Source organism: Marmota flaviventris, chromosome 3 (assembly GCF_047511675.1).
Source record: "Marmota flaviventris isolate mMarFla1 chromosome 3, mMarFla1.hap1, whole genome shotgun sequence".
NCBI classification, from domain to species: Eukaryota; Metazoa; Chordata; class Mammalia; order Rodentia; family Sciuridae; genus Marmota; species Marmota flaviventris.
In genome coordinates this window covers 139,628,053-139,700,141 of record NC_092500.1, presented here as the reverse complement: position 1 = coordinate 139,700,141, position 72,089 = coordinate 139,628,053, and positions in this window count along the sequence as shown.

Here is a 72,089-nt window from a genome sequence, read left to right as displayed (position 1 = left end):
GGACCTAAGTTATCATTTGGATCATTATGGCTCTAAATTCATTTGGATCAATACTAAGGAGCATGATTACTGGAATCTTAGGGTAAGTCTAAATTTAGCATAGTAAGAAATTGCCAAACTATCTTCAGAAGTGGCTATAACATTTTGTATTTCTACTAGCAATTAACGAGAGTTTATCCTCCTCCGTGTACTCAACAGTTTCAGTATTATCAGACTTTCCACTATCCTAATAGGTGTGAAGTGGTGTTTTGATTTGGATCTGAAACCTATGCCAGAGGCTCATATGCTGAGGGCTTGGTCCCCAATGCAGCAATGTTCAGAGGTGGGGCTTTTGGAAACTGGTTAGATCATTATGGCTGTAAATTCATTAGTGGATACATCCACTGATGGATATACAATTTGATGGAATGAGAGATGCTAGAAAAGTAAGAAGGTGGGTCCTACTTAGAATAAGTAGATCATTGGGGGAATTCTTAGAAATACATATCATCTCCCCAGCCCTTTCCTGTATTGAAACTGTGAGCCTAAATAAATTCTTCCTTCTTTAATTTATATTTCTCAGGTATCTTGTCACATCAACAGAAAACTAACACATATCAAAGTAGTTTAAAACTCTCTAAGAGTATTCAATAATTTGATATTGAACATTTTTCATATACTTACTTACCATCTGTTTATCTTCTTTGAGGAGATTTCTAGACCTTTCCTCTTTCTTTGAGACAGGGTCTCACTAAGTTGCTTAGGGCCTAAGTTGTATATGAAAAAATCATTACCAAACCCAAATATACCTACATTTTCTCCAGTGTTATTCTAAGTAGCTTTATACATTTGTATCTTAAATATAAATCTGTGTTTCATTTGAGTTAATTTTTGGTGATTGGTATAGTCGTCATCTACATTAATTTATTTTGCTCATGGGCGTGCAAATGTTTAGCACCCTTGTGGAGAGGACTAGTCTTTTTTTTTTCACAAAATCACCCTGCTTCTTTGCCAAAACTCAGTTGAATGTGTTTCTGAGTCTAGTGCTGGGTTTTCTATTGTTTTCTAATGGCTGTTTGCTCTTCTTTTACCAATACAGTGCTCTCTTGACTACTGCAGCTGGGTAAGCAGTAAGACTTGAAGCTGGGTACTATCAGTCTAAATTTGTTCTTCTTCAGTATTCTGTTGAGTATTCAAGGTCTTTTCCCTTGTCATATAAGCCTTATAATCAGTGTGCCAACATCTACAAAATAGCTTGATGAATATTTGATTGTGATTCTCTTGAACATACAACACAGAATAGGAAAGAATTGACATCTTGACTATATTACATCTTCTTTTCCATGAATGAGGAATACCTTTCTATTTATATGTTGTTTCATGACAGCTTTGTACTTTTCCTCATATAAGTTTTGTACACATTTTGTTATATTTATACTTGAATGTTTCATGTTCTTCTTGTTCTTAATGCAATGGTGTTCTGTTTTTAATTTAAAGTTCTACTTGTAAATTGCTGGTATACAGGAAAGCAAATGACTCTTGTAATTAACTTTGCATCCTGAACCTTATTGTAATCACTTAGTTCCAGAATTTTTTTGTTTTTGTTTTTGTTGGTTTTGGAAGGATGGGTACCAGGATTGAACTCAGGGGCACTCTACAACTAAGCCCACATCCCCAGTCCTATTTTGTTTTCATTTAGAGACAGAGTTTCACCAAGTTGCTCAGTGCCTCACTGTTGCTGAGTGTTGAGGGCCACAGCCGAGTCGGGATGACGCATGGCATTTTTGCCAGAAGTAGTGGTAGAGAGGTGACACCAGCGAGCCATTAAGATGATGACTTTTGAGTTCTTGCGGAGTTCCCGTTGAGTTCCAGTTGAGCTCTCCAGGGATTCCTGAAGAGTTGGCATTGGTTGGGGAAGTGCCGCAGGAGGGATTTCCAGTTGGTAGTTCCTGGAGGAGCCGCATGGGCGTCCTGGAGAGTTCCCGGAGAGTGTGCGTGGGATGCTGTTGGAGTTCAGGCAATAAAGTTTCCTGTTTGTAGATACAAGTGCTTTGTGGCAGCTCAGTGATTTGTGCCCAGCTAGACTGCGGCAGCTGAGGCTGGCTTTGAACTTTCAATCTTCTTGCCTCAGCCTCCCAAGCTCCTGGGATTACAGACATGGGCTTCCGCATCAAGCTTGTTTTATTTTTCCCCAGTTCTTTTGGATTTTCTACTACACAGTTATGTCATCTGTGAACAAAGACAGTTTTTTTTCTTCCATAACTCTATGAATCTCTTTTATCTCTTTTTCTTCTCATTATATGAAGTAGGTTTTCAATACAATCATGCATAGGAATGGTAAGAATGACTATCTTTACATTATAACTAATGTCAGATGAAAATCACCTAGTTTCTCACCATTAAATCTGACGTTATCAGAGATTTTTTACAAATTTTCTTTGCCAAATTTGGGAAGTTCCCCTCTAGTCTTAGTTAGCTCAGAGCTTTTTTCATGAATCATACAACAATTTGGATCTGCAGTGTCCACCAAGGGCCCATATATTAAATACTTGGGCCCTGTTCTGTGATGCTGTTGGGAGATGGTGGAAACTAAGAGGTGGAGCTTTGTGGAAGGTCTTCAAGTCTTTGAAGGTATGTCTGCAAAGGGGATTGTGAGTATTTTGTCTTTTTCTTTTGCTTCCTGACAATAAGGTGACTGGCCTTTCTCCACCATGTGCTTCAGCTATAATGTGCTGCCTTTTCACAGGTCCAAAGCTTCAGGGTCAACTGATCATGGAATAAAATCTACCCTATCAAGAGCCAAAATAAAACTTTTGTCTTTATAAATTGGTTATCTAATGTTTTTGTTACTGTGATAGGAAGCTAACAAAAATAGATATTAGATTATGACATGTCCTTTTTCTGTTTCTAATGACATGGTAAGATGACTTTTCTTCCTTCCTATATTGACATAATGGAAAGCATGAATTAATTTTTGAATGTAGAACTAGCCTTGCGTAATTGAAGTAAACTTCACTTGGTCACAATCTTAAAATTATTTTTATACATTCTAGAATTCAATTTGCAAATTTTTAAAAGGATTTTTACATTTATGTTAATGAAAGATACCAACCTATAATTCCTATTTTTTATAATGTCTTTATCCAGTGTTGCTATTTAGTCCACATTGCCCTCATAGAATGAGTTAGGTGGCACTTCCTCTTTGTTTTCTGAAAGGCATTGTAGAACACTGGTGTAATTTATCCCTTAAATGTTTGGTAGAATTTACCATTGAAACCACCTAAATTCAGAGCTTTCAGTTTTAGAATGATAATTATTGACTGAAGAAAACTATTTATTTTCAGTGTTGGATGTTGGTATAGGACCTTGCACATTTTAGGAGAGCACTCCACCACCAAGCTAAGTCCCTGGCCTATAGCCCTATTATGGTATCTACTCATGAGTTTTGAAAGAATTTGTTTTTTAGAGAATTGACCTTTAAATTATCAAATTTGTGGGCATAGAGTTGTTAATGAAATTCTTTTAATATTCTTTTAATGTCCATGGTAATTTGTTCTCTCTCTCTCTCTCTCTCTCTCTCTCTCTCTCTCTCTCCCCCCCCCCATTTCTACCTATCTTTCTCTCTCCCTCCTCTCTTTTCAGTATCACTGAAAGTTTATCAATTTTATTGATCATTTCGAAATACCAGATTTGGGTTTGGATGACTTTCTTTATTGAATTCCTGTTTCTATTTTCTTAATTTCTGCTCTAATTTTTATTATATTTGCTTACTTTAGATTTAATTTGTTTTTCTTTTCTAGTTCCAGGATGCATTTACTTTCACCTCTAGTCATCTGTAATCACTAGCCCCATTGAAATCTTACTTATATATAAATGATTGAGACCAAAACAATGATTACTTGTTTCTAAGTATAAAAGTAAGTGTGAATTTGGGCACAGACTGATCTAATCTGGATACACAATGATCTAAAAGCTAAAAGCAAGTAATCTGGATGTTTAGAGGCCAGAATTTGTTGTAAGAAAAAAGAATATTCTTGACACTTTCAAATCTGAAATTGAGATATCAATAGGAAATTCTCCAAGATTAGAGGTTACAGGTTCTGTAGAGGAATACAGGGATGAGGTGTAAGATGATAGAAAGGTTGTAACACAGTCAGAAGAAGGCAAAATTCTTTTGGGGGCTGAAGGAAAAAAAAGTTGTGTGGAAAAGACTGAGAGAAAGAATTCAGATTCAAAATCCTGATCACCCCATCAAGTTAATACAAAGTCTTGGTGGAGGAAAGTAACAAAAAATAGGAGGCTAGGATCCAAGAAGTCCAAGACACATGTGTGTATTTCATCATTTCCAAAGGCAGAGCCTTGGGAAACTGAAGAATTTCAAAAATACGTATTCAGAAAGGCTCATGATCAACATAGTGCCAAAAGGTGTAGAAATCTTTGTCTAGGAGACTTCCTGGACTCCAGGACAAATTGGCTTGCACATAGCCTCACAGAAACCAGCCCTCTGCATATGGGATTTCTCAGTACTCCCCAAGGGATTGGAAATGCTGAGCTAACTAGTGGACCCAAAGAAGCTAGGGACCAGCAGAAGAGAAAGCAGCTCTCAGGAATATCCAGGAGTACATTTCTTTGTGGCAGAGGCCAGAAAAATATGTAAAAGATCTGTTAGTCATCTTTTCACCATTGTGACCAAAATAATTGACAACTAGAAAAGGAAAAGTTTATTTTGAGTTCAAAGTTTTCGAGGGATCACGCTATATGGTTGGCCAACTCCATTGCAGTGGGTCTGAGATAAGGCAGAACTTCGTGATAGAAAGGCATGGCAGAGGGTTGCTGCTCAGCTCTGGAGGACAGGAAGTAGAGTGAGCAGGAGGAGCCAGGGACAAGACATATAATCCTCAAGGCCATACCCCAGTGACCCACTACCTCCAGCCACAACCTACCTGCCTATAGTTACAACTCAGTACAGTAGTCCTTTGAAATTTTAATTTAATTAATCCACTGGTTAATCCACTGGTTTGGTTACAGCTCTCATAATCTAATCACTTCAGCTCTGAATATTCGTATATTAATATATGAGCTTTCTGGAGGAACTCTTACATCCAAACCATAACAAAAGGCCAGCCACACCTCAGCAAGTATTACAAGAATAGAGGCCAATTACACAAAAGGTGGCGTTAGAAACAAGGGAAGGCCTCAAAGATCTAATCCTAATTTCTTGATGCAAGAATAAGATATAAACCATGAGCAAACTTGGTTTACTACTGGAAAGAATAGTGAATCTTAAAATAAGATTTACTCAAAGCAACTCCACTCTGTCAGCCTCTCCCATTAACTTGTATTATAAAGGTATATGACTCTATCTTTGGAGATAAATAAGTACAAATGGCATCACTGTATCTACATAGAAGATATAATAGCTACTGTATTCTTACTTCTATTATCACACCTGTGCTTTTGAAAGAAACATGATAACATTTTAGGAAGAGGAAATTTAAAAATTTAAAAATTGTCACTCTTTTTCACAAATTACAATTCTTTAAGCTGGATGAGTTCAATGATTGACAGAAACTCACACAGATAGTAGGTTAAAGAACAGCACATGAAATATAAAATTTCAAAATATGAAATTGCAGGGCCTGGGGTTGATTATAGCTCAGTGGTAGAGCATTTGCCTAGCTAGGTTCAATTATCAGCACCACATATAAAGAAATTAAATAAAGGTCCATCAACAACTAAAAAAAATTTTTAAAAATATGAAATTGCAGAATTAGATAGATCTTATACATAAATATTTTAATGAATAGAAAAAGCAATAGACAATCTTTACTAACTTGCCAAGTAACTATAGTTCTCAGAGGAATTAACACTGACTTTTAGGTCCAGTGTTTTTCTACTGTAACATAATGCCCAGAACTCTGACCTTGGCATTCATTAAGAAAGTACTTCCTTAACTTGGTGCTTTTAGATTAGATATCCTCATCAATTACCTTTCAAATTTCTCTCCATCAACATAATAAGATCTTTTTAAAATTTCCCACTTACTATCCAGGGAGAACCTAATTAATTAATGAATTTACTCGATTATTTACTCATTGATTTCACATACTCATTCATAAATAACTTCTGCCTATCCACACAATGCCTGGCACATTCACAGAATTAAGGATACAGCAATAAGCAAAATAAATAAAGTACCATCACAGAGCTTATATTCCAGTAGGAAAAGAAAGACAATCTAAAAATGAAAAGTAAAGATATAATTGAGCAGTATGATGATAGCTCATGAAAGGAAAAAGGACATAGGATGTTGTGGGCCAGCCATGGCCTGTGTGTGTGAGCTGTGAGCATTTTGAGCACATGAGCCACCTGGACTGACATTGGTGCTGTGTCTGGGCGGTGCACGTATGTGTCCTTTTCACTTGCTCTGCCTTTTGATCCCACATAGCACCTGAGATGGGTATGGCCTTCCAAGATGTAAGTCAATCTGCTGACCACAAGACATCACAAAGCTAGACTCAATCCCCTGAAACCTGACCCTTTCCTCCTATGAGTGGATCTTTCTTGTGGCTTCAGAACGTGCTCCTCTCTCTCTTTCTTACCTGCCTTTCTCCCCTTGTGGGAGTTGTGGCTGAGGAGCCTTCACTGAACCCAAAGAAAAAGATACTTTCTGTGTCTGTGTCTTTATTTAGTCAGCCCAAATTCACCTGGAGTGACCCTGGCTGATGTAGTCATGTGATCCAGCAACAGGAAACACTACATAATGAGCTAGCAAGGCAAAACTCTCTGATATGGTAACATATGAGCAGGAAAACTTAAAAAATGAGGAAGACAATTAATGACCACTCTTTTTTCACCTGGATAATTGCAACAGCTTTTTAACTAATGCCCTGCTTTATAGGCTCATCAACAGATTTCTGTCACCTTCAGAAAATCCCCAAATCTTCACATTTTTACTGGGATATCTCAATTGTCATTGCTATGTACCTGATCTCATCCCTTATTACTCTGCCCCTGTTTCCCGACTTTTTTTCTAAAACATCAAGAACTATTGTACTTGGGCTTTTGCAAGTTCTGTTCCATCTTCCTGGAATGTTCTTCCCACAAATGTTCAAAGCCTTCTCACATTTGATCACTTTCTCCTCTTCAAAACATTCTTGGAACTTCTGAGAAAGCGTTTCGTCTCCATTCTCTATCTTCCTAACTGACCACTTATTTTCAGATCCCTACCTGGTTTATCCACCTCTAATTTTGTAGTTCTCCAGCGTTTGGTCCTCAAAACTCTCTACCTGTACTCCTTCTAGAGCCCAAATGACATTAACTCAACATGGGACATAAAGTAACAACGGCCTGGTAATAACTCCAAAAATTTTACCTCTGGCCCAGACTTCACTACTTGATTTCAAATTTGTCTATACACCTTCATGTGGAAATATGGGGGATGTGAAGGCAGCCAGGGCAAGATGGCAAGTGAGGAGGCTGGGGCAGGGCCAGAACAAAGGAGTATGGAGAGGGTCTTCTAATGAGATCAACTTCCTAGTTGACAAAAGTGCTCATGGACATAGGTGGGGGACCCAATCAGACAGACACTTCTGTATTCATGATCTTAAGCAGGAGATCCAATAGAAAAACTAAAACAGACGCATGGACACAGAGGGCACCAATGAATGATAGTGAAGACAGCATAGACAGGGGAGAAGATAACAAAAGGAGGAAATTCCAGATTTAATAAAAAGAAAAAATTAAAACTCCCCCACGGGACACTGGGTTCTGGGCCACTTCTCTTCAGAGAAATCAGTCTCTGTAATTTTTCAATAAACTTGATACTTGCTTGCTATCTCTGTGTTCTATTCCTCGGGACCCAACACCCCTAGACAGTAACAGAAATTCAGAGACATCTCAAATATTGCCCATCTGAAATCAAACTCCCAGTTACACATTTCCAATCTTTTCCTTTTGTCCTTAAGATATCAATAATAGCAACTTCATTGTTACAATTGAAAACAAAAATGGGCTTGAAACGGGCTTTATTTAATTTTCCAATCCATCAGCTAACTATGTCTGTCACACTTCCATAAGTCTAGAATTTCCTCATTTCTTCATTTGTATCATTACTGCCCTAGCATCATTTCATCTTGGATCATTGCAATAGCCTTCTGTTCTTCCTGTCTCAGCATTTGTGCCTGCACTTTAGAGTGATTATTTTAAATGATAGAAAAGACATTACCTCTGCTCAGAATCTGTTGGCTTCCATTATCACTCAGAGTAAGCCTATGTCCATGCCATGGCCCATGACTGCTCCATGCCCCACTCACCCCACTTTAATTTTAAGCTCTTCACTAGCTTCTTCTCACACTATAACCACATTAACTTCCTACTGGTCCTATCCCAGAGTTTGTTTGGAATATTCTTTTTCCAGATATATACTAGATTTATTTCCTTATCCCCTTCATTCTCAATTTCAGCCTATCAAACCTCCCTTGACTATTCTTTAAAAAAAAAAAAAAAAAAACACTTAATTCCCCACCACCTCAGCCCAACCAGGTATCTCCCTGTTTATTGCCTTCTTTTTATCTCTGTACTCTTAGAACAATCTAACATACTTTTTTTTTTAATGTATGTGCAGTGTATCTGTTCTTCCTACTAGAAAGTAAACCCTGCAAGGGAGGTGGATGCTTTGCTTCTTTCTTGTTATATTTTAACACCTAGATTTGTGCCTGGCATGTGGTTTGTGCTCACTAAGCAGAAAATTTAAATCAAAGACAAGATGCTATACCACTTGTTGATAGCAAAATTTAGATAAAATTCATTTTCTTAAATACAAGAGTTCATTCCCAAACTTGAGGGATCTATGTAACAAGCCACATTTGGGTGGTGTAAATCTTTATTTTCACTCTTTTATGGACTTTAAAATAGTTATGGTATTTTTGAAATGCACAATTCATACTGAAAATCAATTGGGAAAAATATGTTATGAAAGTTTTCTAGGGTTTATTCTTGTAGTAAAATAAATTTTAGAGTACAATCATAACTCCTATCTCCTGACAACTGCCATCTCTATAGAAATCTGTTTTAGAAAGAGGCCAGAGAATTCATTGTAGAGTATCATCGTGAAATTTGACTCAAAATGGTTTTTTATTAAACATATTTCTAAGACTATTTCATTTTGACTTTTACACTATATTCTTAAATCTTTTATCAGTTAAACAACTATGTGTTAAATCTATTATTTTAATGTGCAATTAGGCAAAAACTTTTTTTAAAAAAGCAAAATGACACATGGTGTGAGTTTAAAATTGTGTCAAATGAAGGCTTGTATGCCTTGGTTGACATAAAATTCAATGGAAAACATAAAAAGATTTTCATCACTAGAATAAAAAATATGAGCTCTTCAATCCTGATTTCTGGAGCCCAAACCATGCTTGGTTGTTGATAGTGAAAATTTAAAGCACTTCCAAATTTAAAATATCTCTGTGGCAGGTTTTGTGACTATGAAATGAATCTATTTTGAAATATTTAGTTCCACAAAGACCAGATTTGTAAATTTTAAACAAAGTTTTTTGATTGCCTTTAAATAAATTAAAAATCATTTGTGCAAGAATTTAATATAATTCCTTGAGGAACTTAGCAAAACCAGTGAAGTTTGTAGGGCTGCTTCCTCACCAAGGCAGAAGTTGGAATGGGTTCACCTCTGGTGTGGAATGTCAGCTGGAGAGGCTGCACCCATATGGAACGTGAGCTACATGGGAATTCTTGGTATTTTCTGCTCCATTTAGCTGCCAACTTATCCTTGCTTTAAAAAATAAAGTTTATTATTAAAAACAAAAATAAATTTTCAAATAAAGAATTTTTAAAAACAATTTATTTTATTATTTCAGTGCACTGCATAGTTTCCAAACCATAAGACAAGAAAGCAATACCATACCCCCCCCCAAAAAAAAGGCATAGAAAAGAATAAAAATAGAGTGAAATACAGATAACAGAAAGAATAATTCAGGAAAAATGGAGCTAAATACATTATTTTATTAATTGTAAATTACATTAACTTATATTAATATAAAATAGTAATTTTGACTAAATGTCATAAAGGGGGGCTTGCATTAATGGATGTACAGATCACATTCTGAAGTCAAATAATAATATTAATATCTCAATATTATTAGCTCTGATTTACTATAAATCAATTTTAAATATGCTTGCATTCAAATAAAAATCCCAAGAATAATATTTTGAAAAGTGAAAAATTAATTTTAACTTCACCTGATAAACAAATGTAAGATGAGGACAAAATTGCAGAAATAAAACTAAAAGGTATTTAAAACCATTGTCTTTCAGAAACTAAACAAATTTCAAATGGCACAAGAATTAACACATAAATGGAAGCAAATAGCGCAGAAACAGGTGTAAGAAGTTAATGTAACAACAGAAAGACATTTCAGAACTGTGAAACAAGAACAATTATTCTGTGTGTGATGTTAGCATATTGATTAATAATTTGAGACTAAAACACGACTAGAGTTGGATCACGATCCCACACTCAACACAGAAATTAATTCCAGCCTCAAACATACAAAAACGTAAAAAGAGAGGAAAATTAGATTGGTGCATGTGTTTTCTGAACATGAAAGAGAATGTCTTTTAAAATCACTTCAAAGTAAAACCATATAAAAGAGGTGATAAACTATTTAAAAGGTAGAATTTGTACACATTACAAAACACCATATACAAAGTCAAAAGAATGAGGAAAATTTTAAGATAATTATTTATTACAAAAGAATAAAATCCTCATATTATACAAAATATATAAAAAATTATTATTAGTAGTAGTCGTCATCGTCTTTGGCCAACCAGGACATCTTTCCTTCATTGGTGCTCTGTGGTAAAACATGGCTTTCCCTCTCCAGCCCCAAATTCTGCATTCAAAAAGGGTGTAAGCCAAGACAGGACTACCATGTCTTCTTCTGGAATGTCTTAAACTTGCTAATGCCAAATGAGGACAGAAATTCAGTCCCTCTTTGGAAAAGAATGGGTAATACTTATTAGAGGGACTGTCATTTTTTATGTTCCCAGACACATGAAGAAAGCTGCTCTGAGAGATTGACAATGAATGACATGCCAAGATCATTCCCCCCTCCCCACCCCACCTCCCCCCCCCCTCCTTCTCTGTCTCTTACACACACATCATACATACACAGGGCATACATACCATCCTTGCTTTTAGAAACCAATCTGGTTCTTGGAAAGCCTGCATAGAAAAATACTGTACTGATGTTTGAATAAGCCGAGAGTATGTATATAAACAAAGAAAACCACAAGTTTCGAAGTAGCACTGTGAAATTCTAAATTCAATTATATTAAGCCATGTGGCCATGTGAATTATTTAATGCTTTAAAAGATCAAGTCTTCTCATTTTACTGAAAACATTCACCAGAATAAGTTAAGAAGATTCTCAATCAGGTCAAAAAGCTTTGGGGGAAATTTTCTATCTCATGAAATTGTGCTTAAGAAACTTTACTTCCATCATGAAATATTTCTTTGAGATATCTTTGGTCCCTTTCTTGTTATATAGGACTGTCACAGCTAGTTTTATGGGAAACTTTGAGTTATTTTCCGTCTATTATTTTTAAAATCTTAATGGGCAAATTTAATCTTCATAGTCTCTGATTAGGGTGTATAAATCAAATACTTTATACGGACAAGATTTTTCTTCTGAAGCATATCTACTGTCATTTTTGATAATGATTGAAGATTTTCATTCCATAAAAATCTAAATGATATGCTTTATAAAGGATGAAAATTTAATTCTCACTCTAAAGACAGATAAAAGTAATCCTTTTGACATATAGGTGTCTAAATGATTTACCAAAGCATTTTGATTTTAAATTGTCTTTATCAAAGGTATCTATATTTCTATATAAATTTATACAAATATATAGCTTAAATCACTGCAAACTTTATGATGCTAATGAGTTTTGATAGTCATTAATATTTTTATCATATTTCCCAAAAGGTAGCCTAATTACTGTTATTTCACTATTTTTGATGACTTTGAAACATAACTGTGTAAAAAGCGTGAAAACAATAGTCTGTCAAGCAGTATGCATTCTTCCTTAATTAAAAATTTCCTTTATAACGCATCTATCTTCTGTTACTGGTAGACAAGTAAAAGTGAAGCTTTCTAATAATGTTAGATATTATTTCTTTTTTTTAGATATTATTTCTATAGAACTTATGCCAACTTCAGGTATAACAGAAACGATCATAGAAGAGGCCATGAAGCACACAGACACACACATACAAACTCTGAAGAGGCAGGTAAATATATTAGCCTTCTTTAAAAAACCTTTGTGGTCCTTTGGAAAATATGACTGTAGTTTGATTGAGATATCAATAGGTGAGACCCCATATCAATGTAATCTTTATTTATTGAGGATTCAATTTTGAAAATACTAACAGGAGGGCCCATAACATGGAAATTTCTATCTAAAGATATAGGAATGAGGTATTTTAACAAAATGTCCTGTAGTAACTTATAAAGTGTATCTAAATTCTACAACTTTTTTCCCATATCTGAAATCCATATGGAGTAATTGTGCATATTGGTTTGACACTTTCCATGAACAAAAATTAAATAAATAAATAATAACCCTATCCCAATAAAATTAACAAGTAGCTCTGTTTCATCGGTACAATACATTTCTTTTAATTGGTGTTCACTTTAAGATTGGATTATTATACTTCTGATTTCATATCAGCAATGAACGCTATGAGGTGATCAATTTTTCTAGAACCTGCTAGAAGAATTGATTTTGTTTTCAGACTTATCAAGCTACGTGTGGCATATGAATATTTCATTGACATTTGTATGTAAGACAGAAACAATTTCAGGTATTTTTCTTTTTTTGTTTTCCAAAACAGTTATATTATTTTACTTTTTCCCCAGCAATATATGAAAGTTTCAGTTACTCCACACCCTTTGTCAATGCAGAATGTTGTCAGCTGTTTTAAGATCAGCCATTCTGATTGGTGTGGATTGGTATCTCATGGTTTTTATTTGCATTTCCCTGATGACTAATAATGTTGAATATCTTTTCATGTGCTAATTGGCCAAGAATATATTTTCTTTTGTGACACATATGTTCAAATCTTTTGGTAGTTTTTTTTTGTTGTTGTTGTTTGTATGTGGTGCTTTTTTTTTTTAATTGGTTGTTCAAAACATTACAAATCTCATGACATATCATCTTCCATACATTTGATTCAAGTGGGTTATGAACTCCCATTTTTTACCCCAAATACAAGTTGCAGAATCACATCGGTTACACATCCACATTTTTACATAATACCATATTAATGACTGTTGTATTCTGCTACCTTTCCTATCCCCTACTATCCCCCCTCCCCTTCCCTCTCATCTTCCCTCTCTACCCCATCTGCTGTTGTTTAATTCTCTCCCTTGTTTTTTTTTTCCCTTTCCCCTCACAAACTCTTATATGTAATTTTGTGTAACAATGAGGGTCTCCTTCCATTTCCATAGTTTCCCTTCTCTCTCCCTTTCTCTCCGCCCACTCGTCTCTGTTTAATGTTAATCTTTTCCTCATGCTCTTCTTCCCTGTTCTGATCTTAGTTGCTCTCTTTATATCAAAGAAGACATTTGGCATTTGTTTTTTAAGGATTGGCTAGCTTCACTTAGCATAATCTGCTCTAATGCCATCCATTTCCCTGCAAAATCCATGATTTTGTCATTTTTTAGTGCTGCGTAATACTCCATTGTGTATAAATGCCACAGTTTTTTAATCCATTCATCTATTGAAGGGCATCTGGGTTGATTCCAAAGTCTAGCTATTGTGAATTGTGCTGCCATGATCATTGATGTGGCAGTATCCCTATAGTATGCTCTTTTAAGGTCCTCAGGGAATAGACCAAGAAGGGCGATAGCTGGGTCAAATGGTGGTTCCATTCCCAGCTTTCCTAGGAATCTCCATACTGCTTTCCATATTGGCCGCACCAGTTTGCAGTCCCACCAGCAATGTACAAGTGTACCCTTTTCCCCACATCCTCGCCAACACTTATTGTTGCTTGACTTCATAATGGCTGCCAATCTTACTGGAGTGAGATGGTATCTTAGGGTGGTTTTGATTTGCATTTCTCTGACTGCTAGAGATGGTGAGCATTTTTTCATGTACTTATTGATAGATTGTATGTCCTCCTCTGAGAAGTGTCTGTTCAGGTCCTTGGCCCATTTGTTGATAGGGTTGTTTGTTATCTTGTTGTTTAATTTTTTGAGTTCTTTGTATATTCTGGATATTAGGGCTCTATCTGAAGTGTGAGGAGTAAAGATTTGTTCCCAGGATGTAGGTTCCCTATTTACCTTTCTTATTGTTTCTCTTGCTGAGAAAAAACTTTTTAGTTTGAGTAAGTCCCATTTGTTGATTCTAGTTATTAACTTTTGTGCTATGGGCGTCCTATTAAGGAATTTGGAGCCCGACCCCACAATGTGTAGATCGGAGCCAACTTTTTCTTCTATCAGGTGCAGAGTCTCTGGTTTGATATTTGTATTGACATTTGTATGTAAGACAGAAACAATTTCAGGTATTTTTCTAACCACCTTATTTCAGAGTTTTGCTTCAAGTTAGTCTTTTTGAGCTGTTTTATAATCCAGTTTTAATCTACAAATTTGGATTCATTCTTATTTTTACAGATTTACTATTCTATTTCACATAATGCTGTCTTGACCCATTACACCAGCTACTTTATCCACCCCTGTCGTCTAATTAATATAAGCTAGAGGAAAGGTTTGTTAGCCACCATGAGTCCAGATTACAAATTTTATAACATTATGTGAAATTTTAAAATTGTTCAGAGAGTACATAATGAAGTTCATAATAAATATGCATGGTTAAAGTTCATTTTTGTTTTAACTAGTATATTCTATAAATTGGAAGAAAATTTAAATGTGTGAAAAGCAATGAGCTTTCATTCATCACAAATACATAATTAATATGTCAAAAATGTGGTTTATGTTTGTATCTTTTTTGTATAATTTAGGGACATTTGGGTAAAAGGAAATATTTAAAATCATGGAGAAGGTATATAATTCTGGAGGATGGTTTCTGATAAGAGGGATGAGTCATATGGTGCAGTTATGCTTGTCTTAGCTGTGTGGGAGCACTGTTACCTAGGGTGGGCCTCCTCAGGCTCACTGGACAGTGTTCAGTTCATCAACACTGAGAAAAAATTCACCCTCTCTGGTCAGAAGGGAAGCTGCACATGGCTTTCAGAGTCCACTGTGTAGACAGTTCCTTAAAGTTAGAGACAGTGGATTATTTGACATTTTAACGTTAGTGCCTAGTATGATGTCTATAATACAAACAATGTTTTATATAGATATCCATATACAATGTACATTTATTTTCCAGCCAGGGGCAGAAGTCTAAGCTTAGTTAATATGGTGAACCAGTGCCCAGATTGGTAGTAGAATCAGTGCTGTCATCTAGACACTATTTCAATGCTCTGAAATTTTACCTTGTGGTCAAAGCATATCTATGGGTTTGCATTTTAACAGGATGTGCTGGTGCTTCATGTGCATATTAAAGCTGGAGATGCACTGTCATACATCATATGTGGCGGGCTCTCTACGAGTCACTGTAATGAAGAGCGGTTATATTTATAGCATTTAAGTATGTGGATTCTTAAATCAGATAAAGTGGGTTTGAACTTGCTTTTACATACTAAGTAGGGATTTGGTGGTAAGTTACTTAACTTTGCCACGCCTCAGTTTCATCACCTCTGATCTTGATACAGTGGGTAATTTTAGTATTCTCCATACATCATTGTTTTAAGTATTAAATAAAACAGCACATGTGAAGCTTCTGACTTATATTAAGTACACAATAAATCTTAGTTATTATTCATTTATTTAACCTTAAATCTTTTTTATACAGAGATTTTTTTCCTGTGACTGCATTGTATTCCAAAATTAATTCGGATTTAAAATCAAGTATCTCTATCACCAGTGGCTGTCAATTCAATATGTAAGAATTATATATATTATTTTTGGTGGGGAAATAAAAGGAAGGGTAAACCATTTTTCCAGGTCAACATAAAGTTGTCTCCAATGTAAAGGCTGCAATTTCTTGGAAGGAGGAGAGAAAGTTGACTGCTAAAATAAAAATCTACCATAGAGCTTTCTGAAGCAACATCAAGAATAAAATCTTATCCTAATCTTTTCAACAATCTTTAAAAATTAATCAGATGGAAACTACTGATAATCAAGTTAAGGAAGAAGAGAACACTGATGGCACAGGATAAAATCCTGTCGTTGCTATGAACGATTTTATGATTTAGTGTTCCCTCATCATCTTCTGAAACTAGGGATGGATTAAATTTCTGTGACTGGTCTCAGAGAATAGAATGAACGAAGAACCTAAAAAAAAAAAAATCATGCATTACATAAATAAGGGTGAGAAGGGATTATTAAAAAGGATCCTGTTTTGTTGGATTTCTCTGTGCCCTACTGGTAAAGGAGGAAGTCCTACCCTAGATCCCTTATGGTATCTGGACACAGAACATGCAACACTGAACAGACAAAATGGACAAAGTCACTCATACTTACAATCCAGGGGAGGATGACACACCACATTATGCAGGAATACATGGGAGTCTCACTTGGGATCAGAATGAACATGCACAGGATGTGGGAGAAAACTTTAATTTTTTAAATTTAATAAATAAATATATTTATTCTTGGAAGTTTTTAGTTTGAGGTTATCTAATCTATTGACTTTTTAAATTTATTTGTTGTAATTTGTTATACATGATAGCAGAATGCATTTCAATTCATAGTAAATAAATGGAGCACAATTTTTAATTTCCCTGGTTCTACACAAAGTAGAGTCACACCATTCATGTCTTCATACATGTACCTAGGGTAATAATGTCCATCTCATTCAACCGTCTTTCCTACCCCCAAACTCCCTCCTTCCCCTTTGCCCTATCCTAAGTTATTTATTCCTCCCATGCTCCCCCACCCCTACTCCCATTATGGACCAGCAACCACTTATCAGAAAAAACATTCAGCCTTTGTTTTTTGGGGATTAGCTTACTTCACTTAGCATGATATACTCCAACTCCATCCATTTACCTGCAAATGCCATGATTTTATTCTCTTTTGATGCTAAGTTGCCGCAGTCTGGCTGGGCACAAATCACGAGCCACTGAAGCAGGAACAAACTTTATTTCGGAACTCCACCAGCACACTCCACACACGCTCCCAGGGAATTCTCCAGAACGCCACTTGGCTCCTCCAGGAACCAGCAACCGGAAATATCCCTCCTCCGGCACTTCCCCAACCAATGGGAACTCTCCGGGAATCCCCGCGAGAGCTCAAGGGGAACTCAATGGGAACTCCGCCAGAACTCAAAAGTCATCATCTTAATGGCTCACTAGCGTCACCTCTCAACCACAACTTCTGGCAAAAATGCCATGCGTCGTCCCGACTCGGCTGTGGCCCTCAACACTAAGTGATATTCTATTGTGTATATATACCACGGTTTCTTTATTCATTTATTTGCTGAAGGGCATCTATGTTGATTCCACAATTTAGTTATTGTCAATTGTGCTGCTATAAACATTGATGTGTCTGCGTCACTGTAGTATGCTGTTTTTAAGTCCTTTGGGTATAAACCAAGATGTGGGATAGCTGGATCAAATGGTGGCTGCATTCCAAGTTTTCCAAGGAGTCTCCATACTGCTTTCCAGTTTGGTTGCATCATTTGCAGTCCCACCAGCAATGTATGAGTATGCCTTTTTCCCCACATCCTCGCCAACACTTACTGTTGTTTGTATTCTTAATAGCTTCCATTCTGACTGGAGTGAGGTGAAATCTTAGAGTAGTTTTGATTTGCATTTCTCTAATTGTTAAAGATGTTGAACATTTTTTCATATATTTGTTGATTGATTGTAAATCATCTTCTGAGAAGTGTCTGTTCAGTTACTTAGCCCATTTAGTGATTGGGCTATATTTTTATGTTAAGTTTTTTGAGTTCTTTATATATCCTGAAGATTAGTGCTCTATGTAATGTGTGTGATAAAAATTTGCTCCCGTTCTGTAGGCTCTCTATTCACTTCACTGATTGTTTCTTTTCCTGATAAGGAGCTTTTCAGTTTAAATCCATCCCATTTTTAAATTTTATTTCTCGTGCTTTAGGAGTCTTGTTAAGGAAGGAGGGGCCTAATCTGGCATGATGAAGATTTGGACCTACTTTTTCTTCTATTAGGAGCTTTATAGTAACCAGAGGGTTACCCTGGTTCTCCCCAAGAGGATGAGCTTGATTAATTTTAATATTTTTCAGTCTGGCAGGGAGATACAAGCTGTTAGATTGAACACTAAACAACTGCCTGACAGCATATGAAGTTTTACAACTCAATATACAATTGATCCCCTTGATTCTTTGACCTCAAGTAGCAACCTTATTGTCCCATTTGTTTAAAGCCCATGAAAACCTACTGTCATATTTGTTTAAAGAAAATTGAAAAGGGTATCTGAGGACTCTGGACCCATAAGCATGCTTTTAAATGTATGGAAAACATTATGTATTATTCACACATTGGCTGTCATTATTCTGATGAGTTATTTGACCAGTCTGGGGTTTTGATTCTTACGCAATAGGGAACTTCAATATGGAGGACACCTCTTATTCCTGGGCAGTCCAGGAGTTAGGTGATGGTCAATACTGTGAACTTTAGAGATGTCCCTCTTCATTGCCAACCAGGGCAATTAAAGAACTCTTGTGATTGATGTAGAGAATGCATGTATTTAGAGCATATGAATCTAGATGTATGGAAGCCAGTGGTGATACTGAAACATAGCAGAGAATACACTTGCCACCTTTAAGTTAAAATAGGAGTTCTTTGAGGAGGTCTTTATGCCTCTTGACTAAACTCACTGCCAGAAGGCTGTAAGTTCTACTGGGTGCCTTATTGAAAAGTACCATAGTATATGTTCTGAGAAGCAAAAGTAGTACCTTAGTGACTCTCAGTAACATGTGGCTCTGAAGTGGAGAAGAAGTGTGCCTATGAAATCTTGTTTTATATTCTTAGACTAGAGAGACATTTATTATTTTGATTTGACTTCTGGGTCCCTCAGAGGAAAAAGATGTAAAGTTCTTTATCCCAAAGTGGGGAGCAATTCTTAAAGAATTAGGCTAAGAGTATATAAAAATGTACAGGTGGGATAATTTGCTTCCCAGGGCTGAGATGACTACCTGTATTTTGGCCAACTCTTCCGATGTTTGGGTCTCATCCATTACTAGAGAAATGTTAGTTAAAGGCAGAACCTTCCACAGAGCTCCATCCCATAATGATAGCAGGTCCATATGTAGAGTTTATGAATTCCCACTACTGATCACTCAGCTAATTTCAAAAAGCACCTCATGTAGGCAAGGGGTGTGTGTGTGGCGAGGGTGACCTGTGTCATATGGAAGAGTACTGAAGAAAAGGAGGCCATCCATTCCTGCAGATGAGATGTGCCACAGGATCCAGGTTTGCTCCTTCTGAAGCAAAGAAGCCTCTGTAACATGCTGAGTTTGGGAAGTGTTGCTTCCTAAGGTATATAGACAGCTGGGTACAGAGGGTCATGGGCTCAGGATCTGTTAGAACCTCTATTTCCAGAATATCCTAGGATCTGGCCAGCAATTGCCACTTGGATGACACATAGGGCTAAGAAGCTGTTTCTTACATCAGAAGCCTGTGGACAATTTATGGAAACCGCAGATGGTCCAGAGACTTTGGGAGGCAAAAGAATGTAAGAAGAGTAAATACCTGCTTCCTCCATCCTCATTCTAGTTCTAAAAAAGAATGAAGAGGAAGAAAACCTCCATTTGGTCTCTATGACTCGTATATCTATAAAAATAGGGAAAGACACATGTCCTTGGAGTACATTTCCTAACAAGTAAAATAAATAAGAGTTTTGTGGAAAGCCAGGGCTGACGTCAGTCTTTGGAAATTAGGCTCCTATTTATATTAATCTGACATAAAATAAAAGATAAAGAAAATCATTCTTTTTATGTAGATTACTAAAAACTAGGATCATCTGCGTGATTTTTATATGTCAAGATGTATGTGAAGGAAGCAGGAAAAGAAGAGGAAGAATAAAAAATAATAGAGAAACCTTAAATGTATGCATATAAAGTATTTTACATCAAAACTGCTATTAATGACCAGTTTTTCCACACTATGATCAAAGAATATGACAAATATAGTTTGTGCTTAAAAAATTAGTTTCCAATATTGTAGTCTGTGCTATATTTTTTAAAAGAAGAACTAATAAAGTTGAAAGGACTATAAAACACCTTCATGGGCTGTTTAAAGCAGTTTGGGCAGATTTGAAGATAACTGACTTTGTTTTGGTAGGTGAAAGCCAATACAATGAATAGGTTGAAATCTTTCACAGTATGTCTTAGTAAGAGGAGCATTATGGGAATTTGGTTGCAACAAAGTTTGGTTTCAATGTATTAGTAGCATCCTGAAATAGCCATACTTCCCCACATAAATCTCCAACACATTTCTAGGTATGCTGTAGAGGAGGGGCAGTGCTATAGTGGCCCATAAATGTATAAAAGAATATGCTCAACAGCACTAATCATCACCAAATTCAAACCAAAATTACGATACATCATCTTCTTCCAAGTGGTATAGCTATTATCAGAAATTTTAAAAACATAACAAATGCTGGAGAACATGTGGAGAACTATTTGTAGGAATATAAATTAGCACAGACATTATTGAAAACAGGATGGTGATTCCTCAGCTAAACTAAAATTAGAACTACTGTATGATCCAGTTATCCCACAGGTAGGTACACACCCAAAAGAAACAAAAATCAAAGAGATACTTGCATTCCTAGATTTATTGCATCACTATTCACAAAAGCCAAGAGAAATAATCAGCAAAGATGTCCATCAATAGATGAATGAGCAAAGAAAATGTGGTATATAAACATGATGGGATTTTATTCATCCATTAAAAAATGAAATCCTGTCATTTGTGGCAATATGGATGGCTGTTAAGCAAAATAAGCCAAACACAGAAAACCAAACACCACATGTCTGACATGTGTGAACATTGAAAAAGTTCATTTCCCAGAAGTAGAAAGTGGTTACTAGACATGAGAACGGGTAGAGAAGGAGGGACAAAATGAGGCTTGAACATGGGTACCAAAATACAATGAGCTCAGAAGAGTAATTTCTAGTGGTGATCGTAGTTTATATCAATTAATTATCTATATTTGTGTGTGTGTGTGTGTGTATGTTTGAAGAACTAGAAGAGAGGTGATAAAGCTTCAAGCATTAAGAAATGATAAAATATGTAATTAGATAAAAATGCTAATTATCCTGTTTTGATCACTACCCTTTGTATACGTGTATACAATTATCACACTGTACCCCATAAATATATACAATTTAATAACTAATTTTGAATGAAAAATAAGTAGATTTACCAAGATTTATCAGAAGAGCCAGCAATTCTACTCGGAGGTATATAATGAAAGTAAGGTACTCAAGTACTTGTTCATAAATGTTCATATGAGCACTATCCATGACAACCAAAAGGTAGAAACATTCCAATGTCCTTCAGCAGATGAAGAGATATACATAGTATATCTACACAATGGAATGTCATTCAAATATAAAATAGAATAAAGTGGTGATTCATGTGGTAACTTAGTTGAACTTTGAACACATTGTAAAAGAAGAAGCCAGACACAAAGTTTAAATAAAATGTGATTGCTGGGGGGGGGGGGGGCGGGTATCAATAATAGCCAAATTAATAGAAAGAGAAAGCAGATGAGTGATTTGCCAGAGTACGGAAAAAGGAGAAAAAGGGAAAGATCATGTAATGTTCTCCTAAATGATTTTTTTTTAAGTTTTGAAATTACAGACTGGTGGTACTTGCATAATATTCTGAATGCATTAACTTAACTTGCATGTGATACAAATTTCACATTAATACAAATAATTTTTGAAAAATTCCATTGTCCAGAGCCACCACATTGCCTAAAATTCCTTTTGGATATTTTTGTTTATTTGTATTTCTCATAGTTAAGCAGGTTGTAAACTGATAAGCCTAGTTTATGGTCCTGTTGCAAATTCACCTATCTTCTAAGTTTCCATATTTCAGTGAGAAAACTAGAATTTCAAATTGGTTGTCTAAAGCTAGCTAACCAGTGAATCAAGAAACCTAAAAGCCTAAGAGAAATTCAGGCACTTACTAAACACAACTAGTAACAATGCTGTAAGAAAAGGCAGGATTCATCACTGTTTAATAGTTCCCTGTAACAAAATACTGCATCTTCAGTGAAATGCCGACCTTTCAGAGTAGATGTCTTAGAATGTTTGTAAATAATATTCGACCCCACCTATATGAGATCCTTTACAGAATTGAAAGGTGTTTTATTAAAAAACTCTATTAATCTTTATGTCCCATAGAAGCATCAAATTGCATAAAAAGTGAGTGCTAACATGTTCTTAAGTTAGATCTAAGGTTTGCCATGTGAATTCAGTTTGGATAAATAAACTAAACTGGATATTTTCATTATCACATTGTAGTTATCTATTTATTCAACAAACACCTTTAGATGCCTAATTTTTGCCAATTTAAGAAGAAAGAAAATTATAGTTTTGTCGCTTGTTTCCTCATACCACTGACATTGTTATTATTTTATAAATTAATGATAAAAAGAGTAATGTAGTTTACAGTAACATGAAGAAAGGTGTCCCCATTGTCCCCATCCCCAAATTCATATGTTGAACTCTTAACCCCTAGGGCCATGGCATTCAGAGGTGGGACCTTTAGAAAGTGATCAGTCATGGTCATGATGCCACCTCATGAACGAAATCAGTGCCCTCATAAAAGAGGATTGAGAAAGATCCTTGTCCCTTCGGTCATATGAGGATAGGTCAAGAAAGTACCATCTGTAACCTGAAAAACCAGACCTCAGCAAACATCAAATCTGCCAGTGCCTTTATCTTGGACTTCCAAGCCTTCAAACTTGTGAGAAATAAACTTATATTAGCTATAAGCCACAAAGTTTATAGTATTTGTTGCAGGAGTCCAACTGAACTAAGACAATATCCATTTTCTATGATACTACTATGTAGTATTAGAAAAGCTCTATTAGTAAATGTTTTAAGGTTTGAGGCTGGGATGATTACAAAATGAGACATATTAATAATGGAGTCTTCACTAATGTCAAAGAATTAATGACACCAAATAAAAATTTAGTTTTTAACTGTTTATGTTATGTTCCTACTGAATTTTCTATCTCCAAATTTACTAGTTCTGTTTATTTCAACATGTGTGCATTCAGTAGAAAACAGATAACACCATCACAAAAGTTCTTGTGATCTAAAATAACATGATGAGATCATATTTGCTGGGCCTTTTGACCTTAAAAATCTATCAACCCCAAAAACTATACCAAAGGTTTTCCATATAAATATGAAAAGGCTTATCTTGGTATTTATTTACATGGTACCTGATTATTTATGATCTCGCCATAAACCAAGCTGAAGAAACCAGAACAATGTGGGCATATTTTGTTAGGTGCAAGCACAAATGCGTTTTTCTTACCCATCAAGATCAGCATTGTGCGATTAAAATGTAATTTAAGATTTTCTCATGGCTACATTAAAAAATAAGTGATAGGTGAAATTAATTCTAATAATATATTTCATTCAGTGCAACATATCTGTAATATTATCTTTCAATTTATAATATATATGTCACAGTAATTTTAATGAGCTATTTTAATGTTCTTTCTTCCTACTACCCTTGAAACCCATTGTGTATTTTACACTTAGAATACACCTTCATTTGGACTAGTCACATTTCAAGTGCTCACATGTGGCTATTGCTACCATATTGGATAGTGTAGCTTTAAATGGTATTACTATAAAAGAGAGGAAAAAGAAACCAAAGGGCAAAATAGATAGAAAAAGGGAGAGCAATTATCTTGCAATGTCAAATATATTGCTAATGTTCACATCACTGAAAGTATGCTTCAATTTCCTGTATAGACTTGATCTGATTAAATTAGAACACCTTTTCTTAAAGGGCTCAGGAGATAATGAGTAGGACAAACACAGAACTAACAGGAAACATACTACACTAAATATATTTGGGGGCTCGAGGTTTACTTCAGTGGTAGAGCTGGCCCTTAGCATGTGCAAGCCCCTGGTTTTGATCCTCAGTACCACACAAAGAAATAAAAACACTAATTAAATATTTAGATAACAAGGCACACTAACAGTCTCTAAGAGATCACCTTCTGAGATTACTTCAGTTAATTTATAATGAACTGAAACTTCAGTAATAAGAATTAATTCAGTTTCAAAGCTCAAATATAAACAATGTCAGATTAATACCTACAAATTTTAGTCATAATTACATAACTCAAATGTCAAAACACATTAGCATGAGAAAATAAAAACAAAATTTTGCCTATTTACATTCATGTTTAACAGAAATTGGATAGAAGAAAATTTGCACTAGTAGTTTTCTGTTGGGACCTTTAAACATATAGAATTAAATTCCCATATTTAATCACCTTGTTTCAGCAAGGCGTAATATATATTTTACTTTAGCAGTTACAAGAATGAGAATCTTAAATTGAGACTTTACTGATTTATCTTTGCAGTTTTCACCAAAGAGCAATAGATCTGTATTCTCCAAATAGTTACAATTTGAAGCAGTGCCAAATTTGTTTTTAAATTTACCAAGAAACATATCTGGGAACATAATCCAGTGCCAGAGAGTTTTCTCTTTTTTTAATTTTTTATTGATTTTTTTTAGAAATAAATGACAGTGGAATGCATCACAATTCTTATTACACATATAGAGCACAATTTTTCATATCTCTGGTTGTATTAAAGTATGTTCACATCAATTCGTGTTTTCATACCTGTACTTTGGAAAATAATGATCATCACATTCCACCATCCTTGCTAACCACCTGCTCCCTCCCTTCCCCTCCCACCCCTCTGTCCTACCTAGAGTTCATCTTTTCCTCCCATGCTTCCTCTCCCTACCCCACTATGAGTCAGCCTCTTATGTTTCAGATAAAACATTCGGCATTTGTTTTTTTGGGATTGGCTAACTTCACTTAGCATTATCTTCTCTAAAGCCATCCACTTACCTGCAAATGCCATGATTTTATTCTCTTTTGTTTCTGAGTAAAATTCCATTGTGTATATATGCCACATTTTTTAAATCCATTCCTCCCCGAAGAGCATCTGGGTTGGCTCCACAGTTTAACTATTGTGAATTGTGCTGCTAAAAACATTGATGTGGCTGTGTCCCTGTAGTATGCTGTTTTTAAGATCAAAAGATGCAATATTGAGGTAGGCATTATTACATCATTACCCTAAGTATTGACTGAATACTTGGGAAAGACTGTATAATTCCAGAGTCCTGAGTGACTTGGGATAAAAAGAGCAACTGTAATGCTGGATTTGGGGGGACCCCAAAAGACCACCAGGAGCCGAATCCGACGCAAACACACAGGAGTCTTTATTGCAAGCTCGAGGCTGGACTCACAACCGTTTCCGATGTAGCGGTCCTGAGGAGTGAGTCCTGGTCCTTTGTTCAGTGAGATTTTATAGGTTTTGGGGGGATACTCTATGTGTCACAATATCACATAGCAAATCATTCCACACTGCGGGAAAGTCAAACAACAACTCTTAGCATTGATCAGCACATTAACAAGCAGGAACAGGTTGGGTAGGGGTGATTGGTTAGTACAAGAGGGGGATTCGTTTGAACTGATTGGTTTAATCCATGAGGGGTGTACGTGCTAAACTCTATGGTTTCCTAACATGTTATCAATCACCTTGACTACTAGGAGGATCACCTGGCATTCCAGGTATTTTCCCTGTCTCACACTGATTGGTGATTGGTGTGGGTCTTCATGGTCAGGCATTAGGCCTTAAACATTCTTTGGTCTTTCTAGGAACTAGGGTAACTGAGTCAGGGATACCTAGTACCTCAGAGCAGATCTCTCCTGTTATTTACAGACAAACAACTCAGCAGGGTGGGTACATTCCTGGAACACTCTGTGGGTTTTTCCAAGGACAAGGGTCACCCCCCACTTTGGACAGGTTTTGCTCTGGGGTAGAGGCTGGTTTCTCAAAAATGGAGTCACATGAGTTTCTCACAACAAAAACTGGAAAATGCCATTTTGACTTAAAAGAATAACATGTAGTTCTGAATACAGAGCACATATTCAACTTGATAGGAAGAATTGCCATATATCCCTTATACAATTACTTAAATAATCACATTTAGAAGTATCAGAATAAAATCATGGCAATAATGATCAAAAAATCTTCTTTTCCAAAAAACTCCTCCAAAATATCAAAATTAAAATATGATTTTAAACACAACAAAACAAACACAAAGCAGCTCTTTGGCTCCCTTAGATTACAGGAAATCCCCTAAAGTCCCAGAGTGTTTGACTAAGCACTAGTATGAAGAATGTGGAGATCAAGTGGTGAGTGGTCGGAGGAGGTAAGAAAAGCACAATACTGAGCTGCCTTACAAACCCAGGAGAAAAAATACCTGCAAGTGTTCACCCCCCACAAAAGGGAAGACCCCTTCCTGACTCTAAAAGCGACCAGAAAAATGCAAGAAAATATTCCCCAACTTGACAATGAGGGCCAAAATTTTTTTTTTGGATTTGTGAGGTACATGTTGTGGGGGTTAGTGGAAGATCTGGGGAATATCACATGAATACCACCTTGAGGAGAAAAAAAAAAAAAGTCTCACTTGAAGGAAACACGACCTGGAATTAAAATGCAACTAAGCAGGGCAGAGCACTGCAGGAGAGGAAACAAGAATGTGTGAAGAACTATTCAAAGGAGAGAGTAAGAGAAAACAAATCCAAAAACATTAAAATTCAGTGAGGAAACCAGGATAAATAAAGGATAAAAGGGAAAAGAATAAAGATAAATCTCTGAGGTGCCAAAAGAAAAGCCAAAGAAATGGAGCAGAAAAATATAGAGAAAACTATCCTGAAATTAGGGAAATGTTAAATCTACATAGAGGCACACATTAAGTAGTTGATGGTTTTGACCCACAACATCAAGCATGATTTGTATTCTGATGTAACTATGTGATTTTAAAGTTAATAAGAATTGTAATGCATTCCACTGTCATTTATTTTTTTAAAAAAATCAATTAAATAAATTAAATAAATAAATAATGTTAAGAAAAATTAAAAAGTGCTTTAGGCCTCCAGACCACAGAAAAGCAAATTGACAATACTTATAAGGGACAGAAATCAAATTGGCATCAGAATTTTTACAACACAATCCATCCTATCCATCAGTGGATTCAACTAACTGCAAATGAAAATATTTTTTAAAATTTTTTTTGTTATTAGTCCCTAAACAATACAGTATAACACTGATTTACATGTATTTATATTGTATTGGATATTACAAGTAATCTAGAGATGGTTCGAAATACATAAAAGGCTATAAATAGATTATACACAAATACCATGTCATTTTTTAAAAAATAATATTTTGTTAGTTGTTGATGGACCTTTATTTTATTTATTTATTTATATGCAGTGCTGAGAATCCAACCCAGTGCCTTACACATGCTAGGCAAAAGTTCTACCACTGAGCTACAGCCCTAGCCCAAAAATTATGAGGGCTTAAGCATCTACAGATATTGGTATCTTTTGTAGTTTGGATTTAGATTATCTCCTAAATACGTATGTGTTAATAGGTAGGTACCCACTCTGATACTATAGGAGCTTGCAGAGCCCTTAGGAGATGGGACATAGAGGAAGATTTTATGTCACTGGGAACATACTCTCAAAAGGAGCTTATAGGATCCTGGTCTCTTCTCTCTCACTTTTTCCCCCAGGCATATTCTACCACGCATTCCCCACTCTTATGAGTGCTTTGCCATAGGCCCCAAATCAATAGGACCAACCAACCATGAACTGAATCTTCTGAAACTGTGAACCAAAATTAAACTTCTCTCTTTATAAATTAATTATCTAAGGTTTCAGAAACAGAAAGCTGACTCATTCAATATACATAGGAGATCTTAAAACCAATCCATCATAGATATTGACCATTCTATTCTGTGCTAAGAAATGATGAAACAACATTTTCAACCTTCACAAGAAATGTTGAAAAGAAAAAGAAAAAAGAAGCCCAGAATTTTTGTATCTAGCCAAACTGTCTTTGAATTTTTCCACTAAGAAACTATGAAGAACATGTAGCAACTCAGGGAATGTTGTATTTAACAGCCAATTCTGATAAATCTGAGTAATTTGTATATTTAAAATTTGTAATTGTCAAAGCTTTAAAAATATATTTACCATAATATTTTTTTTAAAAAATGTTATAAACTAAATTGTATCTTTTAACAGTAAATTCTACAAACTCCATTATATAGAAATAATAAAATTATCAAGATAACTAAAATATAGAAGAGAAAAAGAAGGTAGACCTACAATAAGTTTACTGGTTCCCTTAGAAGTATTAACTGTCAAATTAAATAAGTCAGCTGCCGTTAGTCTGAGACTATCCGTATTTTGAGTTCATAACAAACTGTTATGGTTTGGATGTGAAGTATTCCCTGAAAGCTTATGTGTGAGACAATGCAAGAAGGTTTAGAAGAAAATTGATTGGGTTAAGAGAGCCTTAAAGCAATCACCTGACAGGGATTCACTAAGAGGTCACAGAAGGCAGGTAGGGTGTAGTGGAGGAGATGGGGCTTTGGAAGCATGCCTTTGGGGTATATATTTGTATCTGGCAACTGGAGACACCGCTCTGTTTCCTGTTCACAATGTAAGCTGCTTCCCTCTGCCACACTCCACCACATATAAGTTTAATTTTTCAACTGAAAGTTTATTTTTTTAAATTTTTTATTGTTGGTTGTTCAAAACATTACACAGTTCTTGACATATCATATTTCACACTTTGATTCAAGTGGGTTATGAACTCCCATTTTTACCCCGTATACAGATTGCAGAATCATATCAGTTACACATCCATTGATTTACATGTTGCCATACTAGTGTCTGTTGTATTCTGCTGCCTTTCCTATCCTCTACTATCCTCCCTCCCCTCCCCTCCCCTCCCCTCTTCTCTCTCTACCCCCTCTACTGTCATTCATTTTTCCCCCTTGTATTATTTTTCCCTTTCCCCTCACTTCCTCTTGTATGTAATTTTGTATAACCCTGAGGGTCTCCTTCCATTTGCATTCAATTTCCCTTCTCTCTCCCTTTCCCTCCCACCTCTCATCCCAGTTTAATGTTAATCTTCTTCTCATGCTCTTCGTCCCTACTCTGTTCCCAGTTACTCTCCTTATATCAAAGAAGACATTTGGCATTTGTTTTTTAGGGATTGGCTAGCTTCACTTAGCATAATCTGCTCTAATGCCATCCATTTCCCTGCAAATTCTATGATTTTGTCATTTTTTAATGCAGAGTAATACTCCATTGTGTATAAATGCCACATTTTTTTTTTATCCATTTGTCTATTGAAGGGCATCTAGCATCACTTGGAGAATGAACAATAGGTTACTGAATGATCAATGGGTTATAGAAGACATCAAGGAGGAAATTAAAAAATTCTTAGAGATAAATGAAAACACAGACACAACATATCGGAATCTATGGGACACATTGAAAGCAGTTCTAAGAGGAAAATTCATTGCTTGGAGTTCATTCCTTAAAAAAAGGAAAAACCAACAAATAAATGATCTCACACTTCATCTCAAAATCCTAGAAAAAGAAGAGCAAAACAACAGCAAAAGAAGTAGAAGGCAAGAAATAATTAAAATCAGAGCTGAAATTAATGAAATCGAAACAAAAGAAACAATTGAAAAAAATTGACAAAACTAAAAGTTGGTTCTTTGAAAAAATAAATAAAATCGACAGACCCTTAGCCATGCTAATGAAGAGAAGAAGAGAGAGAACTCAAATTACTAGCATACGGGATGAAAAAGGCAATATCACAATAGACACTTCAGAAATACAGAAGATAATCAGAAATTATTTTGAATCCTTATATTCCAATAAAATAAAGGATAGTGAAGGCATCGATAAATTTCTTAAGTCATATGATCTGCCCAGATTGAGTCAGGAGGATATAGACAACCTAAACAGACCAATATCAATTGAGGAAATAGAAGAAACCATCAAAAGACTACCAACTGAAAGTTTATTTTTAAAAAGAAGCCTCTAGATAATTCTCGTAATCACCTAATTTGAGAACCTCAATTCAAGCTTCCAGACCTAGGAAAACTAAAAAAATAAATATTGGGTCAGTTTTACTTGATTTGTGTTCTATAATCCTTCTATAGCAGAGTAACCTGAGGTGTTTATTTTCTTTTTTTTCCTTTATACATAATTTTCTGACCCATTACAGAACTGCTAAAGCATACTTCCATAGATGTTACCTGAAAATCTGTCACATTAAGCTCTTAAGTGAATCACAGGCACACAGGTATCTAAGATCCACTGTTATAATGGAACTAAAGGCCCAACCCAACCATGAGATCACATCAATAATCTCACCCTAAGGAGTACAGGAACTTCAGCCAAAGCCAATCAGGGTGGATGGTGCTATTAGAGTGGAGCATGCGTAGTGAGGAGGGATCTTCCTTTTAGATGACAACCCTTCAGTTCTTCTTGTAATTCCATATTATTTGGGAATTCTTTGATCATCTGTTGATAGAAGTCAAACATCAAGGCTTAAACCCAATGAAAGTTATTTTAATTTTTTTTTCAATTGCAGGTGTTTCCAACCAGAAGTGACAATTCAACAATATGACAATTATATACCCCTCCAGGAGTCAATGTGTACATATATCTGCTTTTATTTGTTTCTATGTAAAGACTTAATCTAAAACTGGTATGTCTTCCAAGAGTTTCTATTTCCACTTTTTTTTGCATGAATTATTGAGCTTCATTTTTATGGAGTCATATAAAGTAATGGATGTTTAATATGAAGAAACCCATTACAAAACAGTGTGCTGGACTAATGAAATACAATTGGAAAAAAAAAAAACACAGTGCAGTGCTTGACAAGTTAAGCCCATTTACTGATAACACTGACAACTTAGATTATAATGTACTGTAACATGGAAAATATTATTTAAGCCAAGTAATGTATTAAAACTACTGGGTAACTTGTAAAAGCAATAAATTATAGTTTTTTTTCTGAAAAAGGAGGGGAAAATAAAATTATTGGCCCATCCCATTATATATATAAATAAAAGTATATTTTCTAATTTACAAATGTTTAATATAGAAGTAAGAAAACATATAGAACTTGCATTTCAACAGTTATAGTAAGAGATACTCTCAACTTGGGATATTTGTCACATACTCTTGTCTTGTGGTTCCTCATTGAGCATCCTACTGACATCAGCATCTCTTCTCTAGTTCAGGAACTTAACTCCCTCTCTAGAAATTTTATTGTTTTCTATATGTGAGATAATTCAAGGTCATTCCTTGCTCTAGTGTTCTCAGTCAAGAGAAAACCTTTGTAAGAAACTGATTCATAGTTACTGAGTCTGACACTTGAACCTCTGAGGAGTCAAGATTTAAAAGAGAACCTTCCAGTTAGAGATCAGAGAATGCTCTTCATAAAGGACAAGCTTTTTCAGCACTGATTTATTGGGCTAAGCTTAAGTCTCTCTTTGATGAGAGCTGTCCCCATGTGAGAAGATTGTCTATGAAGGTGATTAAAGTTCTGAGAGACACTGGAGGTTAAAAATATGACTTCCCAAGTAAAGTCTTGGTTCCATTTCCACATATATACACCACGTAGTTCTACCCTCTGAATATAACTACAAATTTAGCATCTGTAACCATCTCCACTGCTGTATGTCCTGATCTGAGTTAACCATCATCCTCACTTGGCTTGCTGAAGTCTTTTAATTAATTTTTTTGCAGGTACTCAAAATGCCCTAAAATCTACTTTCAACACAGCATTTAAATGACTCTTTTGAAAGCTAAGAATATTTACATCATTCCTGTGATCAAAAATACCCACTTCACTGAGAATTAAGAGCCAAGGATATAGCAGTCTCTCTTTCTCTGCACCATACTGTTGCCCTACCTCATCCTCTGCCTTATTACTTTTCTCCCCTTTATCCCTCTACTCTCAAAACATGGGCATCTTTTTACACTGCACCTTAAATACACAAGAGTGCACTCCCATCTGAGGACCTTTCTACTCGCAGCTTCCTCTGTCTAGAATACCCTTCTCATGCTTATATGCATGGTTCATTTCCTCACCAACTTTAGGTCTTTGCTCAAACATCACCAAACAAGGCCTACCCTGCACATTCTATCAATATTGCACCTGTCCATCTCTACCACTGATCCTCTTATAGGTTTTCCATAGTTCATGATACCTTCTAACATGTTATATAATAGTTACATAGTAATTATTTATTTTTATTTTTGTATGTTGTCTTTATTTCATTGGTAAGACTATAAGTTACATGACACCTGGGATTTTTTTTGTTTAAACAGACTCAGAGAATCCTATTATTATTTTTCATATATTTTATAAACTTTAGGCCTTTTCAGAACTGCTGATATCCAGGTACTCTTGCAAACACTAACCATTATTTCATATAAGTCCCAAAGTTTTCAGTTTATATTCACCTATATATAACAATTAAAATCTAATTTAATAGGAAGATATTAATACAGTAACTTTTAGTTTCCTTTCATGTTGCTGTAGTTTGGGTAAGTGTCCTGCAAAGGCCCCAGTGTTAAAGGCTTGGTCTCCATCCTGTGGTACTACTGGGAGTGTACAATCTTAAGAGATTGGGCCTTATTAGAAATTTCAGTTTTATGGGGGCATGCATCTGAAGTGGATATTGGGACCCCAGCCCCTCCTCTTCCTTTTTTTCACTTCCATATCTTGGGGTGAAAAGCTTGCTCCTGATCATGATGAATTACTTTGTTGCAAACAAAAATGTAATAGGACCAAGAAACCATGAATTGAAATCTTTGAAACCATGAACCAACGATTCCTCCTTATAAGTTAATTATTTCAAATATATGTTTTTATGTATTTATTTATTCTTGGTACTAGGAATTGAATCCAGGAGAGCTTAACCACTGAGCCCCATCCCCAGCTCTTTTTATTTTTTATTTTGATACCGGATCTCATTACGTTGCTTAGGACCTCGCTAGTTGCTGAGGCTGGCCTTGAACTTGGAATCCTCGTGCCTGAGTTTCCCAAGCTGCTGGGATCACAGGCGTGTACCAACCTATTTCAACCTATTTCATCCTTATTTAGTCACAGGGATGAAAAGCTGACCAACACACATGGTTTCCTTTTCCTTAGTGGAATTATTGTCAATTTCAGCATCAATATTATGATTTGAATAACTTCTCATCTCTTTTTAGCTGTCTGACAGAGAGACTCACTTTCTTAAGATGACTTTCTAGTCTAAGACATATAACTAAAATATATACTTCCTCACTTAAGCAAAGTGGAAGGACTCCACAATTATTTCATTTTTATATCTTAAAAAGAAGTTCTCTTTATTAACTAAAGGTGCACATGGAAGCACAGCATCCTCATTGCTCTTCATAACCACGGAAGGATATTGTCACAAAGGCAGTGCAAATATCCCTCATGTGTTCTGTTTTGTCAGAATAAGAGTGCAGGAGATGTATGAATACCTGAGGTTAACAATAAGCACAATATTTCCCTGTCTTTTGAATTATGTTAAAAAAAAGCTTTAAGCTTCTCCTCCATCTCACTAGGCAACCTTACAACAATGCACTGTGCTTTCTCCTTTCATGATCCCTCAATCACAGCTGGTCCTTCAGGGTTCTACTTGTATTTGTACCTGCCACCCCATGCTCCCGTTAAGTCAGATTCTTTTGAGAAATGATTATATCCTTCTGCTGACATATCATCACCGTGACTTTCATCTCAATATGTATCTGTGTTACCTAATATATCATGTTCATTTCCTTTTGTTAAAATTTAATGCTTTCTCACATGCAGAGAGGCTAAATTCTCTGTAATGTCCTCCTGAAAATTATTGGGCACTGCCTTACCAATTGTTCTCCTTTCTGTAAAGCAGATAAGAAATTTCACATTAGAATGTATCTCTATCTCTAGCCATGAATCTATCCTCTGTTTGAAAATATCACAATTTATATCCAGATAGCCAAATTATTCATATCTTGTATGCAGAGATGTTTAATTCTAATGTCTTCCTTAACATTTCACAATGATAAACTTAAACTTGAAATTATATTGCAATATCATTATTTCCAGCTTCTTTCAATGTTCATTTCAAAACATGAAAAAGAGGTAGAAAAAAAAAGACAAGAAAAATGTCCGCACCACATAAATGTATTCAAAAAAGTAAAAAAAAAAAAAAAAAAAAAACAGGAAGAAGAAGAGGAAAGATGTAAATACAGTATTTTTGGTAATTGTTCAAACTACTCTACTATTATGAAATATAAATGGAGTGTCTGTGCTAATGGAAATATTTACACTACTAAAAGCCTTTTAGAGATTTTCATGTTACTGAGACTAAAGCATGGTGCAACTATCAAACTTAGGAAGAAATTAATTCTGGGAGGAGAGGTATAATACCAATATTTAAACCATTTTGTTTCAGAGAATAATGAAGCAAAGATCATCTTTCATAAAAAGCAGCTTATTATTGACATGCTTTGGTTTCTTACATGAGAAAGAGTGAGTGATAAAATGGCAGGTTTATAGTTCTCTCCACCAACATTCACCTCAATTCCCAAAGACCTTCAATTTTCAAATCTAGCTTCTCAAGCACATTGCTTATTTCATACTATTCAGAATTCAGCAAGCTATATTAAACATTTTGTTCTGTTTTATTGAGTTGAATATACTAGTTTAATTAGTTTGATAATAAATTGTACAGACTCATAATTCTGGAAAGAATCAAATACATTTGTCTACTCCACCAAAATGTGTCTTTGCTAAATATATATTGTATCTTGACAGTTACATGTGGTGTGAATAAGGGGAAAGAGACTCATGGGTGACCTTGAGAGGCTACTCAAAATAGCTTGCACAATTTAATTTTAGAGCAAGTTAGAGACCAGCATGCTTCAAGGGTCCCTCAATCTTTTTCCTGTTGACGGCTGTACCTTTCTGCCTGCTACATACTGTGAGCTTTGAAAGTACACAGAGACTGGAATCCTTTTGCTACCAAACACTGGAAACCGACAGACATGATTAGACTTGGTGGTTTTATGTGTTTTATCAGTCAGTGACATCATGACAGATGAGAGTGTTCTGCCAAGGAAAGTCAAAATTTCCTAACACTAAGGTATCCACAGACAAATCCCATGTACTAAATGTCATTTAATCTGTACAATGATTCGAACATAATCCAGACCCAAAGCAAGAGAAGCAAATTCACAACAGCCAAGCTTATTATAACAAGACATTTTATTTGGAACAAAACACTTTTGGGATTTACAAACTATTATAAGTTAAATAAGATAGTTTGATGTCTATGGCAAGGGATATGTTCTTTTGTTTTTCCACTTCTATCTCATTTGATGAGGCATCAAATATCCTGCTGGGAAAAACAAGCAAAGCAAGTAAATAGTACCTTGCTTTTAATGTTTGTCCTTTATCTGTGAAATACAAAAGTAATATAGCAATAAGTAAATGAGTAAAATGATGTATACAGAGAATAGAGCATTCTACCAAAATTGCTTCTTTTAGATTAAAAAAAAAAAAAAAAAAACTCTGGGATAAGTGTATCCCAGGAGAGATTAAAGAAAGTTGACAGAGTTCCTCTGAGACAAATTAGCTTCATACTTCACAAGGGCTTTTTATCAAGCACAGTCATTTATAAAGTCACTGATAAAGTATAATCACACAATTGTAAGCTAGATATGCACTTTACAATTTTTCTAATTCTTTAGTTCTTTAAAGGATCATATTCAGTAACAAGTTCCTTAAAGGCCATACTCTATGGACAATCGCCTGAGAGAACAATGACCCAATCTCATAAATTGGATTTAATAAAGCAATGAAGTCATGATTTGGTTCTTCATTTATGAGACATGGAGGAGCAGCTGCGTGGCGTGTGCCACTTTCTAAATGGGTTCCGCCTCCAGCAGTTGTCTAGACCAGATGGAAAAGTGACAAGCTCCACTTAATGTGTCACAGCATCAGCATGGCCATAAAAGAGTCCCCAGCAATTCTCTTTTGAACAGAAGCCACCTGTTTACTATAAACACTCCTCTTATTTCTCAAACTGCAATTTTAATTTGCAACTTGCACCTGAAAGGTAGCACACCTTTGAGTTCAATGCTGCCAGGTTGCAAATCAATCATCAGTGTTTGAAGAGTCCAAATCTCTGTGGTAGGATTTGGACAGTTTTATAACTTTAATGTGTCCAAAGCTTACTTGTAAATGATCCAATCCATCTTCTCTTAGAAGGGGGTTTCGTTATAATTATACTTTCAGATGGCATCTTATTTGGCTCTTCCTTTATTCTAGAATTGTCCATTAGAAACAGACTCAGTAACTCTGGTTATTAGAAACAGACTCATTATGCCTTCTACTTTATCTCAGTAGCAAAGATCTAGGCTGGAAAAACTAAAGATTTGGCTCTAGCCTGTAGCTATAACTTCTTCACAGAAAGAAGGAGTGTTTCATCTGGCATCTGAGGCCCCTTGCTGTTCATTATGGGAGATCATTGGTGTCTCTGGATGTCTATGATGGTTTAGCAATAATCATATGTCTCCTAGGAGGGAAAGAAAAAAATATACTTTAAAATATTGGAGCTAATGCATAAATCTAAAATCAAAGATAACAGACATCCCTAGAGCATCAATTCATATTACTCTGCTATAAATCTATTACAATGGACATAATCTCTCTCTGAACCAAAACTTTCAGCACAGAAATGAAGCAAAAGCAGAAAAAAAATATTATTTGGATGATGAATTCTATAGGAAATTTATGATATAGCTCAGTTTTTCTATTACACATTTTATTAGGAGCCTGGGATTAAACTTGGATCCCTTCAGGATCTAATGTACAGATCATTTTTCTTGCTCTTTTTCATTTTGGCTACAGAATTACCCTCTGAGTTAACAATGCTAAAAGCCAGAACATGTAAAGGATTCTTCTTATAGCAGTATTTTTCAAAGGAGCTATGAGGGTCCTTCAACAAAATTGGAGCATAACATAGGTTAATAGTACATTTCTATAGTTGCCTATTATTTAGGGGGAAAATATTAATTTAGAAACCATGTTACACCACTTCATCATGTTGATGTATTTGCTTGTGCTGGGTATTAAAGGGTTCATTAGTCATAAATATGTAGATGTGTTGTTTCTCTTTTAAATTTTATATAAATGTATTATATATTACATTTTATATCTATGTTGTATCATTTTTTTCTTTTATAGGTCCAAGTTGTCCAGTTTAGTTTAATGAAGAAAAAAGGCAGTGAAATCATTGGCACTATTAAAAGGATAACTGATTGCTTAAAATATGTGCAAGGCAGTGCTGGATAGTCATTATATTGTTGAATTACACATTATCAAGTAATATACATCACTAGGTCACACATATTATTCCATTCATATACACAGACATCTCTTGCTGTACAAATCAACTGCAGACAATGTGTTTTAGAAGATTTGAATGGATCACGTTTACTGTGAATTATTACAATGATCAAGCACACAGCATAAAAACAGCAAACCACAATTTTACTTTTTTTTTTTTTGGCTCACTCCCTCCCCAGAATTCCCAATACAGGTATTCTGAGGATAAAAGAAAAATTTGCAGTCACTTCTAATGAAAGCATGCAAGTCTCATAGTAGTTTGCATTTTGATCTCCGGATTCAGCAGCTTCCTATGTTTGAACGTATTTTTATCTCCTAAACTAAGAAACTCCTATGAGGAGCCACAATCATCATTTTGCACAAATAGGCTGGCAGTAACCTACTTGCCATCATTTCACAGCAAGCCCTATTGTGATATTTCATAGCTTATAAGAGACAAAGGATCTTAACAGACATATACTGAGAATAAGTGGTGAAAAATAAAATATTCTTGACTTATGCATTCTATCAAATAAACTATTCAGAAAGATTTCAATGTTATCAGATGAATTCAAAGAACAGAATTAAAAGAACATTTCTTTTATGGGAAATAAACAATCACACACTTAGAGAAAAATAAAAGAACACTGTTTCTTCTTAGAAAATATTACTTTAACATTTGGTACGGTACTCAGAAAGTTTTTCATAAAATATATAAAATGAGTTCATCATTTCTTAGAAAATTTCCAACAAATCTTTCTTCAAAAGGAACTTGCTCTCACAATTAAAGAAGCATTTGTTTGTTAATGCATCTATTTTCTCAACTTCTGAAAATGAGTTTGGGAAAATTTGTGCTTCTCAAACAATAAAAGCTGACGATCTTATTTTTATAACATTTTATTGTTTGATAGTTGCAAGGTGGTTTATAAGTCATTAGCACATTCTCCTGTATCTGTCACTATTAACATCCCAATTTTACAGCTGAGAAAACAGAGAATAAAAGATTAATACAATACAATTGATTAAATCTGGTCTAGTGCAGGATTATTTTAGAAGTAATTGACTTTCACTTCAAAATTTTATCAACATGGATAAGAAATAGCAAATATGATCATAGCTTTATTTTTTAACCTCATTATGACAAGTTTATAGATAAAATAAACTTTTTTAAAAATCATATTAAAGTATGTTTCAAATTTGGTCATTTACATAAAGTCTTTACTATGTTGTATATTTTTGTATAATTAGAAATAAACATTGTATTTCCATTTAACTATTCATGCCTTTCTTTTGTTTTGAAGATATTAAATGAATTCAAAATAGTTCATCACATTTGCATTTATACAGTGCCAATTTAAGAGTCTTTATTGTTTCATAATTCAACAAAGTTTCCTTTTATATTACTGTTTAGATCAACTAATATATGCAGAGTCAAAACAATTAAAATTGTGAAATATTCATTTTCATTACTATAATCATTTAATGAATAAGTCTTATAAACATTATTCACCAAGAATATTTATAAATTAATCTGTTGCTTATTATTTCATGCAACATTCTTCAACTAATAAAGGTTTGCTGTCAATTGCATATTATATAGAAAGAGGAAGAGTAGGAAATGCAGATTGTTGATTCAGATAGTTTAGCTACTAATCATAAAACTATACTATTTTAAACATTTTTACTCTATGGCAAAATTATATGTTAATGTAAGCATTAATTATGGTTAAGATTTTACCCAATAGAGAATGGCATAGAGTAGACTAAAATAATGGCCACATTCCATTGACATCTCACATTAAACTCAGCAAACTCATTAAGTAGATATTATTTTGAAGATTCAGAAACTGAGGCACTAATTGGTTATAACACCTGCCTAAGAGTATCATGAGTGAACAGCAGATTTGTGACGTGAACTAAAGTTATGTGAACTTGTTTGCTTAAAGTTGCATTCATGAACTTTATTTTACACAAAAGACATCCACTTCTGACAAAGATGGAGTAAAAGGTTCCAGATTATTCTCCTGCCTGAATCAATTAAAATCGCAAAGTACATGAATCAACATTTTTCAAGATATTGAATATCAGGCAATAAGGGACAGGGATCCTTAAGAGATGAGAAATGTATGTATGAGATGGGCCCTGAACTTGTCTTAGCCTGCTGCCAGAAAGTGTTTCCAGGGCGATTGAAAGGAAGGGAATACTGCTTAAGATCAGCAGTCTCCTACATTTGAGGAGACAGAACTGGGGGAATAGAAATGCCAAGACAACTGGAGTTTGCAGGACACAATGATAGGAAAGATCTACACAGAATTCCAGACAACTTTAGAAACTATCTCTTTTACATTCTGCCACTTACAGGATAATGTATGCATGTGAGAAAAGTTCACAAGACCAGGAATACATGCCCCAGAGATAAGAACCAACATGCACAAAGGAATGGAAATCTTGCCCATTCCAACCAACCAGTTTGGGAACTTTGTATTTCACAGTTCATTGGGTAGATTTCTCAGAAGGATTCTTACTTTGGTAATGGGACAAGAATCACCTTAGATTAGATGCTGTTTATGTTTGGATAGGAGGTGTCATCCGCCAAAGCTCATATATTAGTCAATGTAGGACTGTTCAGAGGTGAAATGATTAGATCATAAGAGCTACAACCTCATCACTGGATTAATAATTTGGACTACTGTGTGATAACTGTGGGCAGGCAGGCATGATTGAAGGAAGTAGGTCACTGGGGACATGCCACTGGAAATTTTATCCTGCCCTGGCTCCTTGCTTGCTCACTCTCTCTGCTCCCCTGCTGGTATGAGCAGAGCAGCTTTCCTCTTCCATGACCTTCTTCGTAATGTTCTGCTCACCTCAGGCCCAGAGTAATGGAGTCAAATGACCATGAACTGAATCTCTAAAACCAGGATCCCAAATAAACTTTTCCCCTTCTAAGTTGTTCTTACAAGGTATTTTTATCACAGAAACAAAAAGTTGATTAGCATAGTCTCAGCTAAAACAGCTTTAAAAAGAGTTCTAAAAGGATTGTATTCTTTCCATGTACATGAACTGTTTCAGAGCAAAGTTTAAGAATATCTTTAAAACATCTGATAGCCCAGAAAAGTAATGGCATCCAAACAAGTGATTGTACGAAAAAAAAAAAAAAAATGAGACATTAGAAGAAACAAAACTATGCCAGCCATTATCATGAGGAAATCAATCATTTAAAACTGAATCATAATGGGCACAGATAACAAAATTAATAGAAATAGATTTTCAAACTCCGATCTACAAAGTTAATCTCATACTTAATGGGTCTAAGTAACAAACAAGGCAAGGATATTTACTATTACCATTTCTACTGTATACACTGTACTGAAGTTTCTAGCCAAGGTAATTAATCAATAAAAATAAATAAATAAAAGTCACCAGATTGGAAAAGAAGAAATAAAAATATTTACTCATAAATGACATGACCTTTATGCTTAAAATCCTAAGGAATCTGCCAAAAGGTTATTAGAACATATAAATGAATACAGTAAGGTTGCAGGATACAATACTGATACACAAAATCAATTCTTTATCTATACCCTTGCAATGAACAAACAAAAATAAAAAGAGGAAGACAATTCCATTCATAATAGCATCAAAATGTCCTTTAAAACTTAGGAATAACTTTAACAAAAGAAATGCAAAACTTATACCCTGCAAACTCAAAACTTTGCTGGAAGAAATCAAAGAGCTATGTAAGCAGCAAAGTTCCCATGTTCGTGGATTGAAAGACAACATTAATATAAAAATGCTCCCCCACACTGATATACACAGGATTCTCTAACATATTCCAACCTGATGTTTTTGTATTAATTGACATGGTGATTCTAAAATTCACATAGAATTGCAAGGAACTCAAAATAACCTAAACAATCCTGAAGAAAAGAATAATTAAAATAGGAAGATTCACATAGCCCTGTTTCACAACTTATTAAAAATAAATGTTAATCAAGAGAGTTTTGTAAATGTATAGCAATAGACATATAACACAGCAAAAAAGAAGTAAGTAAATTAAACTTCATACAAATTAAAAACCTTGTGCTTCAAAGAAAACCATCAAGAAAGTGAAAAGATAGTACAAGAAATGAAAGAAAACATTCATAAGTAATATAAATGATATCTGAATCATATTTCTAATATGTAATAATCTTTATAACTCAATAATAAAAGGACAAGTAACCAAATTTAAAATGGGCAAAGAAGCCCAGTGTGGTGGCACATACCTATAGTACCAGCTACTTGGGAGGCCGAGGTAGTAGAATTACCTGAACCCAGGAGTTGTAGACCATCCTGGGCAGCATAGTGATACCCTGTCTCTAAATAATAAATTTTTTTTAAAGACTGGGTATTAGGGGTGTAGCCACTAGTAGAGCATGTACAAGGAACTGAGTTTGACTTCTCAGCACTACGCGCACACACACACACACACACACATACACACTAAAGGATCTAACTAGACAGTTCTCCTTACAAAATATGCAATGGCCAAGCAGCACACAAAAACATTGCTCAACATCATTAGTTATCAGGGAAATACACATCCCTTTCTAGGACTCTTCATAGGAGACTTTGCACTCTTGTTATATCTTATGGGATACTTTGGGAGTACTCATAGGGCTAGACCACTAGAGGGTCAGTTTGAAACAGACAAATGTAAGGGATATGGAGAAGGTATTGGTGAGTGGCTCATATATGATCAGCTCATTCCAAAATTCCTACAGGTATCCACTGCCAAAATCTTTTGGTACCAAAGAATAAATGGCACCTAAATAGAATTTTTATTGGGCCTAGTATACAGTCACAAACTGAGCAAGCAGAGTCACTTTCAGATGTCTGAGCATCTAAATGAAGGACAGAATCTCCAGAGAGGGTGCCTGGACTGAAAAGCTCAGCCTATCTAACAGCTATGATTCTCTTTCCTTAGTCTAGGAAGGACAGAGAAAAAAAAATTCTACATATATTTTCCAGATTTTTTTATAGTAAAGATTGGTAAAAATCTTAGTAAAATCCTGCCTTTCTGCTGCTATACCAGCTCTTTCCCGGGCTCTGTAATTGATTCCTTGGGGCATGCTAGAATCTGGAAGCAATGAAGTGTGGTTGTACAGCACATTAGGAGAAATTGCTTCTTCTTGCAAAGTTGCTTTCTCCTGCCAGGTTGTCTCAGGATTTTCAGTAAAGTAGAGAACAGTTTCATCAGATAGGGAAGGAAGGGATCCTTCAGTGTGCAGAAGAGGTTTGGTTGGGCTTAGGACTTCCAGCTATCCCTGATCATTTGGATCAACCCAAATGCACATTCTAATCATCAAATGTGTACTCTTTTCTAAATAATATCTGGATTTGATATATCCATCATTCTACAAGAAATAGGAAATATTACGGAATGCTTAGAGAAACTTTGTGCCTTTTTTTTTTAATGAGAATCTTGATTCTAAACCTTGCTGATTTATTTCCAATACAGTAAAACATGGCTAACACACCCCACATTCCTGGTATTTCTCATGCCCTTCACATGAACTGTGATTCCAGTAACTGCAGTTTGCCACTTCGTATTACAGACAACCACATCCCATTCTATGGAAAATAACAAAGTTCAAGTTCCCAGTTCCTTCAATGTCTGTTACTGCAATGTGTAGGGATCATAAATATAAAACCAAAATACAGTGCTGGGATTGTGGCTCCGTGGCAGAGTGCTTGCCTCGCATGTGTGAGGAACTGGGTTCAATCCTCAGCACCACATGAAAATAAATAAATAAAAGTATTGTGTCCATCTATGACTAAAAAACTATTTTTTAAAAAAATGAAGTTATTAAAAAATACAAATCAGTTCACATGATTCATGGGAGAGCTTGAGTATCAGCTGGGAGACATGGGTAGGAACAATTCCCAAACTGCCCTGCTGGCCTGGTTGCAGGTTTTATTCTACCCCTTTTGTCACCAACATCACTGCTGCTGGGACATCTTCCTCAGATGCCTCGAAAAATTATTAATCTCCCTCTCCGTCCTTGTTTTTCTGCTAAGCAGAAAGTTACAATGTTTTTCTTTCTTCTGAATCCAGGTCTCATGTTGATGCTTCTATTCATCAGAAAGTAGATCACATTTTAGCCTTGGGGTTGCTAGGCAGGCTGAAATATTGAGTTCTAGCATATATTGGGGTGACCATGAGAAGTTGCAAAGTAAAAATGCTCCACATATGAAAAGCAGCCCAAAGGTATGACACATGATATACTCCTCCCATCTGTATGTCTAAATAATCTTATACTTCAATTGCTTGCTTTATCTGTTTGGACAGAATCTTCAGAATAAGAAAACATGAAATGGTAGGAAGGCTCTGGCCAGCTTCCACTATGGAGGCAGAGGAGGTAACTTTGCCATTTTTTACACCAGATAGTCTTCTCCTTTTTCTTCCGATTTCTCCTACCTGTCCCATTGATCTTCCATTCACTGTGTCCTGCTTTTCTCATTATCCCTAGGCGAGTGGTTCCCTTGCTTTACATTGTATCTCTGGGTCTGAAGTCTGATCAATCCCAGGTGTCCCTGCAGGTGAGTGGGAAGACCCAAGGTGGAGAGAGGGCAGGCACTGACTAGCCAAGGTGATCCCAGTGTCTTACCTGACTACCCAGCTTCACCTCCCAGTCTTCATTTTTTTCACTCTGGTTTTGATGACTTTCTAAATAAGGTCTGTCTTTTACTCATATAAAACATAGTTCTCTCATGTATTTCATTTGTTTGAAGAGCACATTTGTTTCCTCCATCCTATCTCCAGGCTTTCTATCTTCCCGAACAGTTTTACAATATTTCTACTGAAGCCACCCTTTCTCACATCTATGAGTTATGTATTACTATTGTCATTTTACATAGAAGAAAACTCAGGTTTAGTTAATTCAAGCAATTTGCTGAAGGCTGATAAGGAAATAAAGGCAACCCATCATTATGTACAACTGTAATGCACCAATAAAAAAAATATGGGAAAAAGAAAAGGAAATAAAGGTAGGATTTTAACTCAATGTTGTTTAATCCAGAGCCCAAGATCTTAACTCTTGTGGGAGATCCCTCCCATATATTACATAATAATATGTTGCTCTTAACAAATCATTATTTTCTCTACCATTTTCATCGCACATTTTAAAAATTTCTATTTTGGAAATTTCCTGTATTTTGGAATCATGAGCATTCTTATAATGTGAGATTACCAGAATTAGTATTCTATCCAGTTAATTGTGGTAGGCACCAAGTTCATATCCAACAGCAAACCTTTGATTTCTCAGAGAATGATGCTTCCCCAATATTAGTTTCACTGTTCTCAAACCATCAGAGCAATTTTCCAGGTCTGTTCTCAATTATGGAGAATCAAAATGGGATCCTCAAATATGCCAATTTGGATATTAGTTATTTTGAGTTAAAGATGCTTGAAAAACAGCGAATAAAAGGACACTCTGACCTTCCTTTCTGTTTGTAAAAACAGGAAATAAAACTCCCGTGTATAAGATTCCTTCCCTATGCCAAGAAGAGAAAAGACATTCCTGTCAACAAAAATAAAAAGCCAAGGTCAAGAGAATTCTGTATAAATAGACTATATGAAACTAACTCTTGTCTTCCTAGTCACTTTTCCAGTTAACTTACCTACCCAAACCCCTTTTCTTGTTATGTTTTCATAATTTTCAATTGTCTATCCAGCCAAGTGTATAAGTGTTCAGCTCTTACTTCATGTATGGGTCTCCATATTTTGGGTGAAGGCTCTCAGGCACATCCTACATTTACCAAATAAATTCTGTAGGCTTTTCCATTATTAATCTGTTTTATGTCAGTCCCACTGGAGACCCAGTGAGTGGAGAAGAAATTTTGTCCCCACCAGCTACACTATGATTTTTGAGTTAGGAACTTGAATGTAATGAAGACAAAGTAACAGACATTCCTAACTCCAGTATCAGAAGAAAAATGCCACCTTCCTTTCTTACAGGAAGAAAGCATTCTATAGGAGTCCAGTGTTAGTAGGTAGGGTCACTAGAAGGAGAAGACATCCTCTAAATTTCACTAGCAGGAAGACTTAATCACTGCATTATAAGGTAGTAAAGCAGAGAGGAAAATGATATTCTGTTTCTAAACCAGGATAAACTTCAAAAATAAATTGGCTTGGAATGTACTGAGTACTGGGACCTTAAGCATACAACTCAAGGCACAATATCTTGTCAAGCAGGGTGTGAAGATATAAAACTCTTTAGTTAATGTTTTTATTATTAGATATTCTAATAGACTTAATAGCTTGCATGTAATCTCTCAAAGTCCTGGAGATAAGAAGGAACTTGAAAAGGGCCCTTCTTGAAAGTCAATTGTCATGAAAAAGCAAATTCCCTGTTCAGCTATATTTAATATGCAAATGAATACATTTCTTAAATTTGCTTGCAAATTTCTACTAAACCTTTTACCCTATTTATCTCCCTTTCAAACGTGCATACAAGCCAATAAAAAATCTTTAGGTCCAAATTAATAGAGTATATTAAACATTCAAATAACATTTATTACCTGTAATCCCAGTGACTCCAAAGGTTGAGGCAGGAGAATTGCAAATTCAAGGCCAACTTAGTGAGACCCTCTTCAACTTAGCAAGACCCTGTATCAAAAAAATAAAAAGGATTGGGGATGTAGCTCAGTGGTAAAGTGCCCAGGATTAAGTTTCAATCCTCAATACAAAAGAAAAGCAGTATTTTTGCAAGTCATTCTTAGCAACATAAATTACATTCAATAGCATAGGAGAATTTTTTAAAAACTTTCAATAACTTTATTGCTTCACAAAAACTGAAATGACTCAAGTATAAAAATATCACAATTAACTAATAAACTAATTAAAATATCACAATTAACACAATGAACTAATATATCTCATTTCAAGAAAGCAGTAGAAACCAAAAGCAAAAATTAACGAAAAGTAAAATAATTCTGTAAGATAACAGTAAAAAGGAAAATATTTAAGGGTTTAGAACCTGTTAGTTAATGTGCTGGTGAAAAGGAAAATATTTAAGGGTTTAGAACTAACTGTTAGTCACCTTTTCATCACTGTGACCAAAATATCTGATGAGAATAACTTAGAGGAATAAAGATTTATTGGGGCTGACAGTTTCAGAGGTTTGAGTTATGGTTAGCTGGCTCCATTCCTCTAGACCTGAGGTGAGGTAGAACATCATGCCTGAAGGGCGTGAAAGAGGAAAGCTGATCAGCTCATGACAGACAGGAAGGGGAGGTGGGAAAGGTCATGACAGGAAGGGTTGGGAAAACGGTAAACCCTTCCAAGGCACACACTCAGTAACCTATTTCCTCCAAGGAGGTCCCACCTTCCAGTACTCCATTTTGCCATCAATGAATTAATCCACTGATGTCATTACAGCTTTCATGATGTAATTACTCTCCAACAGCCCCATGAGACTTTGGAGAACATTCCAGATGTAAGCCACAATAGTCAGCCTTCCTTTGCTGTGACAAAATACCTGAGATAAACAACTAATAAGGAACAAAAATTTATTTTGGTTCAGTTTTGGAGGCTTCAATGCATGGTCAGTAGGCTTATTACTTTGGGGCCTGTGACAGCAATCCATTCCTATGTCAAGAATGCATCATAAAAGAAGCTTCTCAGTTCATGGCAGCCAGGAAGGGAAGGAGAGAGACAGGAAGGGGACAGGATCACAGTATGCCCTTCAAGGGCACACCCCCCCAATGATCTAACTTCCTTCTAATAAGTTTTACCATTTCCTAAATGTTTCACCCCCTCCCAGTTGTGCCATAGATTGGGAATCAAACCTTTGGGCGACATTCAAGATCCAAACAATACAGAACCAGAGAGATAAACATGTTTATCATTTAACAATTCTAGAATATTCTGAAATTTTGTAAAACATCATTAAAACTCTCAGGATTAAAGTTTATGAACTTAATTACATCAAATGAGAGGATACAATAAAAGAACAAGAAGAGAGCTCATCCAAATTCATACATTATAGCCCTATGTTTAAATGTCCCAACCTAACTCAAAAAGAGCCTTCAGAAATATCTTACACATGAGAAGAAGCTTATTTCTTCACTTCAAAGAAAAACAGATTGTTAGATATAAAAGCATACTAATAGTTTTGATCTAAGGTCTTTCTCAAATTTTTCAGCTATCAAAATTTCTCATAGCTTCATGCATGTTAAATTCATAGCATAGTATACATTATGGTTTTTTCCCAATAACCTTCAACGCATACACTTAAGATATGCAACATGATGTTATGAGACACATGTAAACAGCAAAATGAGTATAATAGTGAAGCAAATTAACATTTCCATCACATCAGCTACCCATTTGTGTGGGTATTTGTGAGTGTGTGTGTATGTTGAATAGTTAAAATGTACTTAACATGAATCCCAAATATCTTACAATTTTATTACCTATAGTCCCCCAATTGTACACTAGATATCTAGGCTTTTTCATCCTTCATATCTTATATTTTATATCCTCTGACTTCCTCCTCCCCAACTCACTACACCTCTATCACTGGAATTCACTCTTTCTCTATTTCTGTACATGTGATTTTTTTTTTTAAAAAAAGATTACATATATAGGTTAGATCCCACAACATTTTCTTTCTATATCTGGCTCATTTCTCTCAGCATAATGTCTTCCAGTTCTTCCAAGCTGTATAAAATGACAAAATATCCTATTTTTAGGGTTAAATAATATTCCATTGTACATGTACTCACCATAGTTTATTCATTTGTCTGTTGATGGACACTTGGAGTGTTTTATAACTTGGCTATTGTGAATAATGCAGTAATGAATGTGGGAAAGCAGATAAATTTACAAGGTGATGATTTCAGTGTCTTTGGGTATATTCCCCAAAAGGGGTTACTGAGTAATATGGCAGTCTATTTTTATGTTATTTGGAAACCTCTATTCTTTTTTCCATAATAGCTGTATCAATCTCCATTTTTATCAATAGTGTACAATAGTACCCTTCTCCTCATACCTCCCCAATATATTATCATTCTACTTTTTAATAACAGTCATTTATAATAGGTATGATCATATGTATTTTCCTGATGATTAACAATAGTAAGCAAATTTTCATATAAAGTATGGCAATCTTTATGTCTTCTTTGGATAAAAGTCTATTTGGGTCTTTTGCCTATTTTTTAATCAAGTTATTCATTTTTCTACGATTGAGTTGTATCTGTTCTTATAAATTTTGGGTACTAATCACTTATCAAACATGTGGTTTGTTGTAAACTTTATTCCAGCCTGAAGGTTAGCTTTATATTTTGATATATTTCTCTGCTGAATGGAAGGACTTTTTGTTTCATTTTATTTTGTTTTAGTTTGATGTAGTATCATTCATTCATTTATTTATTGCTCATGTAATCTGAATTTTTTTATGCAATACCAAATTTCATTTCCAAGGCCTATATCAAAGAACTTTTCTTTATCTTCATACAGGGGTTTTCTGGTTTCAGATTTTACATTTGGTCTCTGTACATTTTGAGTTGATTTTTGTGTGTGTTATAAGATAAATGCCCAATGGCACTCTTTCAGATGTAGAATCCAGTTTTTCCAGTACCATTTATTGTAGAGACTGCCCTTCCCCTGTTGTGTCCTCTTGATGTTCTGATTAAAAATGAGTTGCCATACATGTTTAGGTTTATTTTGGGCACTCTATTCTGTTCCATTACTCTATACTTCTCTTGTTATGCTAGTACTATACTGTATTGATTATTATAGGTTTAAATCAGAAAATATGGTGCTTTCTATCTGATTTTATTCCTCAGAGTTATCTTGGTTAGTCAAGGTCTTTTATGGTTCCATATGAATTTTAGGATTCTTTTCCTATTTCTTAAAGAATACATTGGGGTTTTGACAAGAATTTCATTAAATACATATATTTATTTGGGAAGTATAGATATTTTAGCAATATTAATTCTTTTACACTATTAACATGCAATATATTTTTTATTTACATCTCCTTTGATTTGTCTATCAATGTTTTTTAGCTTTTATTATACAAATCTTTAAATTTATTTCTAAGTATTTTATTTACTTTTTGAATAAATAATTAAGACTCCTAAAAAAGAAAAACCCAGGGCCAGATGACCTCACAGTTGAGTTCTACCAAACAATCAAGGAAGAATAACATTTCTTCAACTCTTCCAAGAAATAGAGTTAGAACTACTTTCAAATACAGTTAATGAGACCCAACTTGCTTTGATACCTAATCCAAAGTGACCTTAAGAAAACAAAAAACTAGAGGCTTATATCTCTAGTGAGCATTGATGTTACATCATGCAGATCAATCACTGTGATGCATCATATAAACAGAATAAAAGACAAAAACCACATGGTCATGTCATTTGACATAGAAAAAGCATTTGACAAAGTCCAATGTCCCTTTCTCTGATAAAAGTTCACAGCACAGCTGGTACAGAAATTTCCTTACCACAATAAGACCATATATAAAAATCCTATAGATAACATTAATAAATCTTTTCCACTAAGATCCAAATAGGGCAAAGGTGTCCATTTTCACCACTTCTGTTCACCATCTATCAAAAGTACTATTAAGAACAAACAGAGATATGATAAATTGTGGTATAAAGGTGTATTAAGAATTGTGATGCAAAAAAATAAGAGAACTCACATATAATTGCATAATTTGGCGTGAACATACTCTATATACAGAGTTACAAAAATTGTGTTGTGAATGGATAATTATGAATGTAATGCACTCCACTATTGTCATGTATGTAAGAAATAAAAAAAAAGAACAATCACATAAGAAAAAAAATAAAAGGTCAAAAGATTGAAAAAAATACTGGCAGCACTAAAAAAAAAAATTGACTGCAATAAAATTGTAGAATACAAAAACTACATGAAAAAAGAGTAACATTTTTATGCCCAAATAGTGACCTAATTGTAAAAAAAGTCAACAATGTAATTTATGATAGCATCAAAAATAAATAAATAAATTCATAATACTTGGAATACCTAGAATAATACCCCATAGGGCATGTAAATACTGACGATGAGACAACAAGGATTACTGTAGTCTTCCCCCTACTTGATGCCAAATCTACAAGAGTATTTGTGCCTATCGAGGAATTTCCAAATTTAGCAAATAAAAATACAGAACACTAAATTGTATATTTATTTCAGCTTAACAATAAATTTTACTATAAGTATGTAATATTGTGGCCTTACCACTAATAAATAAGCTTTTAGTACAATTATATCCCATATGTTTTATACTTATTCTAAACTTAACCATTGCTTAAATCAAATTTAATACTTGTATTTTGTCTGACAGCTGTAACAGATCAATCATTTTCACAAACATTTATAATTTTGGTTCAGAAATGGATGCATGACATTATTAAATTAGTACTTTGAGATATATCTCTGATCCTAATTGTATCATCATATTGCTAATATTTGACTGTTTAGAATATTGATGTCTATACTATTTAGCAGGAATTACATAAGCCCTATAGTGATTTCTGAATTTATCACTCCAAAACTCTGTGATACTCGTCAATTTAAGTAATGAATATGAGCATAGTCATTCATTTTGAAAATAAGACTAGATAAAATCTACAATCTCTTATGTAGGATTAGTAGGCAATTATGTAAAATGCCTCACACAATGACTGTCCAATGGCAAAGCTTCCAGTTTTCTTTTTTTCTCCAACCTCTCTCAAACACAGGACACTCTGAAAACAGCACCTGCACTGCCTTTGAAATTTCAGTTATAATTTGCAAAGGCGAATCTTGCAAAGGTGAAACTAACAGACTGATTAAATAAATTAAAAGCTAAGAGAGAACAAAAGAGAGAGGTCGAAAATAACTCCAAGTTGTAGAGAATGAAAAGGAAAACGATTAAAGTCATTGCAAAAGGAGAGAATATGAAAGAAAGCAGGTGTGTACAAGCAGTGAGTGTTAGACATGATGAGATTGAAAGAATGGTGAATTTTTGTGAAAGTCTCCAATGCTGGTCTCTTAATGCTTTCATGCCATTATCATCATTCATCAATAAATTAACTAACAAATGTAAGGCATTGAAAATATTACCTAGGACACAGTAAGCCTCAATTAATGTTAACCATTACTTAATTTCTGTTAGCTGTTGTTATGTTTACTATCTTTTCAATTGACCAATTTAAAATTATAAAATCATACCTATTTCTTACCACAAACTTGTAATTATAAAGAAAGGGGAGTCAGTTTCTCAGTTTGTTCTGGTTAAGATAGAAAACCCCAAAACTTCCTCCTATACCCTTTTTATTCCTACCAAAAGAATATTGCTTTTTGATCTCTTATTCTGAATAACAATGTGTATATTTAAAAAAAAACAAACTTATTATTCAAATGTATTACATAAATATGTATGTATATTATTTATAATTAAGGAATTTATGCTTTTTATTTGGACTTCAGAAAAAAATAAAAAAGTAAAAAGAAGATAAAAATCACACTGTCGGGTGCACTGATGCATGCCTGTAATCACAGTGACTCAGGAGAATGAAGCAGGAGGATCACAAGTTCCAGACCAGCTTCAGCACTTTAACAAGGCCCTAAGCAACATAGTGAGACCCTGTCTCAAAATAAAAAATAAAAAGTAAAGGAGGGCTGGGGATGTAGCTCTGTGGTAAAGCACTATTGGGTCTAATCTCCAGTACCAGAGGGAAAAAATTACATTACTAAATCACAATATTATCATTTAACATTTTCAATATTTTTGAAATGAGAGCTTTATTAAGATTGCTTCTACAGTTTTATCGCCACATTTTTTTGCGGGGTGGGGAGGGTACCAGGGATTGAACTCGGGGGGCACTTGACCACTGAGCCACATCCCCAGCCCTTTTTTAAATTTTATTTAGAGAGAGTCTCACTGAGTTGCTCAGTGCCTTGCTTTAGCTGAGGTTGGCTTTTAACTGTCAATCTTCCTGCCTCAGCCTTTGGAGCTGCTAGGATCATTGTCATGTGCCAAGGCACCTGGCTTTGCCACATTTTTTACCTTAGATTTTACGCTTTCTCCTCCCTGGTCACTGAGGGACATCTGTGGTTAGTTACTTATATGGATTTATAAAATGTGAGTTTGTACAATCACAGGATGTTAAATATAAGATCCAATTGAACTGGACATTTACAGAAGCTTCTAGAAACCAACAGCCTTTATGTGTTAGCATTAGAACACAAAAATATAATTCAGGAAGACTGGACCCTTCCCCTTGGAGCCCACATAATTAACACAGATTATGGCCAACACCTTCCAGAAAAAATAGTCTTCTACATATCCATCTAAGTTTAGGACTTCTCAAGATCGTCCATTTGGCCTTGACTTAACCCTGTTGCCATTAGGACATTGCCTATCCCCTAACAGCCACTGGAAAATCATCACTGATTCTTTTGCAAACTCACTAGCTGAAATCAAGACATAAATCAATCCTTTGAACTCTTATCTGAGATTTTTATCCCCTTGACTCAACTTCTCATCTGCCTCCCAAATTTTTCCATTGGGATTAACACCCCATGGACAGAAAAATTGCCTAAACTCTCAACTGTTTTATGAAAAGTATATTTTATTCTCTCATCTTAACTCCAAAGGAATCATTGCCTTGAGGATATCCCTTCCCCTTTTGCAAAAGCTGTTCAGTACTGTACTGTCGACCTACTGCAGAGTTGGTAGGTAGCCATCTGTGTCCTTCTCATACTAAAGAACAGCTTCCTGTTTACTGTTCCTCCATGGATAGACCAAATCCTCTGTTCAGGAAGATTATGTGTGCAACACATGCCTGTACTTCCTGTCATCTTCTGGTCACATTCCCTTTTCCATTTCTTAAAAAAAAAAAAAAAAAAAAATGTGGCATTTAAATTGTACCTTCCCTCAGTATTCATTTTTTTAAAAATCCAGAATCTCCCAAGTCTCATGACTTTAAAATATACCTATTTGACTCATGTACTTCCCTCAAGTACATGAGCCAGGACAATAACATATTCGGAAAATGATACATCCTTACAACCCACCTTCTGAGGAGTCCATCTCACTTTCCTCACTCTCTCATTTAGTTACTCTCAATATTCTTGACCACATCAGGATTCCAGTCACTAAATACTCCATATTCTCCCAATTGCATCATATATCATTGAACTTCTGTCCCATCTAGATTAGATTTCAATGGGAAAAATGCCCTTTACTCACTTGACAGCCTCCTTGTAAGCTTTGCTATATGTTCATTTCCCTGAGCACACATGGAAAACCAAACCGTTAATGAATCCAACTGCTTGCTTCTCTAAATCAAGACCAATGATAATGCTACAATAAAATGTAACCCATATGCATAGATTGGTGCGAACATAAATCTATGATCTGCAGTCTCATCTAGAGCTTGAACATGTCTTATAATTATTCTAATAATTCTTCTTCAGAACTTTCTCCCATTTTCTGCAAAAGGTATCATGAGTCTCTGTTCTCCTCAATTCTCTTTCCTTTTGGCCTTATTACCTCCATGTTATTTTCCATGTTTCCTCCCTCCTCACTTTCAGCTTTTTTTCACCTACTTAAAAAAAAAAAATAAGAGTCATCAGTACAAAAATGTATAGAAAATTCCCTAAATCAAAAAAATCCCCTATTTCCTCTCTCCAAAATTCTTGCTTTATCAAAGACTTTGCTCTCTTCTTATGCTCAAAAGCATCGATTTCACCTTCTATAGATTCATTCTAAATTTTCAACCCCTTTCTTTTTAACCTATCCCTGTTTCACTTCATTAATGTAAAACTTTAATTATCTCTTATTAAAAAAAAAAAGACATGTCCTTTTATGTTGGTTTTGCCGCCAACCAATAATACATTTTTTAATATGCAAACCTGATTCAGTCACTTTCTTGTCTGATCTCCTCATTGGCTTCCCTAGTCTTTTAGGAAATGGATGAAACTTTTAGATGGCCGTGTAAAGCTTTTCATGGTTTGGTCCCTCATTAGGTCTCTGAATCTATTATAACACCCTTAACAAACATATTCCAGTCCAAACATGGCAATTTAATTTTAATTTGTTAAACAGACTATATTCTTTTCTGTCTCTTCAGTCTTATAAACAGTCCATTTCCTGAAAGCAGGAGCCTGCCTCTATCACCCAAGAAAGAATGTCATGTTACTTCCTTTCCTGCTGAATTGCAGCTTATAACAGCTAAATTTCATCTCAAATAATTCCTCCTCTTCTGAGATTTCTTTAACCACCCAGTTTGTATAAATTGTTTCAGTTTAACTCACTCTTACCACCCATACCACATAGAGGGTATTGGTTTACTGTATGACTGTTAAAGTATACAGGGAATTCACTGAGGACAAGAACTGTGTCTTATTTTTCTGTATATTTTAAGTAAAGATAGCAGCTTTGTTACAAAGAACTTGTTCAGTAAATGTATATTTGATAAATCAATGAGCAAAAATCATTTCACAGAAACTTCCTCTCCATTAAAGCTGAGGCAATTACTATACATCATAGATTACTTATTGATCGTTCTTCCATTCAGTGTCATTTCAGATTCACAGAGGAGAAGCCTAGAGATGAGACTTGCAAGAGATATACTGGGGGAAATGCACTGAAGAATAAAGGAAGAGGAATAAACAGAAGAGGAGGAAAAACTTCAGACTGTACCATCTAGGTCTTATACTTATGGAAGGAGAGAGAGAGATTGGGTGGGAAAAATAACTGATTTTAACACAGTTCCAAAATACTTTTGTCTAGGTTGATAGGAAGTCCTTGAGTCAAAGTCATCTGTTGGAGAATATTCTAGTCTTGCAGAAATAGACCTCCCTGAATATCCTTGCCTAATCATCAGCTGTAAGCAGCTCTGGGGAAGCGGGGCCTTAGCTTAATGCAACGATGGACCCAGAGAGACAGTGGCTGAAGTGAGTCAATTATGATCCTAGTGCATATTTAGAGCCACCGCACATTTTTTTTTCATTCCATCAATCAACTTTATTACCAATTTTAAATCTTTATCCAAAAATAAAGTATCTATGGCTTTCCAAGTATAATCACATATATTTTCCTTTTAACATAGTACTTCTCAAATGGAGAGGAGGATCAATTTTATTTATAATCCATTATAAACTGATAATAGTGCAAAATAGGATGACTTATTAGGAAAATTATTTTTTTTTAATTGCGTACAAAAGGGCTGGGGATATAACTCAGTTGGTAGAGTGCTTGCCTTGCATGTACACGCCTGGGTTTAAACTCCAGTACCAAAAAAATATATATATATACATTATATAAATTTAAAAATGACCCTGTTGAACTGTTGTTACACTGATAATTTTGATATTCATTTTATCGAGAAATGTGATGTTTGTCAAAGAGGCACAAATCATGGACTTCACTTTGAGTACCCACACCTAACTGTAAGATAGTATCGCCAGTGTAGTGTGAAGTCATATATGTTGGATAGTGTATTAGTCATCTTGTTGTTGCAATGACCAAAATGCCCAACAAGAACAACTTAGAGAAGGAAACGTTTATTTGGGGCTTGGATTCAAAGGTTTTGTGCATGATGGAGCAACTGCATTGCTCTGGACCCAAGGTGAAACATAAGATCATGAACAAAGGGAGTGATGGAGAGGCATTGTTCCATTCATAGGGGGCAGGAAGCAGAAAGATAGAGGGGTAGGGGCTTCAAGGAAGATGAACCTTTCCAGAGCATACCTCCAGTGACCCAACTCCTCCAGCCACAACCCACCTTTCTACAGTTACCACCCAGCTAGTCCACTTAAATGAGGATGAACTGATTAGGTTACAACTCTAACAATACAGTCATTTAACCTCTGCATTCCTACATTAACAGGAACTTTTGGAAGACACCTTATATCCAAACTATAACAGGAAGCTTCATTATAAAGCTTATTCCTTGATAATTTATTCATTTGAGCTAATGAAAATATGCATCACTTTCATGTGTTATGTAATTTACAGCATCATAACAGGTACTACACAGTACATATGCTAAATAAATGGTGACTGACAGATCTATGACTTATACTATCAGTCACACTTGTTAAATTGTTCTTTGTTCCATGCTTTAATGTAGAAATACAAAATCTTAGAATTAACCATAAGATAGTATTAGGCTAAATTTGGCAGTCATGTGCATGATATTTTCTTTAAAATTCTTAAGTGGTTGCCATAAATTGTATTTCCCAAAAACAGACTCTGACACCCAAAACTTCACAGAGAAGGTTTCTTGGAGCACGTAGTTGGACAATATACTTATGAGGATGCAAAGAAGGTAGGATTATTCTGAAAGAAAAGGTGACCCACCATGTTACAACTCAAGCCTCAGTCCATCCTACCAGAATCCAAGATTGAAATGGCTCTTAACAGCTGTCTTGTAACTTGGCAATGATGCTGGTCTCATACCAGCCAATTATTGTCACAGTCTATGAAACTGTAATTGTTGGAGTGTGTTTAGTCTGAGGAATGGCCTGAAACTCTTATGTTTAAAAGAGCACTGCAATGGATGTGCTGACAACAGGCTGTTAGGAGAGGAGGCAAGTGTGGAAGCAGAGACAGTTAGGAGATACAATAACCTGGGATTAAGATAATTTTCCTGTGTACATATATGAATACACCACAGTGAATCTCAACACTGGGTACATTCACAAGACTGGGAGCCTAATTAGAATAAAATATACTCCAGGTTTGTATAAACATATCAAAAGCAATTCTAGTATCATGTATAACTAAAACAACAAAAGCAAAAAGATGCCATGGATTGGCCTGGTCATGACAGAGTGGGGAAGAAGTGGTCAGGATCTGCAATGTATTATCAGGTTATAACCACAATCGTTTGTTGATGGGTTGGGTGTAGAGGGTCAGATAAAGAGAGAAGACTAATAAACTTTGAGCATAAACAACTAGAAGAAGAGATTGGATTTTGCTGAAATGGAAAAGATAGCATTTTGGGCATCTGTGGGTAGGAGCATCAGGATTTAAATTTTGAAGTGTTAAATTTGAGATAACTGTAAATAGGGACAACATAAAGTTTAAGTAGGCCAGTGAATATAAAAATTTAGAATTCAAGAGAAAAATTCAAATTACAGGAACAAGGATTTGAGGAACAATGATGATGTCTAAATCATGAGATTTAATATGGTCACTTAAGGAGCACAGAGAAGAGAAGAGATCTAAGCCTCAGAATCTCTGATACTCTAAGTATTGGGAAACTGAGAAGGAACCAGTAAAAGGTCCAAAGAAATGAATTTAGTGAAGTAGAAGAGCTAAAAGCCACTGGTTTCATAGAAGCTAAGTGACAACATATTTCAGAAAGAAGAAAGTGATCATCTGGCCAAATGCTACTAAAATGTCAAAGCAATCAAGGCTGGAATTTTATCATTGCATTTGGGAATATGGAATTTATGGATACTCTTGAGTGAGAAATTCTGTTGAAGGAACTGGAAGCAAACACCACAGAGGCATTAAAACAATAGGAATAAATAACTTTTTCAAAAACATTTTGCTATACAGATACCAGACAGGACAGGCATGGTGGCACATGCTTGTAATCCCAATCATTTGGAAGGCTGCTGAAGGAGGATCACAAGTTCAAGGCCAGCCAGGCAATTTAGCAAGACCCTGTCCCAAAATAAAAAAAATAAAAGGGCTGGGGATGTAACTCAGTGGTAGAGTACCTTGGGTTCAAATCTCAGAATTAGGGGAAAAAATAGATAGATATCAGACAAATAGGTCCTAAACCAGGAGAATCAAGTGAAGTGGTTTGTTCGTTCTTTTAAATTATAAAACTTAAAATATGTTTAAATTTGATGTAGAGAGGGGGAAAGTTGATAAAAGGTAATTGCTAAGTGAGCTTACTAGTAAACAGGAAAATGTCATTAAAATTGTATTGAAGAACTGTTTCACACCAACCCAACTGGCAAAGTATACGAATTTGGGGGGATACCAAATGTCAGTAAGAATGTAGGAAATAACAAATGCACATAACACTACTGGTAGGGTTATATATGGTAACAGACACTTAAAGAAAAATATTTGACAATGTATAGTGAAATTTGAAAGTGCTTTTTTCCCCAAAAACCTAGTGATTTCACTTTCTAATATACCTTCTACAGTGATGCACTTTAAATTTTATCTTGTACACTCATCACTGGGGATCTTGTTAAAATGCAATTCTGATTGAGGAGATCTGGGATGAGGGCTGAGGTTTTGCATTTCTAACAAGCTCCCATGTGATGCTGTCCCTGCTTCTCTGTGTATATACATAGAGTAACAAGGCTCTGTGAAAACCTTTGCACATATACCAGAAGACAGATGAGTGATGCTCACAACAGCATGGAAACAGAGAAAAGCTGCCGATGGACAGTTCCTTAATATAATAGATCAACCACTTTAATATATTCAAAAGAGAAAACACCATGCTCTCTCTATCCTTAACAATGTTGTGTTAAAATGAAAAACAAATGTTAAAGACTGATGCCTATGGTTTGTTGCTGTTTATGTACATTTTATTTCTGAAAAAAGAAATTCATATAACAGTGGAAGACGACACATGAACATTCATAAAATAGTTGCCGCTGTTGAGGAAAAGAAATGGGATGGAATGGATGAGACTGGGTTGTTCTAATGTAAAAGAAAACAGGTAAAATATTAATATGCACTGAGACAGTATGGTGAATATTTGTTGTGCTATTTATTTTTTAATTTTATGGGTTTTAAAGTTTTAATTTTTAAACTTATATAAATGTTTGAAATAGAAATCCTCAGAAGAGGAGCCATTTATGGAACATTTATGGGACTGTTTCTGTAAAACCAGAGTAGTTTTTAAAATAACCCTCCATATGCATACACACACACACATACATACACACATATACACACATACATATTATATAAGTTTTTGTGAATGAATAACCTGGTGGAAGGATATAAATCAAACTCAAGTTTCATAAATGGAGTGGGGATAGTAGAAAATCCCTTACCTTTTCATTATATGTCCTTTGTTTGTTTGTTTGTTTCAATTCAACAATAAGCTTGCAATAGCTTTAACATAAACAGAGAAAATATAAAGTAAAATAAATGTAACATGAAATTGACATGGCTCCCCAGTTGCCAAACCAAAATCAGCCTACTAGTTCCTGCTGAGATGTCAACAGAGAAGTGGAGTGTCAGAGTGGCAGCCCAGGTAGGTTTTGGAGTGCAGGTGGCAAACCTGGCCTGTGGCTATGGGGAGCCCCATGCAGGCATGGCAGTTCTGAGGCACTGTGAGCCAAGGTGCACCAACCTGTCACTCTTCAACAGCCAGGCCTAAGCATGTACAGACACCTGCTGCAGAAGTGAACTCCACATAGTGCTGTAACCCAGAACTTGCAATCTTAGACCACATTACGACCTTGACCTCCTGCTTCCTGACCTAACACAAGAAAATGGAAGTAGGGCAGACCTGAATGGAAGCTGGGATTCAAGAGTTGATCAAGAGCTTTAGTATGTTTTCAAAACCTAATTAGCATAAGTTTGGACCAATAATGTTAGCATGTTTCCAAAATGTAATTAGCATAAGTTTGGACCAAACTTAGCAGTGACCCAAGTGCTATATAAAACCCTAAACTAGCATTCTCAGTGGGAGAAAAACCTGCTATCTGGGCCTCTCTTGCACTGCAAGAGTTCTGTTCCTATTTCTATTCTTCCATAAATCCTACTCTCACACTCACTCACCCTGGTCTGTGGATTTCATTTTTTTTAATTCATAAGACAAGAATCCGGAAAGAAGAAGAAATTGATGGTGAGCTGCTGGGGTCGGCTGCAACACTGGAGGGTTCATCATAAAGAGCTGAAACATATCTCAGCTGCAGAGGCCTGCTGTTATCTTACACAGACCTCACCGACCAGCAGAACCAGAGAAACCCCCGTCTCACCTGCCAGCAGAAGCAGAAAATCAAGTGGCATCTCAAAACTTCAGTTTCAAACTAAGTTCAAAAATATTAGAGAAAATTTACATAAGAATTAAGATGTAAAAGCTTAAGAGACAAATAACTGAGGAATTTTTCAAAAAATAAAAACAAAGATAGGTAATCAGTATGAAGTACTACACAGTGTACAACTTATAAAGAATCATGTCATCTCTAATCAAAAGACTCTTAATCATCATCAGATATGACACTTAATTTCTACTTTAAAACAATAATGAACATGTCAGTTCCCCTCTTCCTACTTCCTGTTGATCCACCTTCTTTACTTGAATAACTTCTGGGTCCCAATCTGCATCACATACTATCTTACTTCTTTGTACCCCCTGTCATGATTAAATCACAAAAGGTATGTCTTTTCCATAATTCAACATGCTCAAATCAGCTTAACATCTCATTGAAATTCTCTTGTAAAATCTCTGCTCTTGAAGGAATTGCATCATAATCCGCATAAAAAATAGAATCAATGCTGGCCTCCATTCTTCAGAAAAGACTAAATGCTACCTAATGGCCAGCATTCTACAACAATCTGGGCTTCAAGTTCATTCATGCAGATCCAAAGTAGACTCTCATGTGGAAAATAACAGAAATGTAAAACATTCATTCACTTCCAAATATATTCTTCTCCTTTTGTGTTCCAGGCCCTGTGGTAAGTTTAAAAAAACAAAAATGTAACTAAATAGCTTCACATTTTACCTTTCTATCAGGCACAGGCTATGTTCTGATGTGTGCCATGGTTTAGACAAGTTCCTCGGATATGTTGAGCACCTCTGTGTGTGAGAGAGAGTGAGCATCAGACCTTGATGAAATACACTATGGTACTAATGAAATTGATGGTCCCATTTAACTTGTTCAACTACTTCCTTACTTCTTTCTTTTATAGTCTCTTCCACTCAAGTATCTATTTCACAAACCTTGTCATTGTTCAATTCAGATTTTTTCCAAATGGAGTTAAACACCACTATGGATTGAAAATGGCTATATGGGCAGGTGAAGCAGGCTTTTTGTTTGAGCTTCTGCTTTTATTATCTCCATATAGCTAGGGTCCCTATATAGCTATCACCATATAGCTAGATGGGACTATCTAAAAGTGGATTATAACACAGAAAACTGAAGAGAAGGGAAATAAAAGAGCGTTGTATTCAGCAAGTCTGCTAAAAATGAAAGATGCATCAAAGGAGTACACATTTTCAATTGTGTTCATCTTTCTTCGGTTATAAAAGAACTTTCTCCTAAGTGTGGTGATGACCTTATTACTTATATGACTGAATCTGCAGGAATTCTCTTCTTTTCTTTAATTGTAAGACATTAGGAACACTGCGTTGACAATTTGAAGTAATCTTTGCCCAAAGTGGAGGTTGGCAGGGCTCCCTACTGATGACTCAGAATCACTAACATCTATTCAACAAAGACTATTTTGCTTTATGAACCTATCAGCAAAATGACCACAATTTAGTTTATCAGAATCACAAAATATAAGAAAGCAATTAAAAGCAAGAATAAAAGAGGCCTCTCTTCATATTTTAACTTCTTCACGTTCTACTCTCCATGTAAGTCCAAAATGAGAAAAAAAAAAAAGGAACTTTAACATTAAACCACATAGGCTATGTTTAGCCCTCCCAACTGGAATGCCTGGAAAGGGGAAGGCCCTCATTCTACGACCATCTTTGCTGAATATCAGTGTGTTAGTCCCTGTGATTCTTTTGCCCACAGACCCAATCAGTTAGTGTTTCAGTCAGTTATTTTGTTGTTGTGACTAAAAGATCTGACCAGAACAATTATAAAAGAGGAAAAGTTTATTTGAGGACTCACGGTTTCAGAGGTTTTAGTCCAAAGAAGGCCGGCTCCATTCCTCCAGGCTTGAGATGAGGTTGACCACCGTGGTGGAAGAGTATGGCGAGAGAAGCAGCTCACATCATAATTAAGAAGCAGAGAGAGAAAAACTCGACTTGCTAGGTACCAAATATGTACCCCAAAGCCACACCCCAATTCCCACCTCCTCCAGCCTTACTCTACCACTTCGATTACCAGTTAATACCTATAAGGGGACTTATTCACTGATTGGGTTAAGACTCTCACAACTCAATCATTTCTGCTCTGAATCTTCATGCGTTGTCTCATACATGAGCTTTTGGGGGACTCTACCACTAAATCATAACAGTTAGTCTCTCATAAAAGCTGTTTGGTTAATAAGACCTCTGCTTCTGCTAAAGTCTTCAGTTAGTATCATTCAGCCTCCAAAGCCCAGTAACTAGGAAATTTTACAAAAATACCACATTTATATTCCATTCTATTAAATATTTCCAAGATGTTTAAGGACTTGGAACCAAGAGGCTGTGTAAGTGACCCATAGTTTAGAAAAGAGACAGACATAACAAGGGAGTAATTGCAAAGCACTGTGACTAGTATAACCAGAAGCTTATACAAGGTATAGGAGGTTGAGGAGAATGTGAGAAATCAGAGAACTTCTCAAAAGAATTGCCACCAAACTTAAGTTCTGAAGGATGAATAAACATTTAGGAGGTCAGGAAGTCACTGTTCTTTCAAAAGAAAAGCTAGTTCAGATGCTTCTTGCCTCACCATGGAGCTAAATCCCAATATAACTCATCCTGAATTGAAAATACTGCAACTCAAAAATGCATTTATTACAACAAACCTGCCAAATGTCATAACAAGTATGGTTTAAAACCTAGGTTATCTAGCCTAGCCTACTTTCAGTGTGCTCAGAACACTTACATTAGCGTGCACTTGGGCAAAATCTCGAAACACAAACTTATTTTTTGTGTATAGCCACATGATAGCATGACCCACTGTGCTCACTGCCACTGCCACTTCCCAGCATCTCAAGAGAACATCATAACCTCATATGACTAGCTCAGGAATGTTGAGAGCCACGGCCGAGTCTGTATGGCCCCTAGCATTTTGCCAACACTATTGATTGACAGGCGAGGCATTACTATCCGCCTCTGCCGCTACTTTTGAGTTCTTGCACTATTTTGGAGTTCTCGTGGGGGTTTCCGGGGATTCCCCGAGAGTTCCCATTGGTTGGGGAAGTGCAGGAGGAGGGATTTCCAGGAGAGATATTTCCGGCTGGGGGTTCCTGGATGAGCCCTGTGGCGTTTGGGAGGATTCCCCGGGAGCTGTGTGAAGTGTTTTCCTGCAGTTCAAAAATAAAGTTTGTTCCTGCTTCAGTGGCTCTGATTTGTGCCCAGCCAGACTGCGGCACAGGAAAAGGTCAAAACTCAAAGTTTGATGTACAGTTTGTATTGAATACCTATCATTCTTGTACCATCATAATGTTAAAAATGGTTATTTGAAAAGTCATTAACCAAAACATTATAAGTTGGGGAGCATCTATACTTGAATAAACACTATAACCATTGAATCAAGGATGCATTGATTTGAAAATCTGTCATTCTTTATTATACTAAAGAAAAATACCAATGAAGCTCTTACACATGAGTGATTGTATTTTGGTTTCAAAAAATATAAAAACACTTTAAGAAATTTGACTTAGAACTAATTTAAAGATTGATAACATAATGCAAATAGATTGAAAAAGCATAAATTATATCAGGGATGCAAAGATTTGGATCATTAAAGTAATATAATGATTTAAATTTCCTGCATGGTTATTAGATACTGGTGGTTATAGATGTTTTTTTGTTTTTTTTTTTTTCTAAAGGTGACATTTAGGCAGACAGTAAAGAGACCAGAGACCTGAAGACGAGTTGAACACTCTGAGCACCAGCAATGTCTAATGAAAAAAATGTCTGGTATCCAAAGGGAGAAGTAGGTTTGTCATTGTGAGGGACAGAAGGAGTTCAGAGTCACTCAGAGAAAACAGTGAGGGAAAGGAGAGTGTTGGCAGATGAGATCAAAATGCAAGGAAGATCTCATCTTATATGATGATTTTTTTTTTCATAAAGTTTAGGTTTATTCCAAGAGGAGCTTCTGGAAGGTTTTAAAAAATAGACAATATGAATCATTGTATCTTTTAAAAAGATAATCCTAGCACAAATGGATTTAGTTGAATGAGAGTAGAAAAGGCAAGACCACTCACAAAACTATGATAGTAGTCATGTGGCTTGGGATTAGGTGCTGGTAGGTCTTAATGTTCTTTTGACATTAGAGTTGACAGGACTTGCTGAGGGAGTGGGAGGTGGACGAAGGAAAAAGTAAAAATTAAAGGTCGGATCTCAGATTTTTATCTGCACAACTAGGTTGAGGGCAATGGTATTTTCTGAGATGGGAGAGATGTAAGGAGGGAAATACCTAAAATAAAACACATTTTTAAATGTCCATAAAAATACATGAGATAGCTGTGAGATATCCAAATTGAAATACAAGTTAAGAGGTCAGAGTTCAAAGTATGGGGCTTCGGATTGACATGAAGATAGAAAAGAACTTGGGGCATTTTATCAATATTTAACACAAACATAGGTGATATGATGATATATATCAAATATACATATTTGAAGTTATTGATTAAATATAATTACCTAAAAAGTGAGTAAAGAGAAAAAAAGAATCTCAGTTTTGAAACATGGAAATCTCGAACCTTAAAGACCAAAAATACCCATCAAGCTGAGCAGCTGAGAAGACAGAACCAGTAAGGTCAAAGAAAGACCAGTAGTCACAAAAAGCAAAATTTTTTAAAAAAAGAAAAAAATCAGCCATCATCTGAGTTGAATGAGTCTGAGAAAATAAGTAAAAAAAAAAATGTTTACAGAAGTCTGGTTTAAACCTAAAATTAAGATCCAAAATTATGTGCTGTCTTGACTTTTGAAACAACCAGAATGGCCTCAAATGGCCTAACTGCCAAGTAAAAAAAAAATGTTTTCTCCGTTCCCATGAATAAGGTCTCCCAGTCAAACAGTCCCCTTTTCCAAGGGACCAAGCACAATTTTGGCTTATCCCCGAGTATCAGGTTTCAGTTTTCTGCCAGCCCACAAAATTATTTAAACAAACCAATCACAGCCAATCTGGTGGGAACCAGATGTCACCAAACACTCTGCAACCTGCTGTCCATCACCCCTCCTGTGGCCATGCACAGAATATAGCTTCTTCCTCTGTAAAACTAGGAATATATGTGTGAATAAACTGCTGCCAAACTCATCCATCTAGTGTTGGGTGTTATATGTTCAAAAATTTCCATAACCCTAGGACAGTGAGATGTACACAAGGTGACTGAAACAAGAAGTGACCCCTGGCTTGGGCAACAGGCATGACTCTTGAAGTCATGAATGAAATACAGTAATAAGGAAACCTAAGGAGAAGAAGTAGAGATGGGAACCATAAAGATATCCAGAAATTCCAGTATATATGGGAGCAGGGGGATTTTGTAGTAGCTGGAAAGAAAAGGGATCTCAAGGGTGGTTTTCTAAAATGGGAGATGCTATTGCACATATATTAAATGGAAATTAAGCACACACTGATTGTCCAAGTGGGAAAGCCAGTGATTGCAGAAGTAAAAGTCTTTGGGAAAAGAGAGGTGAACAGCTCCCAGGTGCAAGAATTTTCATAAATAGGAGCACAGAGATTTCATCTATAATAACAGGAAAATGGAAGAGAGTATAAATGAGCAGCACAAATATGTTGCATTAGTAGATACTATAATAAAGATGACAGTCTTGAATTGCGTGGATGTCTGATTTTCTCTTTGTTCAACTCCTCTAGAGGGGACAAGTTGGATTTAACTAAGATTGAGGATTTGTCCAGAAAGGAAGTCAAGAATGTATACCAGAAGATAATACTCATCATCATATGAAGAAAATAAACTTTTAGTTCTAATTAAATAGGAGGTAAAGATGGAGACTTTTTAAAAATGGGAAGAGGTATGGAATTGTATCATTTTTTATCAAAATCATTACATTGTCTTTCCACTTTCATTATAAAGCATCATGGTTTTCTTAACTTTTTAAAAATATTAAGTAGTTTTAAATTTTTTTCTGAACATAATATTCTGGGTTTTAACAATATTACTGAGGTTAGTGCTATACTTACAGATAAAATGTATTCCTTCTTTAATAATTTTATATTATTAAATAAAGCAAAGGGCCATATCTCTGTGATAATAATGTGAAATGGTTAGTACCAAATAAGTTTAAAAAAGCTGTAACGATGGAAAATTGAACATCAGAGTAAAACTGCTACCTCTGGTTCATGTTCAAGTTGTTTTAATGTTATCCCAACAGAAGAACCAACATTCCTGGGAAGTGACATTCTGGGAATTTACATTTTGGTAAATTCTGGAAAACCAGACTAACTACATTTAATTGCTATGCTCTCCTTAATCTAAAACATGAGCAGGATGTTTCAATGCATATCAAATTAGCACTTGGAATATGATATAATATATGTAATATATTTAGAATAGGATTTGGCATAAATGAACAATGATTGTTAATTATTATTTGAATATCAGTAATGCTTATTGAATATAAGAATGTTGCAAATGTTACTACATAGTATCTATCCATCATCTGAAGGTATTTTTATCATTTTTGTGAGGACAAAGCAATAACCATTTCCCTCTTAAATTTGTTTCCTGTTGGCTTTTGAGCCTGTGATTAGAGAATTACTGCAAACCCCATGATGACAAGCCTGGTCATCCTACCAAAATAACTGTTAGGAAATTCAGTTATCCATACTTCCTGTCAGGCTTGGGATGACCCAGATACATGTCTGTCTTTTTATGTGAGTACTAGAAATTTTAAAACAGTCGAAACACTATTCATATGTTCTATATTGTCCTTAAAAGTGTAAAATGGGAAACTTTCTGTGTGTGTGTGTGTGTGTGTGTGTGTGTGTGTGTGTGTGTATTTCTGGGGATTGATCCCAGGAGTTCATTCATGCCCGAAAAGGGCTCTACCTCTGAACTATATCCTCAGCCCTTGAATAATACTTCCATTAGGCAGTTTGGCCAAACTTTAAATTTTTGGACACTTTACTGGAACTAACAATTCTCCTTCTTGGAACCACGTATATAAAAAATATATTTGTCTGTAAAGATATCATTAGGACAAGAGCAAAAAAAAAGTTAAAGAATTTAAATGTACACTGATAAAGCAATCATTTAAATTATGTCAATAATATAAATATAAACTTAATTTATGAATTAAAAATAATGTGGCATAATACTATCTAGTGTGGCACAGAGACTTTCCATCTATTAGAAAATATAACTACTACAGGTTGAGCATACCTAATCTAAAATCCAAAATCCAAAATGTTCCAAACTCTGCAGCTTTTGAGCACCAATATGATATAGAAAATTCCACAGCAGAAATCATATGACCACTCACAACATGTAGGCACCCTAAAAATACTGTATAAAATTATCTATAGGCTATGTATATGGTATATATGATACATAAATAAAATTTGTGTTTAGATCTGGGTCCCTTCCCCAAGATATCTCATTATATATACATAAATATTTCAAAATCTGAAAAAAAATATTCAAAATCCAAAACAATCCTAGTACCAGCATTTCACATAAGGGACTTGACCTCTATTGCCAAAAACTAAGTGACCCTATATTTTTGTAAAATATAAAAATAAGAAACAGTTACTTATACAAAAATATTTGAAAGCTATACACTTGAATAATGTCAGTATTATATCCAAATTGTGGTGCTAGAGATAATTTCTATTTTTTATTTTTTAATATATTTTATAATTTTTTAATAAATGGTATCCTTGGATTTGCTTAGAAAAAAAATGTAACAGATAAAGTGATACATCAACAGAACTACTTCTGACAACATTAAAAGATAATTTACTGATGCCTTGCATACTAATAAATGTTCAAAACCAAGAGAAAAAAAAGAAAAACTAAATATATTTTAAAAATAAAAATATGCAATTTATGGTTGTTCACATTCAGTCAAATATTTAAGACAAATTTCAGGTTGGGAATGAAAAGGACATTTATATCAGTTATAAAGACAACAGATGGGTTTATAGCTCTGCTACAATTATTATCATCATCATCATCATCATCAATTAACATTCATTCAGTCTTTTCTCTAGGGATCTCAAAAATTGGGCACATCTGGAAGTAAAATTTACTTTGTGAGGGTTCAAGAGGAAAACTTAGGAAATTCCAACTTCAAAACTTTACATAGTATTGTCTCCTGAAAGAGTTAATGCAGTTTCCAGAACAGTCAGCATATTAAGTAGTGTCAAAAGAAAACAGCTGGATTATAAAAGATAATCCCTGAACAACTGCACTGGGAATAGCATTGCTCAAATGATCTATTATTACCATTGGAAAAACGCCACAGGCTCACCCTACAGCTGATGAGCCCATATCCCAGGACAGCACTGCCCTCAAAATAGAACACCTGACAAGGTCCAAAGCAAAATTTAAGACATGTCAGTTGAGAGCCAACATAAATAATATGCTAGAAATTAAAACAAAAGAAAAATTAAACCAAATATAAGAGAAGCTTTAAACTTTAGAAACTCTTCAAAAAATATTTATACTAAATGACAGTTTCAGTCTGAAAATGTACATAAGTATATAAATAAGCTCTGTGGCCTTTGAAATATGTCTTCTCCAAATGGTCATTTTTTAAAAACAGTAATAACATTGAAACTTAAATTACCTGGAAATTTAATTAAATTGCCCCAGTTAAAGAAATAATGTGACTCATTCTCAAAGAATAGTGTCCATACACTGAAAAAAAAAAAGTGTTGAATTTTCTATGGTAACTATGCAATGGAATATATTTGTTAAGAATACAAGATCTAGAGTCAAACTGCTTGAGGTCAAATAACAACTCTGTCAATCATTAGCCTCATGGCCCTCATTTAGTTACTTAACATCTCTGTATTTCAAGTTCTTTGTAAAATGGGTATAATTAGCCAGTCACAGTGGCACATGTCTGTAATCTTAGTGACTCAGGAGGCTCTGCAGCAGGAAGATAACAAGTTCAATGACAGTCTTAGCAACTTAGGGAGACCCTGTCTCAAATTTTTTTTAAAAATAAAATAAATACAAAGGGTTGGGGAGGTAGATCAGTGGTAAAGTACCCTAAGTTTATTCCTCAGTACCACAATAAATAAATAGATAGATACTGATAATAGATCAATCGATAGATGAGTATAATTTTTAATTATAATGAAAATTCATAGATACACTAGGGGATTATTGGACTTATAAAAGTACTTAGAAAAGTGCCTGGAACATAACTACCCAACTGTTTATTATTTGTATTCTAAAATATGTAGTCATATGAACATAATAAAGTTGTTTTTAATTATTGTCCTCAATGATCTGCTGTATGGAGGATTTAATAACTCAGTTTCATTTATTGTGAGGCTTTGGGTATGCTCTCTCCTAGTCTTCTTTCATTTTGCACTTAATTCCAGTAAAACCAAAGTCATACTTTTCAAATTTTCATGTCTCTTGCCACTGAGAGATGGGATCTTGTTGAATGATAGATTCAAGATTCAAAATAATTTCTATACTTCAAGTACATAGATTTTAAATACCATTTTCAATTAACCATGAATAAATAGGATATTTGGGATCATAAAAATCAAATGTACAAACAAAAGATAATGGAGATCTAGATCTTAAAAGTTTAGATTTACCTGGGAATTCCAATCATACTCTTCTAAAAGCAAGTCTGTTTTCATCAGTATGAAATTATGATAATAACAAAAGCAGGAAATCAAAACAACTAAGATACAGAGAGGTAGGGGCAGCTCAAATTCATCCTAAATTTTCAATAAAGGAGGAGTATTAGTTAGCTTTTCACCAGTGACCAAAATAACTGATAAGAACAATTTAGAAAAGGAAAAATGTATTGGGGAGTTCACAATTTCAGAGGTCTCAGTCCATGGGCATGGATTCCATCACTCTGGGCCTAAGGTGAGATAGAACAATATGGTGTAAGACACAGTGGAGGAAAACTGTTCTGCTCATAGCACCTAGGAAGCAAGACAGAGAGGATGGGGCTAGGAACAGATATAGTCTCCAAGATCATAGGCCCAGTGACCTACTTCCTCCATCCATGCTCCACCTGTTTATAATTAGTACCCAGTTATTCCATTCAAATTATTAATCTATCACGTGGATTAATGCACTGGTGAGGTTACAGCCCTCGTGATAATTATTTTACCTCTGAACATTGTTGCATTGCTTAACCCATGAGATTTTGGGGGAACATTCCACATCCAAACCATAACACAGTACATCCTATGTTTTCTATCAAAACATCTTTAAACATGTGTGCACAATTAATAATATCTTACAGAATAATTACAAACCATGAAGAGCTCTGAGAACTAATCCCTGAAGATCTCCAATATCTAGGAATAAGATAAAGAAAAAGTAGTTGACAAAGAACATTAAATCAAGTAGTCAAATTAACAGAATAGAAAGATAGTAGAGGGTTATGCAAGCCGAGAAGAAGATACTGTAAAGAAAAAGTGGTTAGGGCTGAGGATGTAGCTCATGGTAGAGGACTTATAGCATGTGTGAGGCCCTGGTTTCCATTAGTACTACATCAAAAAGAAAAAAGAGAGATGGAAATCAAGAAATGGAGGCATCGTAGATGAAGTTAGACAGTTAGTTTAGGAATCTTGGCTATAAGAGAAATAAAACCTTCTTGAGAGGAAATTGTGCCTTCTCCAGGGGAATAATTTTCTCAGAGAGAATATAGAGTGTTTTGAATACTAATAAAAAAAAATCTGTTAGAGAAGAAAAAATTAGGATATAATCAGATCCCTGATGCTCCTGAATAGAAAAGAGAATATGGAATTATCTGGATTATTTGGGTAGGAATTCTAAAGGAGAATCAAATGGCTTCCCCAAACCAGGATTTGTCAGGACAGAAAGAGTTTTGACATTTCATCATATGCATACTGATGTCCTACAATTTAGATCATTAGAGCTTCTTCAGAACAAAATCACAACAATATAAACAAAATATAAATGTAAATAGGAAAGTACAGATAGACTCAACCTTCTGCATGAAATAAAATGTAGTGCTTCCTCAAACTACAGGATTTCAACATTGGAATATTTTTTGTGTTTTATTGTTCGTTGTCAACCTCTTAATAAGAATGACTGCCATTTATTTAAACACTATCTCATCCCAGGTGCTATAATAGGCACTTGACATATATCAATTTGAGTCCTACAAGCAATTTTAAGTCATGAAAAAGAACAGAAGATCCAAGCCAGAAGTAAATTGCCATCAATATTATTAGCCTCTTAGTACAAAATATCAAGAAGGAAAGAAGAGCCGAGAATTTTAAATAATCTAGATCAAATCTTAAAGTGCACAGATAATAGTTTCAGTGAAGAAAATGCTTGCAGTTGGTTCATTTGTCATGGTATTTATGGATTCCTTACTATTCCAGAGTCTGTTTGAGGTGCTGGAGATTGAGTCAACAGTAAATCACTAATGTTCCTGCTCCATGGCTGGTGCTTT